At 38.1% G+C, this 72,089-nt stretch overlaps 1 protein-coding gene, 2 long non-coding RNA genes and 1 pseudogene across 5 annotated transcripts; all 4 read right to left on the reverse strand.

Annotated features, from left to right (window-relative positions):
* Positions 1-256: 256 nt before the first annotated feature.
* Positions 257-2,515, reverse strand: LOC147474366 (GDP-L-galactose phosphorylase 2-like). The gene is given in 6 exon segments (XM_086583078.1): positions 257-550; positions 635-820; positions 1,217-1,459; positions 1,605-1,664; positions 1,752-1,870; positions 2,445-2,515. Coding segments are annotated over 5 exon segments (855 nt in total). The 5' UTR covers positions 1,839-1,870; positions 2,445-2,515; the 3' UTR covers positions 257-271.
* Positions 2,516-2,795: 280 nt separating this feature from the next.
* Positions 2,796-4,200, reverse strand: LOC147474367 (putative inactive dual specificity protein phosphatase-like At4g18593; annotated as a pseudogene). Its single transcript, XR_015208682.1, has 5 exons — positions 3,922-4,200; positions 3,602-3,836; positions 3,387-3,434; positions 3,255-3,306; positions 2,796-2,903 (listed from the first exon to the last, which is right to left on the reverse strand). The product of XR_015208682.1 is annotated as a putative inactive dual specificity protein phosphatase-like At4g18593 (transcript).
* A 30,997-nt stretch (positions 4,201-35,197) lies between these two features.
* On the reverse strand, positions 35,198-36,272 carry LOC147474368 (uncharacterized). The gene is made up of 2 exons (XR_015209115.1): positions 36,210-36,272; positions 35,198-35,858 (listed from the first exon to the last, which is right to left on the reverse strand). It is a non-coding gene; the product is annotated as an uncharacterized LOC147474368 (long non-coding RNA).
* A 4,335-nt stretch (positions 36,273-40,607) lies between these two features.
* On the reverse strand, positions 40,608-41,050 carry LOC147474369 (uncharacterized). Of its 2 annotated transcripts, none has more exons than XR_015207286.1 (3): positions 40,988-41,050; positions 40,822-40,888; positions 40,608-40,648 (listed from the first exon to the last, which is right to left on the reverse strand). It is a non-coding gene; the product is annotated as an uncharacterized LOC147474369 (long non-coding RNA). The 2 variants fall into 2 exon arrangements; XR_015207285.1 differs by having other exon boundaries at positions 40,608-40,657.
* Between the last annotated feature and the right edge of the window lie 31,039 nt (positions 41,051-72,089).

Here is a 72,089-nt window from a genome sequence, read left to right on the forward strand (position 1 = left end):
ATCTAATCAGGCGACCAGAGCTAGAAAGGGTGAAATGCACGTTGTATTTGCAAGCAGCACAATTTACAATGTGATAAGAAACCTAAAGGAAGGGGTAATGGTTTAGGTATCTATTACATGTGGCAATATGTCAGGCACTATCAAAAGCAAGCATTGGAAATCAAATCAGGTATCCAAAATATAAAACAAGGGAACCAGACGCCATCTACCAAAAGCATGACTGAAACTGAGCCAAACATAGGCCTATATCCTATAATAAGATACTAGGTTTTCAGTGATCAAACAATAGAAAAATCATTACCTGGGGCAATAGGAAGATCCTTTTTCCAGAATCAGCAATGAGCACATTGTAAAAAATGTTGTTTTCTTGTAGGCAAATGGACGAATCCGATACAGCAATAGATAAATCTTCAATAGAATTCCCGCTCTCAAAGGCAATACCTCTGACAGGATAATTTAGCAGTTCAGAAATTTTCACCCCGCCACCATTTATGGTTATTTTTCGGGTAGGAGCCTTCTCAATAGGGAAGGGAACCGACAAGTAATAAGCCTGTTGTCATTGACTAGGTTAGTCTTCCCACTACAAACTAATTACAATTTTTTTTACAAATTGACCGGAGCAAGAAATACAAACCTGGAAATGGAGGTGATTGATTGTTGCAAATGCGCCCAAGCTGTTGTAACCCAATCAGAAGTATGGGTTTTCTGCTTCTACAGCCATGTTCAGAGCAAGTAAGAAGCTATGACAGTCAATCCTTTGAGGAAAGCGCTCGAGAATTTTAGGGATCAGAAGTACATGTCCATATTCAATGGGACTCACCTAAGAAATTAAGTAAAACATGATCAAACACTTGTCGCAATCTCACATAAAGCTTAATAAGAATCCTCCAAGATAATCACAAGACATTACCAAAATGTAATATACATATCCAAAGAGTTCATCAGAAAGGAAAAGATGCATTGCAGGCTTTTATATATAACATTTCAAGAACCTCAGAGAAGAGGTCGCTCCTTACCGTAGTTTGTAGTTCTTCAAAAAGCGAAATTCTAGCTACCTGCTTCTACAACTTGGGTTTATTTTTACTTTTATTTTCGTCATTTTTTATTGAGTTCTTATTTAAGAACTCCACCCATACCTTGCATGAGCGAGTAACCGTTTAACTTATTAACGTTAAATATAAAGTAAACTTCACTTATTTACTGTAAGGAAGCTTACATTAATGGCAACAACATTTGGGGAATCTTCAGTATCAATTGGAGCACTTGGGAAGAACTGAGTTTCATCAGTGTCACTCTCTTCAAACTGGAAGAGCACCTCCTCTTGACCAACCTTGGTAAAATTGAACTTGTTCTCGTCAAACGGTTGGAGGACCTTATCAACCTGAAACTCAGTAGGCCTCTTCTTAAGGTGGTGACCTTCGTTCAACTGGGCAATGAAACCATATTCCCCAGGAATCACCTGCACATAATGCAAAGCAGTTTTAGAACAATGGCATGGTTCACATTTTTATCTCTCGACACCCCGAGGTCATTTCTCATCCCGACAAAAAATGCCCATTACGGATCTACGACAAAAACCAAAACGGGAAGGAATCTGATCAAACCTTAGTCTCACAAGCAGTGACATCGTAGCGGAAGAGCCCTCTCTGCACACGATCTTCCCACTGCAATCAAGTACTACATGTTAGCTGGATTATAGTTAAAAGTTTATCTTGAATATTAATAGTGCAAATTTTATCAATCCCCTTTACCTCTCCGAGAAGAAGTGAATCCAGAAAGGCAACTGGAGACTCTTTCATCTCGCCAACAGATTCCTTTTCGTTCATTATGTTCTTCATCCTCTTAAATGTATACAAAGGGAGTTTTGCCCCTGTTCAAGAGAAACATATATCAAAATGAGAAATACCCAAATTCCAAAAATCAAGAAAGCTAAAGTAGAGCAAAACAACAACACTTACACATCAAAGATACTAGAATTACGTATCTATCGCGCCAAACTCACGTATATAACAGGTAAGTGACAAATACCCAAATATCAAATAAGCTAAGGTTTACCGAATATAGTAAATTCAATTACTACCAAAACATGAAAGATTAAGTAAAGGCATGTCAAATAGAGCAAGTTGACTAACACCCAACTATCACACATGCTAATAATAAGTTTACGTGATAAATGTTAAAAGTCACTATTACGAAAACATGAAAGGATTCTCAAGGATGTCAACTATAGCAAATTGACTAATACCCAATCATCATTAAAAAAAAAAAAAAAAAAAAAAAAAAAAGACTAATTATGCCAAAATCAGTGAATCGACTAATACCTAAACATCAAAGATGCTACAAGTAGATATTCTAAAGTGTTGAAACAAACAAACATATATCATGCCACAATCAATAATTGACTAGTACCTAAACATGAAATATGGCAAATTTAAGAATAATACCTTGAACACAACAATTGCGGAAACAATTACGTCCACAGCCGGTAATAGGAGCTTCCTCTGAATCTTTATGGTAATTACAGTGGTGAATTAATCAACTTTTTGTCCTTAGTCTCTTACAATGAGGGAAAAGATTCAACACAGACCTGTGTCTAGTCTCTACCAGAGTTGGTTTTAGACTAAATGTCTAAACTTAGAGGCGAGATACTAGCTCCTTTCCTCTACGGTAAATATTCTTACCGTGTAACTCTTTTGGGGTGGCAGTACTGTTGGTGGTTTTAGTTGAAAAAACAAAAGGTACTTAAAACAGATTTTTTTTTCTAGACTAACGAATTGCTCCAAACGAAGGTATTTTATAACAAACTTACCAAACAAAGAAAAACGTTGCAAGATAATACAGTATTAAGAAGCCCATACGACAAGATTCCCGAAATTCCATATTTCCTCAACCTCTCCAACAACCTGCGAAATTCCAAACAAGTATGTGGTCCATTGAAAACAAGATATTTAGGCATACAATGCAAAGGAGTACACTTAAATCAAGTGAAGACAAAGGGTTCATAGGCGCAAGGTTGAGAAAAGACACACAACTCTACGTGGAAACATGGATTATATTTGTCATATGAGCAAAAGGAATGGTATGATAATACTTGATAAGTAAAATGAGTTGTAAATTCTAACATTTAAAACAGTACACACAAATGGCAGTTTTTGAACTTATATAATAGTAAGATTGACCATGATTCAGTTACGCACAAAAAAAATCGGTGGCTTTTTATTGAATGCGGAAACAAGTGGGTCTAGAGTAAGTACTTGTTGGACGAAACGTCTTTAGATTGCCGGCATCCATCACTTACTTCTGAGCCTAGAAAAAGTCACATGTGAGAGAAACACCAAGGATAGAATGAAATCTACATATAGTAGGTATATTAGAGGCTTACTTACCATCATGGTCTGGAAAGTCCTGAAAGTTGGAAATATCATGAGCCTGACCTTGAAAAACGAAGCAAAAAAGGAGCAACAAATGTGATGGGAAAAGATGAAAATGTAACATTTAAAAAGAAGACAAAGAAATGGATACGCATACAAGTTGCTAAAAGACAAACTAAATTATATGATATGCATACCTAAAGACAAACTAAATTATATGCTACGAATACCTAAGACTCCATGATTAGTTGTTGATGCTTCCCAATTTGGTCTCTTCTTGTCCAGCTATCAAGCAATACGAATAGCACTACTCATATATGGTATTCGTCTATTCGGTTCTTATGTAGCTGAAAAGCTGGATTCACCCATGAACCACAACTGCATTGCATACACCTTGATTAAAGGAACCTAGCCTTGCCTTGCAACCCAAGCACTGAAACTTCTCTTCCACTGTACCTTCTTCCACTGCAGCACAGAACAACAAAGGTTAACAATTTACAAATTAAGTTAACAAGTATAAAAATATAAATAGGCTGGATTAAAATATAACCTGCTTGCATCCACTTCATGGGCTCAACAAATATAGAGGAGCACTCAGGTGGTTCCTTCTCCATGTCCCACGAATCACTTCTCTTCTTCCATTTAAAACATCTCTCCCCCTCTCCCCGCTTGTGGTCAACCACATTCTCCTGAGATGCAACGATTCTCAGGCACTTCTTACAACGGTATATTAATTGCGTTTGCAAGTCTGTTCCCACATCAGACTTTTTTTCTTCTTCCATTATGGTATTAGTATCAGATATATCCTTATATCCTGTCACAAATTAATAACAAATAAAAACAGCTCACCTTAAGAGCTTCAACTTGAGATCCAATCTTCGAAATCTCCTCTTGAATCAAACAAATCCTACCCTGAAAAAATTAACAAACTAATGAGTAACAAAAAAATAAACCCTAACATTCCGTACAAAAATTGAAAAAACAAATTTGGGGAAATAAAACCTGTTGAGCTAGAATAGAAGAATCATTTAGCAACAATTGATTATTAAAATCAATTGAACAAGAAGAAGAAGAAGAAGAAAGAGATGAAGTTACGATTTAAATTACCTCAAGATTTCTCAGTAGTGAAATCACGAATTAGGTTTTCTGGTGGTGGGCGATAACCTAAAAATCAAAATCCGAAATCAAAGCTTTGAACTTTATTTGGTTTTTTCTGTAATGGGGGGGATTGAGAGAAGAGAAGGGAGCGGAAGACAGAGGGTTTTTTCTGTTATGTTTTATGTTATTTATGTTTCGGCGAAATAACGAGCGTATTTGAATGAGTTTCGTACTGTGTATTTTTTTTTTTTCCCGTATTTGACTATTTGACATAAAGTCATAAACCACGGTAGAAAATGGAAAATTTATATACCACTGTTTATGTTTAAGGTAGTGGAGATGTGGAGTACTCTCATGCTAAAAAAAAAACTAACCATGGTATATGGCCCAACTTATCCCACGGTTTTCATGTAACTGTGGCATATACTAGTAAACAATGACCAAAGAAATTTCCGCCGTGGTATATAAGTATTTCCCACGGTTTTTGGAAGAACCGTGGTATAAACGTTCTTATTGACCGTGGTATATGTGTCATTCTGTAGTAGTGTGTCCACACCATAACCTCGCGAAAGACACGTTAGTTCGTGCCTTTTTCAAGGGACTGTTACACCACCATAAAGAAGTGTTTGGCATAATGAATGGGGGTAGTTTCCTCAGTAAAGGAGCCTCAGAGGCTTATAAATTTTTAGAAGATCAAACAAAGTGTAATAATAACTGGGGGGTAGTGACGATATCTCCCGCTCTGCTAGTTCTTCTACAACAGTTAAGGCTGTCGGTATGTTTGAGATTAAATCCGATCCTGAAATAAAAACTTTAATCGAATCTCTCACTAAAAAGGTTGAGGCTATTTCTGTTCAACAAAAGCCTATCTCCATCATGAATGTCAATTCCAATCCATGTAATTTTTGTTTGAGTCTTGAGCATCCCGACTCCTATTGTCCTCTCGCTTATGAAAAACAAACATCACAACAAGATAATGTTTGCTCAATTAATAGTTATCCTATTCCTAACGCCCCTTGGAGACAACATCCCAACTTCAGTTGGAGAAATAATCAACAAGTAACACCTCTAGTGTTTAATAATCAAATTGTTAGGCCAGCAAACAATTACAACCAGGCTCCACCACGACAAGGACAAGGTCAAGGACAAGCTTAGGGTAATTATAATAATTATAACAATAATAATTATAATGCTAATAGAGGTATCGTTCCGGTAAATAATAACTATCCCAACCCACCCATTAATAATCAACATGACATAGTTCCTGTCACACAACCTATAGCTAACACTCCTCCACAATCGGATCGGTTTGACGCCTTTATGCAAACTCAACAACAGATTTTACAAGCCATCCAACTTTCTTTACAGCAGTTAGCATAAGAGAAAGTACAACCCAAAGGTGTGTTTCCAGGTCAAGCGATACCTAATCCTAAACCAACAAACACAACCTTTAAGGTAAACAGTAATACTAGTAAGGACAATGAAAATGTAGGTGAGCTAAATGCCATCACCACTCTCCGTTCTGGTAGAGTGGTTGATAACAAAGTAACTATGCCTATAGTTACCCCACCAGTAGTACCTACACCAGATATTGTACTAGATACCGACGTAATAACTGAAGATCCTGTAGGAACCGTTATTTCAAAATGCAAATTTCTATAAACCATGAAAACCCATGCACAGCGAAATTAATGGGGTTCACGATTTTGGATAAGAAAACATACCTTTTAGTATCAGATAAGATGTAATCTCTGAGAATCTAATAGCTATGAATCTGAATCAACAATCAACCCCTTGATCTTCTGTTATCTATGAGTTTAGATTTCATTCGATCGCATAACTTACGTCACGCACGCACTTCGAAGCGTTTTCCATCTTTTTATATGTCACCCCATAGTTAGAATAGAGTGTTTTATGGATCATTGGATTGGAAATTCTCTCCTAATCATTTCAATATCTCATTCGCAAAAATCAGACCGGTAACAAGTCGGCAATTTTAGTTTGAAGTTGCACAAAAAAATCATAAAATTTCGGAAATCGAATTGGGTTTGGGCCCAAGTCAACAGTACAACCCAATAACGAATCGCGTTCTTCTTCTTCATCTTCTCACTTCCGCCATTAACGATTTTAAACCCTAGAACAAAATATAAAAAAAAAAAAAACTAAACACCACCACGCCAAATAAGTTTCACCCACTCCAAATCTTCTCCACAACATCTCCACCACCATTTCCAACCTTTGCACCACCAAAAATAAATAAATAAATAAATAAAAAATATATCACCAAACTATAAAAAAATTCAAACCACCACCACCACCATCGCGTCACCTCCCAAATATTTAGTGAGTTTGCTTCAAACTTGTCTCCTCCACCTTATTCAAACCCACAAATCGTTTCAAAATTTCAATGGCTCTAAGACGAAGAATTTTGCCGGAACAAGCTTTTACTGCCACCCGTTTTACTTTGTTTTTTCGTGACAAGATGATTAGGAGGGATTGGAATAGGTTGTGGTATTCGACAGATGGTTTCTACCACTCCGATTTGGTTGAACAATTCTATTAGAAGAGGGAGTTGGAGGGTTAGAAAATTTTTGTGAAGGTGGCTGGGACGAGGAGAGAAGTATCGAGAGAGTTGTTGGCTGAGATTTTAGGTATTACGCCTGAACGCCACCTCAAAGCCACCTTGCAGGAATCCCAGTATACTGGAGTTCCTGCATTGATGAAAGACATTATCATAGAGGGTCAGTACAATCCGAATTCTCATTATGTTCGATAGTCATCTCTGCGAACCAACCAACTGGCTGTAGCTCAGTAAATTGGTAAGAATGTCATCGGGAAGGAGAAAATGAGCGACATCTGTCTGAAATGTCTACACGTTCTCTGGATATTGTAGGAGAAGAGGTATAACTTCTGCATCCCCGAGTTTATTTTAAATATGATTAGAGGCGTTGGAAAGAGTGTTGCGCCCCTTCCGGTATTGATCACTAAGATCATGCTGTCTTTTAGAGCTGTCACAAAATCTATTCGTATTATGATAAAATTGCATTCAAATGAAATTATTTATACATAGTGTATCCAAAAGACTTTGAAGTTACCGGAGGATATGGTTGTTGATTCGGATGAGGAAATGGAGGATATGACATGTTTGGATGAAAATGGCTTGGAGAGGTGTACTTTTGATTTAGAACGCATGTCAGTGCTGCATAGTGGCTTGCATTGTGTTTTTGGTATTTGTGAAGATGTACGGGATAGGCAAATTATAATTCGAAATAAACAAAAGAACCTTCAGACAAGTTTTGAAGTGCTCGACAAGGGTCAGGCGGATCTCCAGTATAACATGGAGACTCTCGTCCAACGTCAGGTTGCGTATTATACAGAGATGAAGGCAGAGATGGAAGCACAGCGCTGGTTTTGAGTAGAGATTGCCACCCCTGGGGGGTTCTGTTTCAGATGAGTCTGAGAGGCATGAGCGTCGTCGCTGAAGGACGGATGGCTTGGGCCCTTCTTCATCTTAGGCCCCATCTTCATCCCAGGCCCAATCTTCATCTCATGGGCCATCTTCATCTCGTGGCTAGTTGTTTAGAAAAATTTGTTGTTTTGATGTTATTTTTATTGTTTTTATTAGTTTGGATGTTAAGTTGTTGATTTCAGTAGTTAAATTTGAATTCGGTAGTTAATTGTATTTGAATTTCGATTTTAATTTAATTTGGTTCTTTTCAAATTATGCGTTGATTTTAGTGTTAATCCCACCTTCCCGAATTATTTGGGGGTGGTATTATTTCTTTTAGCATGGTTTTTATATGATCCACAATTTTAGAAGTAATTTTGCGATGATTGTTAGAAATGTTGCCGATATTGGCATGCCTATGATTAGATATTGTGGTAGGATGAAATTTCAATGAGTTAGGAAGTTACTATTCTAAATTCAATCTAAAAGATATCAGGTTTGTTTTAGAATAATGAATATGGGTTGTTTCTGTTTTAAGTTTTGGAAATATTTTGTTTCCGGCAATTGCCTTAAAGCTTTTTGGCAACTTGTTAATTCGTTTTAGAAACTAAAACCCTATATATACTTCCTTCTTTCTACATTCACAACCCACACTACAAACCTTGCACTCTCAATTTTTCTCTTTTGTTTTTTCACTTTATCCTGCTCAGACTACCTGGAGTGCACCCTGCACTTGAACCGCCTGTAACTCAATTTAGACCAGAGCGCACCAAGCGTCCTCACCAAAACAAATCTGAGCGCACCCCGCGCTCAAAACACTGTAACTTACCCAAGGCACGAGCGAACCCTGCGCCCATCCTAGGCTAAAAGTGAGCGCCTTACGCCTAAGTTCCTGGAACTCGATCATAGCCAGAGCGCACCTCGCGCCCATACAAGGCATAGTTTGAGCGCACCCCGCGCTCTGACATTCGTAGGCACGATTTTTTTTTTATTTTTTATGGGTTATTCCAGGATCGTTTGTAGCTGTTCTAGAGAGTAGTTTTGTGATGATGTCTCATACAGTCATACCTGAGCAGTCTTTCGAAGACTTGTTAGGAAGCGAGACTTATGGAGGATGGTTCCGCGACAGGATCTTGTAGTTAGGATGGCAGCATCTACTAGTAAGTGACGACGACTCGTATTCACCTCAGCTTACTGCTTATTTATACAATAATGTTAACTTCTATTGTAATCAGGATGGAGAACAAAAATTCTCCATCGTAGTTGATAACACGCCACTAGAATTTAGTAAGTCTTTGGTAGCGTTGGTTTTGGGATTGCCCTTGCTTGATCCTATGCACACGTGGGGATATATGACCGATAATGCATACATCTATGACTATACATATTTCCATGAGTATTATGGGGGAGGGGTGTTTCCTGTAATGGACCAAGGGCGGTATAACATAGCCCTTGGTACTGTCCCTAAATGTAGGCACCACCATGTTATTCATCCTGATGAATATTTTAGGAGAGTGGCAGTTTACTTCTGCAAATAGTACTGCTGGTGACGTTTTCCTTGCTTTAGCTGGGGGACGACGCCGACATGACATTCCTAGAGTATTAGTGGCTAGTCTAAAGAAAGCCCAAAACATGAGGCATAAGTATCTTCTTATGCCTGTTTTGGTTTGCCGCATCATGCGGGGTTGTTTACCTGTATTCTGTACCCAGTTCACGGATTGGAAAAGGGTTGAAGTCATGAGACCCACCAATTGGGTGGTTCATTTATTTCAAGTTATGACTTGGCCGGGATGCCAGGTACAACCTCATTTGGTTGCTCCATACACCCCATCAGACCGAGCAACACTGGACAAGTTAACCCGAGTTGATGACACACGGCAACGGGCTTGGCAAGTTATCATGGCATGGCAGGACGCGAAGGAACCTCATTTCTTTGATGAGGATGAGGATGATGTTTAAACGCGGGAGATAAGGTAAGTTTTTAGTTAAGTTAGTGTCTGCTTATGTCCCAAGCAATTTGATTCTTGTTAACCCCATAATGGGTGGAACATATATAAAGTTGCGTCTATTTTTCTTTTTCTATATTAGTATGTTTTAACTTTGTTTTGCAGATGTTCCAGAATTTCACGCGTTTCCATGGTATTTTTCTACCCTTTTTATTTCAATACTTTAAGGACAAAGCATGCTTCTTGTTTGGGGGTGGCATAGAAACACGTGCAATTAAGGCATCTCTTAGGATATATATATCTACAATATGCACTTGTTTTCTATTAAATGATAGTTTAAAAAAATATATATATGTTAAAATATGTTATGCTATACACTTAGGAATATTGGTATTGTTTTCTTTCTCTATGCTCTCAATAATCTAGAAGTCTCACGTAGCTTTTGCATTAGAATAGTTTTTATAAACTTAGGTTAATATGTAGGTAATAATCTTCGCATCTATCTATAAATATATTACATGAGTATCTATGATTGTTTGGCAGAAAGTTTCTGAAATCTAGGCTAGAGTACTTATTCTACAAATCCTGTGAGAATATAGCCTAAAGCCTTATATGAGCGAAACATTTGAGAAATGACAAAAGGGAGAAGTAAAATCCAGATAGAGAAATCACACGTCCACTTGCTTGATCACTATACCATATCCTAAGCGAGAATTTAGGCCCTCTTTGGATCGATATAGCCAGAAATTCAAACCTTATGAAATTATTTTCCACTAGTCGCCCCTCTGAACCTTTCTTTAACCTTTCATAAACCACAATTCCTTTACCCTTTTATAAAAACTAAACAAAATATATATATATATATATATATATAATTAATAAATAAATAAATAAATCAACCTACCCAATTTAGAATGAGTCTGAGAATAGGATGAGTAAAGAAAAGAGAAGAGAAAAACCTGTGTAAACAAAAATTAGTTAGTTGCTTCTTAAAAGAAAAGGAAAAGAAGTTTCCATCCAAACAAAAGAAAATAAAAATAAAAATAGAAACAAAATAAAAACTCCAAAAGAGTAAAAAGAGTAAAAAAAGCCAAAATAAAAAGGCTAAGGATGGAAACAAAGTGTAGAAGCAAAAGAACAAGGGTTTCTCTAGTTACGTAATATGAAGACCCTATTATCTCAGACTTGTCCTTTCTGAATATCCATTTCCTTCCTTCTTAAACCATCTCCTAATCCCCCCAATACCTAATAAAGACCTCTAGCTCAATTAGGAATAGGTTAGTGTGATAGTAAGTGGCAGATGTATTTGGTCGACTTCGGCTTCCTTGTGTGTCATTGAGATTGTAAGGTAAAATGTGCCCACTACGCACTTGAGTAGCGAAACTTGAGCGGAAAAATCAGAGTGGTTTTTGTCTTTACATTTATGTGAGGACCTACTTAAGGACGCTATTCCGAGTTTTCAGAAACGAACCTGCTAGTGCATTTCATAGTATTACTCATTGTATATATGTTTATTCGCAGATGATTGATTATTACGCATATATTAGCTTAGGTTTCGACTTGATTATTCTGTATTCATTGATAGTGAGATGTATAGATAATTGAGACATAAATAAGGAAACAGTAGTTTTATTTCTTAGTAGTTGTAGTATAGATGAAGTTTGTGAGTACATTTACTAGAAAACTCTCTTGAGGCTATAACTCGTCCACTAGGGAGTTCCTAGTGGTTTAAGGCCTTGTTGCATATGATCAATACAATCGTACTCGGCGAAACGAGATTAGTTAGAACTCCATTTTTTGGTCACTTATTTTAATTTCTCATATTTGCTTGAGGACAAGCAAAATGCTGTTTGGGGGTGGTTTTATAAGAGCCCAAAACTTTAGTTTTAACCCCTTAACAATAATACTTTTAGACCAATTATGCGAGTAATAATTAAGAGTTAATGTTGATTACGTGCTTTTATGTATTTCAGGCATTTGAGTCAATTATGTGCAGAAATGTGTCACTTTTGCGAGATAAAGGAGCAAGGGTTGGTTGCTCAAAAGTTATGTGATTAAAGGCCAAGATTCAAGGAGAAAAAGCCTTTTTAAAGCCCGGTCAAAGCTGAAAAGTCAACGCGGGCAGAAACAGCGCACAAAAGTCAGCAGAACTTCCAAATACCATATCTTTGGACTCATACCTTGGAATTGGGCCTACCTTATCTCAAAACGACCGTATTAGAAAGAGTTTTCCAATGGTCCAAACCTTGACCCAATCAGGGGAGCAAAAGTGGACCAAAAAGCTGCTGAACTCAAATCTAGCTGGAAAGGCCTCTGTGGACTGAAGAAATTGGGTTTTGGGTTAGATTTTCCAGTCCAAAACATGGCTCTAAGCTCATGCACGAAATTGGGGATCTCTTTCTCTTCTTTAAAAGAGGAAAGGGGCAGACTCATTAGCTAGACCTAGATTAGAAAATAAATTAGTTTAGACTCCATTAATTAGTTTTACTACGTTGTTTTAAATTTAGTTTTAAATTAGTATTGTTATTATTCATTAGATCAATAAAAGTAGTTAGTTATTCATAAATTTAGTTTTAGTTTATTAAATCACTTATATCTAAATTCAATTATTTAGTTATTAATCATTTCTTAGTTGTTAATTCAGTTTTGAATTCTTGAGTAGATCAATATAACAAATTTATAATCTTTATATCATATCTTGTTTTAACTCCTATAGAAATGATAGTTTTATGAATCAAGGCTAAACCTCCATTAGAGGGGGTTTGAGGAAACCTTGATGAAAACTTGATTGTGTAGTATAGAAATAGTTGTAAGATTCTATTCCACTCTAGAAGGTAGTTGATTCGCCATGAGAATGGGTTGAACTTCCTCACATGCTAGTCATTATTTGGTAGAGATTGCCATGAATGATTAGGGATTAGAACAACCAATTCTTATTGTAAGAACATAAGAATTGGATTACAACAATCTATGCTAGTTTTTTAAGTTGAATTCAAGGTGGAATCAAATTCCCTTAATTCTTTATCTAGATTCGAACCTTAGTATTTGAATTGCCATCGTAGTATTTAGAACATTTTGAATACGTATTTCCATCGTTACTCTCATTAACTTTGATATACTGATAATCATAGTTAACTTAGAATTCTAAAGAACTAGGAGTGGAACAAATCTTCTATTCCAACTATATTGTAATAGCATCGAGAGTAGAAAACTTTGATAATTAAGCATAAATTAGTTTTAGTTTTACTTGCGTTTGAGTTTCGTCGCTTATTCATAGGTAAAACTTTCGTTTTACACTTTATCAGCGTGACTGCTACCTGAATACTGAAGACTGCAATTTAGGCTTCACTGCTACCAGAATACTGAAGACTGCAGTTTAGGCTTGACTGCTACCTGAATACTGAAGACTGAATAGTGGATATGCCTTGTTATGAAGAGTTCGTCAAGGCATGCCGGAATATGGAAACTTGAGTACTCTTTCTCATACGTCTCCATATTCTCCTTCCCTCATATACTATTGAATGTCTGCATATCTCCCTATTCCCCCTCTCAAGTTAGAATATACAAGGCTGAGTAGGAACATACAAAGACTTGTCTATTTCGACTTGAACTTGAAATAGAGAAAACCAAATACCAACTTATACAACCAACCAATGCCCACTTCAAAAAACAATACTTCATACTCTAATACAAAAAAAAAAATTCTAACAGAACATGCATCAAACAATACTCACTATAGAGGGTGGAGGGTGGGTCACGTGTTTTTATGACTGCGAACTTTTGAAACAGTGGACAATGGAAAGAATAATTCCTCGTGAGATAGAGATCATGTGCCCCTATAATACTTCAAACAAACAACTTGATCATGTTCTAGAAACTAAGACAGAAGACGACATCAATACCAATCTGCGCGGAAGCTGGAAACCCAAACATCCATAACGGCATACAAACAATACTACCCCTCCAATCTTGGATGAGAGTGCAAACTACCTTCCAAAGACTTGATACTTCCAAAATATCAAAAACTAATGTGTGGAGGCATGGGCGCGGGCGCGCTCTTTGCAAGGCCAATTTCGAGCGTGCGCGCGCCCTCAGTGTTGTTGTTTTGTGAAAGTTTTTTTTCTTCCTTTCACGGCATGGGCGCGTGCACCCTTTGGGCCTCGCTATACTTGAGCGCGTGCGCGCCCTCTTCACTGGAAAAACAAATCAATACATAGAAAACTTACTTCTTTTTCACGACATGGGCGTGGAGCAGAAGGCTTAGACTTCGAGCGTGTGCATCTAGTCCAATACTAACTTTAGAGACTGCGAGATACAGAGAGGTTGTGCCCCTCTTACAATACTAAGACAGAGAGATTTTGGAAGAAGGAGACTGACGGAAGCGGAACAATACTAAGAAACCAATACTGAGAAACTTCGGATCTCTCTCCTCACTTTATTCAAACAAACTTTAAACACCAGCGGAATCTTGAAAACTTACTTCGAACCATAGAGAATAATGAGATGAGAGATTTTAGAACATAGAATACTTAAACATGTCGATGAATAGTACCGTGAACAGTGTCGGTGAATAGTACTGGTGAATATTGCCGGTGAACAGTAAATCCTTCCAAAGAAAGATTGAAACTTGAATTGAGATATAAGAACTTCTTCTTATGAGAAATCCTTCTTCTTCTTGAAACTTGACTTGAATACTATACTGAAAAACTTAAATATATCGGTCAGGCTAAGTTGACACCCCTACTAAACACAATGATTTAATAGCCAATTTTTTGTAGATATGATCTCCCCACTATGGATATGATCTCTAAAAAAAATCAGCTCATTTCAATATGTGTAACCTTGTCAAAAGTTGTGTTGAAGTTTGCAATTGTTTTAACGATCTATATGTTTCCAATTTTGTAAATAAATTTGACAAGGTTAGAGATATCGAAATGAATTGAAATTTTGCAGACATGATCAACATGGTAAGAGGGTCATCTCCATAAAATATCAGCCATTAATTCATTGTAGAAGTACACTTTTTGGTAGACATGTCAATTTAGGGTGTCAACTTCGCTTGACCGATATATATATATATATATGTTGCACTATTCTTGAGTTAAAAACATATACAGATAAATTGAAGTCATATGGAAGAACCTGCTTTTCTAATTAGGTTGATGGATTTATGTGTTTTTCTGTAAGCAATGAGTCAGTTGTTAAGTACATAGGTATAACTGTGCAAGTTGTATTAGTTATAGGTGGCGCAGCTGGGATAGGCAAGAGTATTGTATTGTAAAACTGTTCCACCATCATGGTGCTAAAGTTTGTTTTGTTGATGTCCAAGATGAACTTGGTCAAGGAGTATGTGAGGCACTTGATGGAGAGTCGAACGTATGCCTCTACCATTACAATGTCGCCAATGAAGATGAAATGCGTCGTGCTATTGACTTTACAGTAGAAAAGTTTTGCACACTTGACATATTGGTCAACAATGCTGGAATTTGTTGAGTTCCTTCACCAGATATTCGCAAAGTAGAAATATCCAAATTTGAAAATGTGTTTGATGTGAATGTTAAAGGTGTCTTCATAGGTATGAAACATGCAACATGTATCATGATCCCACAAGCTAGGGCTATGCAATATATATATTGACGGTGCTTATGATAGGGGTACAAACAGCGGAGCAACGGCAATCTTATGTAAAAGACATGATGGATGACTTCTAGGTGCAGTTTACAGCAATTTCAAGTGTCATAATGCTTTGCAAGCAGAGTTTAAGGGAGGAGAATTAGCAATACTATTAGCAAAGAGATTACATACAGCCAACACAGTGGTAATAGATGACAACCAAAAGCTTATGAAGGCTGCAAAAGTAAGAGATAACAATCTGACATGGAGATTGGAAGACCAATGAAATGTATTCAAAAAGCTTTCAAATAGTATTTTTCAAGTGATTTTATAGTTGGTTTTAAGTTTTTTTGGGTACAGCCTATGTTTAATGTAAGTTTTAAAGTATTAATGCAAAGTTCCTGATTTCAGATCCGTATTCTTAAGACGTGCATGCACGTGCATATTGCTAGTGATATTTAATCATTCTATAAGTTTCTAACTTTAAATTGTTTGAAAAAATGGGTTTGGGTGTTCATAACATAATGCGCTTGGGTAATTATAGAAGTAAATGAGCACTCCTGTTCTACTCGATATACAATGCAAAGAGTACATTTGTGTAATTTAGAAGTTCCATTTGTAGATCAGAGAGTGACTCTCTAGGACAAAACAGACCAAATAATCACTCTCAAAGCAGATTTTTTTTAATAATCACTCTCAAGGACAGGAATGCTAAAAGTCCAAATTTTCCCCTATAAGCAAAAAAAAGAAACCGGATTAGTTTCTTCTTAAAAAAACAGATGACGTGAGTGCACAACCAAAAAACTAAAACCCCAAATCATTATTTTCACTGGTTATGAAAATTACTCGCACACAGGTGACTTTGTGAACACTGAAGAATTGAAAAGTCTACTCACTTAAAAGTCTACTTAGTAGCGTGCCGCTTGCCGTGTTGACTTGTCCCTGACCTGAGTCCAACATATCCGACTTTAATCCTGAGTGAGTGTCCAATGGGTTCGACTTGCGAAGTTGTGAGTAAATCAGTCTAAGTTTGATCTGTGTGATCAGTTTAACTACCATAACAAACTCTTTCCTTCTTTCAGAACATGTTCATGTTGGATAACTAGCTTACATCCTAATAATTACATTTTTTCCACTCTTGTTAAAGCTTATGCAAGCTTTCAGTAGTGTGAAGCAAGGCAAACACATGCATGCAAGATTTTCTTCGTCTCAGTTTTACAATGACGATATTATGAAGTCGTCTCTTGTTGATATGTACTCGAAATATGGGTTGATGATAAGAGCCCAAAACTGTAGTTTTAACCCCTCAATAATCATACTTTTAGACCAATTATGCGAGTAACAAATAAAAGTTAATGTTGATTACGTGTTTTTATGTATTTCAGGCAATAAAGTCAATTATGTGCAGAAATGTACCACTTTGGTGAGATAAAGGAGCAAGGGTTGGTTGGGATATGAAGTTTTGTGGTAAAGGCCAAGATTCAAGGAGACAAAGCCTTTGTAAAGCCCAGTCAAAAGCTGAAAAGTCAACACGGGCAGAAACATTGCACAAGTCAGCAAAACTTCCGAAGACCATATCTTTGGAGTCAGACCTCAGAATTGGGCCTACCTTACATCAAAATGACCGTCTCAGAAAGAGCTTTCCAACGGTCTAAGCCTTGACTAAATCAGAAGAACAAAAGTGGGCGAAAAGTCTATTGAAGTCGAAAACAACTGAAACAGGCTCTGTGGACTGAAGAAATTGGGCTTCGGGCTAGATTTTCTGGCCTAAAATATGGCTCCTCAGCTCATGCACGAAATTGTGGATCTGGTCTCCTCCTTTCTATAAAATAAGACTTAGCTCTTAAGTTAGGGGGGGTAGACAGGTTAGAGTAAAAAGTAGCCATTAAAATAGCTTCTAGATCTAGTTTTATTTGAATTCAATTAGTTAAATTAATTAGTTTCAATTCATTGTTTTCGATTAATCCTTTGAATCATTGATCTTCTTTTAAGTTAGATAAATAAAATAGTTATTTTTGTCATTTCAATTTATTAGATCTAATTTCAATTGTTGTTATTCAATTCTTAGTCATTAATTAGATTTGAAGTATTAGTTAATTAAAAGTAGTAAAGTTCACATCTTTATATATGCCGTTTCGTTATTCGTATCTTGTCGTTTGAATTCACGTCGTAGTATAAAACCTCCACCATTGCTCTCATTAAACTTTGGATTACTAGTCAATTGTAGAAAACTTCAATACTAAGGAACTGAGAGTGGAACGAACTTTTTACTCCACTCTATTTCGATAGAATTGAGAGTATAGAAATCTTTGATAGCAACGCGTAATTTAGTTTAGTTTTCTTGCGTTTTGAGTTTTAACTTTCATTTCGTAGTAAATTATTCTTTTTACGTTTATCAAATGGCGCCGCTGCCATCTTCGTACTCTTTAGTATTGTTTTCTGTAGACTTGATAGTTTTTCAAAGTCCCATATCCCACCCACCCTTGTTTGGATTCTCACTGTGGTTGTCTGTTTCAGATTTGCATGTTTCCACAAAAAATTACTCGGAGCGCACCTACGCCCTGGGCAAGCCAAAGTGGAGCGCACCCTGCTCCCACGCGCCTGAAATCTCGAATTTTGCCTGAGCACCACCTGTGCCCTACCAAGGCAAAAGACAAGCGCACCCCGCGCTCACACGCCTGGAATTCCAACTTTTGCTGGAAATGCCACCTGCTACTGTCTAGGCATATTCGAAGCGCACCAGCCTTTCCTGAAAATGTTTCGATTTCCACAGGTTTGTTCAAATTTCCAGTGGTTTCAAGTTTTTCAGTGTTCTAACTTGTTATATACACTGAGCAAGCGTAAACAAGACGCTATTCATAAGCGAAGCAAGGAGACTTTCAGGTATTCTTTTCTTCCACACCTCACATCTTCTGTTAGAGGTTCATACTAGCATATCAGGATTGTTTGGAGTGTTGTTGTTTTAATTAAGATTGGTCTTAGCTTTGCATGAGATTAAGGTCAGGCTGAAGAAAAACACCTAACGTAATTAACCGACAACGTCAACAAACACGCCTTTCTAGTATATCACTCACTTTACCTCTAGCTAGCACACCACACACCACACCTGAGATTATGGCTGAAGAAAGAGAGTCTCCTCTCTCGGACTTTTATAAAACCTTGAGTAATAGCCCTAACTCTTGCATCGTTCTATCAAACCCAGTGGGGGATTTCCGAATCCCCCCGAATATATTTAATTTGTTACCCGTTTTTCATGGGTTAGACCATGAAAAACCTTATCAGCACATGTGTAGGATTGACCAAGTCCTTACTACCTTCCACCATCCTTCGGTTGGTGCTGAACAAATTAAACTGAGGGTATTTTCCTTCACTTTAGCCGATAAGGCGGTGTCTTGGTTAACTGCCCAAGCGCCTAATTCTGTGGACTCGTGGGCTAAATTTGTTCAACTATTTATAGAACATTTTTACCCACCACTGAAGACCGATGAAATGCTTTCTAAGATTCATTTCTTTCGAAAAATCCTCATGAATCATTTTCAGAGGCTTGGAATCATTTCACCGACCTACTTATAGAGTGTCCACACCATAACCTAGTGAAAGACATGTTAGTTCGTGCCTTTTTCAAAGGACTTCTACACAACCATAAAGAAGTCCTTGACATAATGAATGGGGGTAGTTTCTTAAGTAAAGGAGCCCCAGATGCTTATAAATTTTTAAAAGATCAGACTAAGCGGAATAATCATTAGGGGGGTAGTGATGATATCTCCCGTTCCGCTAGTTCTTCTACAACAGCTAAAGCCGCCGGTATGTTTGAGATGAAACCCGATCCATAACTTAGAAATTTAATAGAATCTCTAGCTAAAAAGGTAGAGGTTATTTCTGTCCAACAAATGCCTATCCCCATCATGAATGTCAACTCCAATCCATGTAATTTATGTTTGAGTCTAGAGCATCCCGACTCTTATTGTCCTTTCGCATATGAACAACAACAATCACAACAAGATAATGTTTATTCCATTAATAGCGAACCTAATGCAGCTTGGCGACAAAACCCCAATTTCGGTTGGCGAAATAATCAACAGCCTCCAAGGTTGTTTAACCCAAATGATAGTCCAACAAACAATTACAACCAAGGTTCACCAAGACAAGGACAAGGTCAGGGTAATTATAATTATAACAATCAAGCTCAACCACGACAAGGACAAGGTCAGGGTAATTATAATAATTATAACAATAATAATTATAATGCAAATCGAGGTATCGTTCCGGTTAATAAAAATAACTATCACAACCCACCCATAAATAATCAACGTGACATAGTTCCTGTCACACAACCTATAATAAATACCACTGCACAACCGGATCGCTTTGATACCTTTATGCAAACTGAACAACAGATTTTAGATGCCATCCAACTTTCCTTACAGCAGTTAGCTCAAGAGAAGGTACAACCCAAAGGTGTGTTTCCAGGACAAGCGAGACCTAATCCTAAAACACCAAACACAGCCTTTGAAGTAAACGGTAATACTAGTAACGAAAATGAAAACGTAGGAGAGATAAATTCCATCACCACTCTCCATTCAGGCAGAGTGTTGGATAACAAAGTAACGATGCCTATAGTTACCCTACAAGGAGTTCCTACACCAGATATTATACTAGATACCGAAACAGAAACTGAAGATCCTACCCCTGTAGAGGTACCAGTTAAACCACAACCTAAGAAACAAAAAGCGAAGGTTAGATATCCAGTTGAACCATACGCTAAACAAAGTAAGGAACCACCGTTTCCCCAGAAATTAGCAATGTTAAAAAGAGATACAAACTTTGACGAGATTAGGGAAGTTTTCAAAAATCTAACGATTAACCTACCCTTTCTCGACGCAATTAAAAAATTACCTCACCACGCTAAGTTTCTTAAGGAGTTGTGCACTACTAGGCGTAGGACAAATATTCCAAAAGACGCCTTTCTCACTGAACAAGTTCCAACTTTATCAGAACATAATGGAATAGTGAAGTACAAGGACCCTCGTCGATCTCATCAGATAATGCACCTTAGGAGATACTCACACGACCACTACTTTATTAGACCTGGGAGTGAGTGTTAACTTACTCCCTTATTATTTATATAAACAAATATGTCTACAAGAAATGCAACCTACAACTATGACGTTGCAATTAGCTGATAGGTCTATCAAGTATCCTAAGGGTGTATTGGAAAACACGCTAGTTGGAAAACACGCTAGTTAAGGTTCAAGATTTCTACTATCCTACGGATTTTGTTATTCTTGATACAGAAGTCGCTAATGACTCTGTCCCAATCATTTTAGGGCGCCTCTTCTTGGCAACTGCAAATGCTCTTATAAATTGTCGCGATGGTTCGATGTCTTTATCTTTTGGCCATCTTTCCGCTGAGGTCAATGTATTTAAACAGATCACACAGGTTCCTGATATCAATATCGATAGAGAGGTTAGCATGATCGAGAGTTTAGCTCATGATTATTTTAAAACCAAGTTTCCAAATAATCAGATGCACAAATTCAATTCCTTTGGAAGTTCCAACTTTAATAAGGACTCCGTGGACGTTAAGGAAATTGAGGAAGATTTCCTTCAACTCTTTTGCAACTCTTCTTCACCACCTCGAGAGTCCCCACCTATTGATAACCATTCACCCACCTCACATTATTCACCTTCCATCAATGTACCCCATCCTACACCTTTTCAACGGAACCTAGGGTTTGCATTTGACCCTCTTGCTTCTTCTGTGCTTAATGATTTTCTAAATCCTCCTAATATGAAAATAATTACCAAGGAAACGGCACTGGACACCTTCATTTTCAGGATTGAGACACTTCCTACCCACACCATGAATGAGGGTTGTGCTAAACCAACATTTTCATTCTTTCCATTCTTTCCTTCTAATACTTATCCTTATCCACCATATCATCCACAACCATCCATTATTTCACACTCATTCACTTGGACAACCCCTCGTTCAGAGATGAAAAAGAAGGTGCATGCTCGGTTATGTTCGAGGTCTATCAGACTTCGTTTTCATTCCACTAGGTTGCGACGTAGGAAATCTTGGTGCTTAATTCTGTTTGGGAATGCATTCCATGTTATTTATTTATGGAAAGACCCACAACTCTTTAGGTTGTTGATATATGGAACCTGCAGTATATATATCCAGTTATGTGTTCAAGTCTCAAGTATCTGACTATAAACGACTCATTTTGTTGCTTGGTGTGCTTTTTTTCATTTCCATATATTGGTAAGTACACCATTAAGGTAACCGGGCCCTCCCTATGGAGTGTGTGGCTGTAAGTACCGGATCCTAAGTCCACGATTAATATAATTTACGTTTTCCACTCTTGCATGTTTTCTCGGGTTTCGAGTCATGTCCTTCTATGGTGTGAATTATGATTTTAATGCTTTCTTATTTTTCTTATATTAAAATTGTATTCATAAAAAATAAAAACTTGTTAAAATCACAAACATAGTAAGTTAAGAAGTCTCGGGAATCTGACTTTAAAAGACCCACTTTTAAAAACAAATTTCTCAACTCTATGTCTAAAATTTGTTTGGGGGTGGGGTGATGTTCTTATATGTCACCCACGGTCGGAATAGAGTGTTTTATGAATCATTAGATTGGAAATTCTCTCATGATCATTCCTATATCTCATTCGTAAAAATCGGACTAGTAACGAAGCGGGAATTTTAGTTTAAAGTTGCGCTAAAAATCGACAAAAATCGGAAAATCAAGTTGGGCTTGGGCCCAACGCACACGCGTGCGTCTCCTTCCTCCAACAGATACACGAATTCTTTCCAATTTTCGCCATTGCCAAATTCAAAAACCTTACCAAAAATAAAAATAAAAAGAAACCTAAAAGCTAACACGCCCCAATACAATTCCAACTTTAAATCTTCTCCACAACAATCCTCCACCAATCCCAAAAAATTCCACCACTGAAAACACACAAAAACTCAATCAAATTGACACCCCCGCACCACCACTACTGTTTTGTCAGTAAGGGAGTCTCAAACTCCATTCCCACATTCTAGATAAACCACCAAATCGTTCTCAGATATCATGGCTCAAAAACGAAGGTTGTTGCCGGAACAAGCATTTGAGGCCGACCGCTTTGCGTCGTTTTACGGTGACGAGATGATTAAGAGGGGTTAGAATTGGTTGTGGTACTCGACACATGATTTCTACCACTCTGATTTGGATGAACAGTTCTATAAGAAGAGAGAGTTGGACGATCAGAAAATTTTCCTGAAAGTAGCTGGGACTAGGAGGGAATTATCGAGAGAGAGATTGGCTGAAATTTTAGGCATTACGCCTAGATACCACCTGGACGCCACCATGCAGGAGTCCCAGTATACTGGAGTTCCTGCATTGATGAACGACACCGTCATGGAGGGTCAATATAATACAACTTCTTATTGTGCTCAACAGTCATCTCTGCGAACCAACCAACTGGCTGTAGCTCACTGGATTGGTAAGAACGTCATTGGGAAGGAGAAAGTAAGCGACATCGGGTTCACATGTCTGCACGTTCTCTGGATACTGCAGGAACATAGGTATAAATTCTGTATCCTCGAGTTTTTGCTAAATATGATTAGAGGAGTTGGGAAGAGTACCGCGCCGTTTCCTATTTTAATAACGAAGATAATGTTGTCTTGGGGGAATAAACCAAGAACTGAGTGGGTGATGTTGAAATTGCATGCAAATGAAAGTAGTTATAAGGAGTGTATCCAAAAGACTTAGATGTTGCCGGAGGATAGGGTGGTGGATTCGGATGAGGAAGGGGAAGATATGACATGGTTGGATGAAGATGCCTTGGAGAGGTGTACGTCTGATTCAAAGCGCATGTCAGTGTTGCATACTAGCGTGTGTTGCATGTACGCTATTTGTGAAGATATCCGACATAGGCAGATTATAGTTTGTAATAAACAAACGAACATTAACACGAGTTTTGAAATACTCGAAAAGGGTCAGGAAGATATCTTGATTAACATGGAGACTATCCACCAGCGTCACCAGGATCAGTATATAGCAATAAAGGCTGAGATGGAAGCACAGCGCTTGTTCCAAGTAGAGATTCTACGACGCCTGCCACCCCTGGAGGGTTCTATTTCAGATGAGTCTGAATGGCATGAGCGTCGTCGCCGAAGAACGGATGGCTCGGGCCCTTCTTAATTCCATGACAAATCTCCATCTCAGGGTCCTTCTTCATCACATGGCTAGTGTTCCAAACAATTTTGTGTTTCGATGTTATTTAGTATTTTATTATTTTATTACTTCATTTATTAGTTCAGTAATTAAATTTGAATTTGGTTGTTTTATGTTGTTTGAATTATATGTCGATTTAAGTTGGTTATTTTCGGATTATGCATTGTTTTTATTATTAATCCGACCTTCCCAAATTATTTGAGGGTTGTATTATTTAGCCTATTGATATAATATAAAACGCTAGTTTTACCAATGAATAAAGCTCGCGAGAACTCTTTCCGCTAGTAAAACTAAAACTTTACTCGTGCCAAATTTATCAAAGATTTCTACTCTCAATCCTATTGAGATATAATGGAGTAGATGATTCGTTCCACTCCTAGTTCTTTCACATGTAATGTTTTCTAAGTCTAATCAATCTTAACTAAAGTCTAATGAGAGATCTACGAATTATAAACTACGATGCAACTACCCACAAGATACGACTAATTAACTATGGAATACTGCGTTGATTCTATGATAAGGAATTAGGGGGGATTGATTCCACTTTAACTCAACTTAACTTACTAACGACGAATCGTCGTAATCCGAATTGAACTGCTACGTAGAACAATTGGTTCTTCCTAATCCCTAATTACACATGGCACTTCTACCAATTCATAACTAGCATGTGAACGATTAAACCCATTCTCATGGTGAATTAATCGTTTCTAGAGTGGAATAGAAATTATGACGACTATACAATAATCGGAATCAAGCTTTCATCAACGCTTCTCAACCCCCTCTAATGGAGGGTTAGCCGAGAATCATTACGCAATCATTTTCGATATGAAATTGAATACAACATAATATAAAGACTCTAACTTTATGAATTTTAACTAAACAATAATCCAACCCGAAATCAATAACTACGAAATGAATAACAAACAATAAATGAAATTAGATCTAACAAATTTAAATGACAAAATCGAATTTGATCAATAATTAACTACTTTATTTATCTAATCAAACAATAACAATATTTTAAAGGTTTAATCTAAAACAAGGAATGAAATGAAACTAAACTTAATCAAAAACCATTAAAACTAGATCTAAAAGCTATTCTGATGGCTACTTTCTATCCTAAGCTCCCAGATATCTTAAGAGTTAAGTCTTCTTTGTTGATAAGAAGGAAATCAGATCCAAAATCGTGCATGGGCTTGGAGCCATGTTTTGGGCCGGAAAGTCGGGACCAAAACCCAATTTCTTTAGTCCAAAAAGGGCTCTTCAGCTGGATTTGGCTTCAATAGACTTTTAGTCCACTTCTGATCTTCTAATTGCGCCAAAGCTTGGACCATTGAAAACCTCTTCCCGAGCCGGTCGTTTTGACATAAGGTAGGCCCAATTCCAAGGTCTGAGTCCAAAGATACGGTCTACGGAAGTTCTACTGACTTTGTTCACTGTTTCTGCCCGCGTGGACTTTGACTTTTCAAGGTCTGAGTAGGCTTTACAAAGGCTTTGTCTTCTTGAATCTTGGCCTTTAATCACAGAACTCCTTAGCAACCAACCATTGCTCCTTTATCTCATCAAAGTGGCACATTTCTGCACATAATTGACTTTGAAGCCTGGAACGCATAAAAACATGTAATCAGTATTAACTCTTAATTATTACTCACATAATTGGTCTAAAAGTATGATTGTTAAGGGGTTAAAACTATAGTTTTGGGCTCTTATCAAACCACCCCTAAACATCATTTTGCTTGTCCTCAAGCAAATATGAGAATTTAGAATAAGTGACCAAAAATGGAGTTCTAACTACTCTCGTTTCGCTGAGTGCGATTGCATTTACCATATGCAATAAGGCTTTAAACCACTAGGAATTCCCTAGTGGACGAGTTCTAGCCTCGTGAGAGTTTTCTAGTGAAGGTACTCACAAACTTCATCTATATTATAACGACTAAGAAATAAAACTATTGTTTCCTTATTCATGCTCCCAATTATCTATACATCTCACTAGTAACGCATACAAAAATATCAAGTCAAAACCTAAGTTAATATATGCATAATAATCGATCATCTATAAATAAACATATATACAATGAGTAATACTATGAAATGCATTAATAGGTCCGTTTCTGAACTCGGAATAGCGTCCTTAAGTAGGTTCTCACAATAATAGTCAAGATACAACACTCTAATTTTTCCACTCAAGTTTCGCTACTCCAGTGCGTAGTGGGCACACATTACCTTACAATCTCAATGACACACAAGGAAGCCGGAGTCGATCAACACATCTGCCACTTACTATCACACTAACCTATTCCCAATTGAGCTAGAGGTCTTTATTAGGTGTTGCGGGGATTAGGAGATGGTTTAAGAAGAAAGGAAATGGATATTCAAAAAGGACAAGTCTGAGATAATAGAGTCTTCATATTATGTAACTAGAGAAACCCTTGTTATTTACTTTTGCTTCTACACTTTGTTTCCATCCTTAGTCATATTTTTTTTTTTTTTTCTTTGGCTTTTGACTCCTTTTATTCTATTTTTTTGGAGTTTTTATTTTATTTCTATTTTTATTTTATTTTTCTTTGGATGGAAACTTCTTTTCTTTATTTTCTAAAGCAACTAACTAATTTTTGTTTACACAGGTTTTTCTCTTCTTCTTTCTTCCTCATTCTATTCTCAGACTTATTCTAAATTGGGTAGGTTTTTTTTTTTTTTTTTATATATATTTTGTTTTTTTTTTGTAACAGGGTAAAGGATTTGTGGTTTATGAAAGGCTAAAGAAAGGCTCAGAGGGGCGACTAGCGGAAAATAATTCATAGGTTTGAATTACTGGCTATATCGATCCAAAGAGGGACTAAATTCTCGCTTAGGATATGGTTTAGTGATCAAGCAAGTGGACGTGTGATTTCTCTATCCTGATTTTACTTCTCCCTTGTGTCATTTCTCAAATGTTTCGCTCATATAAGGCTTTAGGCTATATTCTCATAGGATTTGTAGAATAAGTACTCTAGCCTAGAGTTCAGAAACTTACTGTTAACAATCTTAGATACTCATGTAATATATTTATAGATAGATGCAAGAATTATTACCTACATATTAACCTAAGTTTCTAAAAACTATTCTAATGCAACACTACATGAGACTTCTAGATTATTAAGAGCATAGAGAAAGAACAATACCGATATTCCTAAGTGTATAGCATAAACTTTTTTATTTATATTTTTGATTTTTTTTTTTTTTTTTGAAATTTTACTAGAAAACAAGTGCATATTATACATATCTATATCCTAACAGATGCCTTAATTACACGTGTTTCTATGCCCACCCCCAAACAAGAAATATGCTTTGTCCTCAAAGTATTTAAATAGATAGGGTAGGGAAAATACCATGGAAACGTGTGAAATTCTGGAACATCTACAAAACCAGGATATACATACTAATATAGAAAAGAAAACTGATGCAACTTTGTAAGAGTTCCACCCATTATGGGGTTAACAAGAATAAAATTGCTTGGGACATAAGCAGACACTAACTGGAATTAAAAATTGACCTTATCTCCCGCTTTTATTCTTTATCCTCCTCATCCTCTTCTTCTATAAAGAAGTGAGGTTCCTTCACGTCCTGCCATGCCATGATAATTTGCCAGGCTTCCCACCATTTATCATCTATTATTGCTAACCTATTAAGCACCACTTGGTCTGACGGGGTGTAGGGTGCAACCTGATAAGGTTGTATCCTCCACCCTTGCCAAGTCATTGCACGGAAAGATCGAATAATACTATTGGTGGGTCGCACAGTGTCGACCGTAATCCAATCCGTGAAACGTGTACAAAAAACAGGGAAGAAACATAGCATAATACGGGAAATTAGAACAGGCATGAGAAGGTACTTATGCCTCATGCTATGGGCTCGTGCTAAACTAGACATCAAGGTTCTGGGAAGGTCATGGCACATACGTCCCGTGGCTAAAGCAAGGAAGACGCTGCAAGTGGCATCATTCACAGAAGAAAAACGCCATTCCCCTAAAATGTTTAGCATGATCCAAAACATAACAGTTCCTATGTTCATGGACAAAGCTACCAAAGCTACGACGTTATATTCCCCTTGGTCCTCGATACGGAAAATGCCTGCCCCATACGACTCATGCAAAAACTCATAAGTGTAGACATGCATATTATCTACCCAATAGCACTATGGGACTTGTTCTCCATCCGGTCTCTCAAAGAAAATGCAATTATCATAAAAATAAGATGCAAGTGCTGGAGAATAAAGTTCATCAGGTCTTACCATAAGCGGTTCCCAGCCTACGTATGTGATCACCTCGCGAAACCAAGCACCATAAGTAGTGCATTGGAACAAATCTTTGAAAGACTGTTCCGGTATTATTGTAGGAGATGTCATCTCAAAATGACCCTCCTGAACATTTCGCGAATCGATCCGGGAACAACCCGCAAAAACCGGAAATTTATGGTCTACTTGAGGTCGTATGCGCAGCTTCGGGTGTTTTGGATTTACAGTGTTTTTGGGTGTGAGTCGCTCTCAACTTGGGGGCAGGTGCGCTCAGTGTAAAATTTCTGACAATGGCTAGGGCGCAAAAGCGCTCGAGGGAGGTCGATTTGTGAAAATGGTGAAGAACAACGGGAAACGTGGGAGTAAAAGGTGAGAGATGGAAGTTAGGTGTAGTGTGGATTGTGAGTGTAGAATGAATGAAGTTTTTATAGGTTTTAAGTTGCTAAAACGAATCGGGAAGTTGCCAAAAACTTTTACGGCAATTTCCGAAAATACTAAAATTTTCAAACCCGAAAACGGAAACAACTCATATTCTTGATTCTAAAAACAACCCTAGTATCTTTTAGGTTGAATTTAGGATAAAACTACCTAACTTATCGAGATTTCATCCTACCAATATTTATTCATAGATATGCCCATATCGGCAATATTCTCACCCTAACTCCGAAATAACTTCTAAAAATGAGGGTCATATAAAAATCATGCTGGAATAAATAATACCACCCCCAAACAATTTGGGAAGGTGGGATCAATATGAAACAACTACGCACAATGAAAATAACCACATTATATTAATTTTTTCATTCAAAGTACATTTCACTACAAAAATCAAATCTACGAAATTTTAAACTTACATTAAAAATAAATAACAACAATAATAAATAACAACATCAAATATCAATCTATACAATCCCTAAACACGTCGCTACTGGTAGAGGAGGGCACACGCTCAAGAGGTGGCTCCTAAGCTCCCGATGGGTCATTTCCCTGCGTTTTCCGGCGACGACGCTCGTGCCTCACAGCTGTATCCTCAGTAGAACTCCCATGGGGTGGGAAGCGTGCAAGCATATCGGCGCGGAATTGGCGCTGAGATTCCAGCTCAGCCCTCATCTGTTCCCACCGCTCATCCTCGCACTGGGTACGAATCTCGAAGTTATGATGCATAGTAGCCTGTCGAGTCCGGAGGTCTTCGCAAATAGTATTGAGGGAACGCATGCCACGATGGATCACAGCCATGCGTTCTGCATTTGACGTACACCTCTCTAAGGCATCGGCATCAAAACATGCCATGTCATCCTCATTCTCTGAAGCATTCTCATTCTCCGAGTCATTCTCATCGACTACCCTATCCTCAGGTAACCTCCAAACTCGTTAAATACACTCCTTATAAATACGAGGATTTCGGTGTAGGGTGAGGCAAATCCTATCAGATGTCGGAGTCGCTCTTAACTTCAGCATGATCTTGGTTATCAAAACAGGGAGAGCCGCAATAAACTTCCCCACTCCCCTAATCATGTTAAGCAAAAACTCCAAAATACAGAACTCATACTTCTGCTCCTGGAGTATCCATAGAAGGTGAAGGCAGTTCAGACCGATGTCGCTGACATTCTCCTTCCCTATGACATTCCTACCAATCCACTGAGCTGCAGCCAGCTGGTTGGTTCTGAGGGATGCCTGGCGAACACAATGTGAGCTCGCATTGTAGTTCCCCTCGGTAACAGTCGCGTGCATCAAAGGCTCTACCCCAGTATATTGGGACTCCTGTAACGTGGCATCAAGATGGATTCTAGACGGAATGCCTAGAATCTCAGCCAACAACCTAATAGATACTTCTTTCCTCCTCTTTACCACCGTAAAAAAGATTATATTCCCCTCGAACTCCCTCGTGTTGTAAAACCGTCGGACTAACTCTTCGTGGTAAAAGTCGTCGGTCGAGTACCACAAGCTATTCCAATCTCTACTAACCATTTTGTCACTATAAAACGGCGCGAAGTGGTCGCCAGTAAATGCTTGCTCTGGCAAAATCCGGCGTTGTTGAGCCATTGGAAGTTTTGATAAGGTTTGTGGGTTTGAATAAGGTAGGGGGAAGCAATGAGGGACAACCTCACTAAAAAACGATGGTGGTGGTGGTGTGGTGGCGCGACAGCTCCAGGCGTGTGGTTTTTGGTTTTGTAAATTGATGGAGGTGATGGGACTGTTTTGAGAAGATTTGGAGTGGGTTTGGATGTTTGGCGTGGGTGTAGTTAGTTTTCTTTTTAATTTTTATTTTTGGTTTAGGGTTTGAAGTTTTGTTTTTTTTTTTTTTAATGGCGGTTTGGAAGGATGAAGATCGCGACTGTTGGTGTGAAACAAAGGGGCGCAGGTGCGCTGCCGTGCGCGCGAGTTTTGGGCCGAAGCCTAAATTTGATTTTTCAACTTTTGTCGATTTTTAGTGCGACTTCAAACTAACATTGCCGTTTCGTTACCGGTCTGATTTTTTCGAATAAGATATGGAAATGATCAGGAGAGAATTTCCAATCCAATGATCTATAAAACACTCTATTCCGACCGTGGATGACATATAAGATAATGGAAATGCCTCGAAGTGCGTGCATGACGTAAGTTATGCGAATGAATGAACTCTAAATTCATAGATTATGTCAACCCAAATCGGAATACAATTAAATGGCCTAACCAACTCGAATGGGACATAAAACATTCTAGGATGGAAACACGAACACCCCACCCCCAAACAAATTTTTTTACAACAGAGTTTAGAAAATTTGTTTTTTAAAAGTGGCTCTTTTAAAGTCAGATTCCCGAGACTTCCTAGATTACTATGTTTATTATTTAATATGTTTTTACTTTTATAAGGAAAAATAATAAGCAATAAGAACATAATTCACCCCATAGAGAAACATGACTCAAAAATCCGAGAAAACATGCAAGAGTGGAAAACGTGAATTATGTTAAATGTGGACTTAGGATCCGGTACTTACAGCCACACACTACATAGGGAGGGCCCGGTTAGTTGAATGGTGCACTCACCAATATATGGCAATGAAAGAAAATGCACCAAACACAAAAATTGAGTCGTTTTTAGTCAGATACTCGAGACTTTATCTAAACATATGTATGAACATGCATTTTATCATATATCAACAACCGAAATAGTTATGGATCATTCCATAAATAAATATCACAAAAAACATACCCAAACACAATCAAGCACCAAGATTTCTAATGACGCAACCTAGTGAAATGAAAGTGAAGTCGGATAGACCTATAACGTAACCTAGCATGCACCTTCTTTTTCATCTTTGAACGAGAGGGTGTCCTAGTTAATAAGTGTGAAAAAGTGAATGGTTGTGGAAGATGTGGTGGATATGGATAAGTTGTAGAAGGAAAGCATGGAAAAAATGAGGATGTGGGTTTAGCAAAAAACTCATTCATGGTGTAGGTAGGGACTGTCTCAATTCTAAAAATGAAGGTGTCAAATGGTTTGTCCTTCTGAAGTATTTGTTTGCTAGGAGGATTTAAAAAATTATGAAGCACAGGAGAAACAAAAGGATCGAGTGCAAACTCGATATTCCTTTGAAAGGGTGGAAGGAGGGAAGTCGAGGTGGATATTGTGCAAAGTAGTTCTTGATAGGGTGACTCATCACCTGCTCTAAGAAACTCATCGAATTCCTCATCTAGCTTGGTCATATCCACATTACTATGGTATTCCTCTATATCTTTGAGAAAGTCATCTATCTCGTCCTTATCCATAATATGTGTATCGACTAGTGTAGGGATGAAAATGTTGGAGTATGAACTTTCAAAGGAAAGAAATTTGGGCATCTGATTATCAGGGAACGTGTTGTTGAAATAATCTCGAGCGAAGCTCTCGATCATGCTAACCTCTCCATCCATAGACGAATCGGGTAACTGTGTCTTTGTTTTAAAAACATTTACTTCAACAGAAAGATGCCCAAAAGACATGGACATCCAACCATCGCAGCAATTTATGAGCGCATTGGCAGTTGCCAGGAAAGGACGCCGTAAGATGATCGGGACAGAGTCGTGAGCGACTTCTGTATCGAGGATGAGGAAATCAGCTGGATAGTAGAAATCTTGAACCTTTACCAGCACGTTTTCAACCACACCCTTAGGATACTTAATAGACCGATCAGCTAATTGCAACGTCATTTTAGTGGGTTGCATCTCCTCTAGACCTATTTGTCTATACAAATAAAACGGGAGTAAGTTAACACTAGCCCCCAGGTCTAATAACACGGTCGTCGTATAGGAATCTCCTAAGGTGCATTGTACAGTAGGATGACCAGGGTCCTTGTACTTAACAATTCCATTATGTTCAGATAGAGTTGGGAATTGTTCTGTTAAAAAGGCGTCTTTCAGTATATTGGTCTTACACCTAGTAGTACACAACTCCTTAAGAAACTTAGCATGGTGTGGTAGCTTTTTAATAGCTTCGAGGAAGAGAAGGTTTATAGTTAGATTCTTGAAAACATCCCTAATCTCCTTATAATTTGTATCCCTAGTTAACATGGCTAATTTTTGTGGAAATGGTGGTTTCTCTCTATATTTAGCATATGTATCACCTGGATGTTTAACCTTGGTTTTCTGTTTCTTAGGTTGTGTTGTAACTGGTACCTCTACAGTTTCTATTTCGGTATCTAGTAAAGTAGCAAGTGTAGGGGCTACTGGTGGGGTAACTATAGGCATAGTTACTTTGTTATCAACCACTCTGCCAGAACGGATAGTGGTGATGGCATTTAGCTCACCTACGTTTTCATTTTCATTACTAGTATTACTGGTTACCTCAAAGGCTGTGTTTGTTATTTTAGGATTAGGTATCGCGTGACCTGGAAACACACCTTTGGGTTGGGCTTTATCTTGGGCTAATTATTGGCTTAAATTATTAACGGATTGTAGAATCTGTTGGTTAAATTGAGCCAAGGTTTGGAAGAGTTGTTGGCTCACCTGTATGAAGGTGTCAAGACGATCCGGTTGTGTGGGTGTAGTGGTCACGGGTGGTGTGACTGGAACTATCTCGCGTTGATTATTTATGGGCGGATTGTGATAGTTATTATTTACCGGAACGATACCTCTATTAGCATTATAATTATTATAACTACTTTGACCTTGTGCTTGACCTTGTCGAGGTTGCGCTTGGTTGTTATAATTATTATAATTACCCTGACCCTGTCCTTGTCGTGGTGGAGCTTGGTTATAACTGTGCGTTGGCCTAACATATTGATTATTGTACCCTGGAGGTGTGACTTGTTGGTTATTTCTCCAACCGAAGTTGGGATTTTGTCTCCAAGGGGCGTTAGGTTCACTATTAATGGAACAAGCATGTTCATAGGCTATAGGACAGTGGGAGTCGGGATGCTCAGGACTCCAATAGAAACTACATGGATTGGAGTTTACATTCATGACAGGGATAGGTTTTGTTGTACAGAAATGGCCTCTACCTTTTTAGTGAGTGATTCGATTAGAGTTTTAAGCTCGGGATCGTGTTTCATCTCAAACATACCGGCGGCCTTAACTATATTAGAAGAACTAGCGGAGCGGTGGATATCGTCACTACCCCCGTTTGTTATTTTGCTTAGTTTGATCCTCTAAAAATTTATAAGCCTCCGAGGCTCCTTTACTTAGGAAACTACCCCCATTCATTATGTCAAGGACTTATTTATGGTGGTGTAGAAGTCCTTTGGAAAAGGCACGAACTAACGTGTCTTTCGCTAGGTTATGATGTGGACACTCTATAAGGAGATCGGTGAAACGATTCCAAGCCTCTGAAAATAATTCATGAGGATTTTGTCAAAAGAAATGAATCTTGGAAAGCATCTCATCCGTCTTTAGGGGTGGGTAAAAATGTTCCATAAACAAATTTGAACAAGTTTAGCCCACGAGTCCATTGCATTAGGCGCTTTGGGCAGTTAACCAAGACGCCTTTATCGGCTAAAGTGAAGGGAAATACCCTGAGTTTAATTTGTTCAAAGACCCACCGTAGGATGGTGGAATGTTGTAAGAACTTGTTCAATCCTACGATGTCTTTGATAAGGTTTTCATGGTCTAAACCATGAAAAACGGGTAACAAATTAAAATATTTGGGGATTCGAAATCCCCAATCGGGTCCGCTAGAACGATGCAAGATTTGGGGCTATCGCCAAGGCTTTATAAAAGTCGAGAGAGGAGTCTCTCCTTCTTCGGCATTATGTCAGGTAGAGTATGTGGAATAGTAGCTAGAGGTGCAATGAGTGGTATACTAGATAGGCGTGCTTGTTGACGTTGCCGTGTAATTACGTTAGGTGTTTTTGTTCGACCAGACCTTAATCTCATTCAAGGCTAAGACCAAACTTAACTAAACACGACAACACTCCAAACAATCCTGATATACTAGTATAAACCTCTAACAGAAGATGCGAGGTGTGGAAGAAAGGAATACCTAATTGCGTCCTTGCTTCGTGATAAGAGCCCAAAATTGTAGTTTTAACCCCTTAGCAGTCATACTTTTAGACCAATTATGTGAGTAATAAGTAAGAGTTAATACTGATTACGTGTTTTTATGTATTTCAGGCTTCAAAGTCAATTATGTGCAGGAATGTGCCACTTTGATGAGATAAAGGAGCAATGGTTGGTTACTAAGGAGTTCGGTGATTAATGGTAGCTAGTTAGACCTCAATTATGGATCTGGATGTATAAAAACAAAAGCTTAGCTCTTTGTTAATGGTAGCTAGTTAGACCTAAATTAATATATAGAATTCTAGATCCGTTTTAATTAATTAATTAAGTTTTAGTTCCATTACAATTCTTGTTTTAGATTAAATTCTTGAATGATTGTTCTTGATTGATTAGATAAACTAGCAAAATGCACGTACTATGTACGTGGATGGCAAATATAACTTATTGTAGAGTATGGGAACATAATTTGGCAAATTTTTTATTAAAATTATGTAAGCATACTTACAATTCACATTATGCCTGAGCATACGCACAACGCGCTCGCAGCCGTTTAACATTTTACTTAAAAGGAACTCCAATTCTATTTGATTTCTTAGGAGAATTTCTTCTAAAGAAAAATATGTAAGTAATATACTTATAAGTTTACATCCAAAACACACGTACTTTGAGCCTTTCAATTATGTTTGTCAGATTCATCCTAGCAAGTGAATGTTGCATATGAGAAAGATAAAAAGTTAGTGCATCGACACATTCACTGAAATCAGTATACAAATATGCAATCCTTAGGTATTGACTTCAAAGAATGGAACATATTAACCTCCAAAGGTTAATCATTTGGTTTGTTATTCATCCATCCAAAAATTGGAGTTACAATGCCACCTGAGGCATATTTCTATGTATTAGAAAGAGTCATACGCAGTCTACATAGGATAATACACCAATAATAATTAAAGTCCACCCCTTAGTCATAGTAGTAGGTCTCTCTGACTTGTCCTCTTCTATAATAGCTGCTATGTTGCAATCATCTACTCGTAACCATCTACCCCTCAAATGATGATGGATCAGCACTGATATGTTGCATGGTCCATATACATCAACAATTTGTCCCAACGCTTTACAAAAACACTCTTCAAAATCTAGCAATTCACCTTGAGAGTCAGATAATGTGAGTCTACTGGCATTTAAGTATCAAACACTTCGAAGTCTCTACAACATGGAGAGAGCTGAACTTCAAAGCAGATAAATCTTGCAATAGAAGCGATGTCCTCTCTCGAAATGAGAGAATATGGTGGGATGATTGACCTAGCTTGCTCATGTGAAGGCTAGCAGGCTCAGTGCTCAGTGCTTCCTGCTCGCTTTCTTGCTTTAATAGCCCCAAGGAGCTTGATTTTAACTGAAGAAAGGTACTGTAATGTGGCTGAAAACTAAAGAACGGTATCTCAAAATTCAATGTACTTATAAATTATTGTCTAAAAGATAAGTACTCATTCATCATTCATTATTCTCATTATTCGCCTTGAAAGTCTCATAGAATTAGTATTTAAGCATGCAAATGCCACCAAATATTCTCGCAATTCTACAATTCTACCACCAAAAGTTCTTATATATTAGTGCTCTCAAAAAACATAATAATTTAATAAGTGAGCAAGGTAAATGAATCCCCGACAAAACAATCATTAAGCTTATTGAGTGCAACATATATGCATGTTTCATTGTTGATATATATATATATATATATATATATATATCTAAAATAATAGAATTAAGATACTCACCTTTGATGAAGCACTTGGCAAATCTCATACTTCATGTTGTCCGCAACATTGGCTATTGACAAAAGATCCCCGAGAAAACCCAATGAAAAATAATATCCTAAATAAGAGTCACTTTCGCTTTAAAGGTATACAATGGATCAAGTTGAGTAAAACATTGATGAATAAAATTGTTATCAATCCTTGAAGAAAGAAATATTTTGGGTGGCAAGTGCAATGTTACAAAGTGATGTCACAATAATTATTCAAATGAATGTGTGTCATAAATAAATAAAAAGTGATACAACGATGTTATTCTTGTGTGCTGTGAATATTTGGAGCTGAGGGTATGTAGTTTGTAGATATCACGAACATGATTAGACTCCCTCTATATGAAGACCTATCAAGCACTTGGTATGGCTAGTTGTAGATCTCATAACCTTAAGCAGACATGGAGACTTAAACCCTAGCTAGACTCTCTAGACTATTATATTTAATTCTGCTCTCGATCTGTAAATAAAAGTTAATAGTATTGTTCAACATTATATATACAAAATACATATGCCTAATCATTCCAATTCTAAGTAGAATAAATAGAAAGGAATCAAAATTCAGAATTGACCTAGGAACAACTTTGTCGCACTGGACTGCATGTTCAAGAGTTCCATTTCATGATATATAGAAGTGCGAACACAAAAATACTGTATAATTGGTGATATGACACAGACACTCACTTAATTGCAAGTTAGCTAGTTCGAACCAGAAGCTTACAAGGAGACCCAATAGATTCCAAAACCTCAAGAGATTCTTGCAAATCTAAATCGCTTGCTAACATCACCCATTCTTTTTCATCATCCAAGAATTGCAAAATTGAAATGTCCCAGTTAGGCGGTTTGAACCTTTTCCCAACTTCCTCAAACAAATGGACACACCATGTGCAGGGTTCAAATTTGAACCTCACAGTATCGTCCCTATAAGTAGCCTTAACAGTGACTGCATGTCCACCATCGCGAACGACTTTCCTTTTCAAATAGTTCTGCACAAATTTTGGGGAGCCAATTGTCTAAAGTGAAGGTTGTTCTAGCCCCGTGCAACTTGAAGCTTTACTCTAACCTCATTAAACCGTTACAATGCGCAACCAAGGCATGCTGTCCGTGCACATACAACAAAACATTTATAAACGCTATTTTTTCTGTTTTTTGTCATTGCTCCAAATGTTTCCACCTGTAACACAAACGCATGAAAGTCATTACTATATCATACAACAACTAAGCAACATACGAAAATGCTGATTTTCACTAACACCCAATAGAAAAAGCACTGTAAGGTCCTATTTCTCGTGAAATCACTTACAGCAATTTCTCGCATCAAGTCGTGACCTCCTCAATAATAAGGCCCTGAGATTCCTTGATCTTCGCCAGTTTTTTTTATCAATCGTGCACGCTCCAGTTCAACATAAATCTACACGAGAAACAAAAATGCACAAGTACGGTACTGAAACCAATACATTGCTAACTTATCAAACCAATACATTGCTGTTACCATGGAAAATCAACTTTGACCTTCATTCCACCAGAAATCCAAACCATGAACCCCTTCCTAAAAAATCGTGAGCTTTCATGTAAATACCCGATGAAATTGACATCCAATTAATCGATCTTCAAAACAGGCTAACGCAGATGGCAATGGCACCATAGGCTGGGATGAGTTCATCACGGCGGCAATGCATATAAAACTACCCTCAATACTGCTCTTACAGTTGAAACAAATTTGAAAATATTTAAAGTGAACTCAAATACTGCTCTTACAGTGCTGCTACTGAAAAAATATCTAATAACCAAATATAATCATAAACTTAGAGTCCAAATGAGTATCTTACATGACTATCATTAATAATACACGATTCACCGTAGTTTAAAAGAACTAAAAATTACATAATGGTAGGGGCCTACTGCTAGGGTCCCTCGTCTTGGATAACTCCTTCGAAGTTCGCTTTCGAGATTGATAAAGGCAAAAGAACCTATACCTACTAATTTCTGCATGCTCCAAATCCATCTCCAACCTTCAAATCCTATAACCATATATTCTTTGTTCAAACTTTTATTAAAACTAAAGATCACAATAGATGTAAGTGTAACTAATCTAAAGTTTCTAACCTTGTAAAGTTTATGGATTCTCTTAAATGCGATCTTTGTGTCGATAAGGTGCTCCTCTCTCGAATGGGAGTTAAAACATCCAAATTAAATGGGAAAGAATTTACTCAATTTAGCAATCAAGATTTCAATGTTGGAACTTATTACACATACCGCTCACACTCTTCCTTAAAAACTCAAGCAAATCCATCCTTTCAACAACATCAAGATCAATCAGAACCTCATCTAACAACAACACCTGAAATTGGGGCTTGGCAATGGTCATAATCATCTTTGAATTAAATTTGAAAGAACATTACAAAACAGCGATGTACATAGAAGCATAGATTGCCACAATACTAAAGTTAAATCTGTTTGTAAACCACAGCCATGTTCTTTGACACCGGTCATACAAACAATGTCCGCTAACACCAAAGAAAAAAAAAAGAGAAGCACATCCCTAAGAAAGAAGTTAGGACATGATTTTCCATCAAATTGATGATAGCGAAACGCACACACAGCCTAGACTAACACATATGAACAGCCTCCTATTATCAACGCATCAGATGAAGTGAAAACTACTAAGATATATTTATTTAAGCCGGGTAGACAATTACATAGAGTCACTTGCAATGCGGCTATCATTGCTGAAATGTGAACAGAAATAATAATCAACTTTATGTTGAATAATGAGTGTGTGAACTTGTTTAAAGGGTTAAATTTTAAAATGTCAATGGGTGATACCTTAATAAGAGAAAATAGTATTTGAACTATAGAATTTGACTAAATGTAATTCATTTGAAAAAAATCATATCTCAATACTACAAAAACTTAAAAATAGAAAAGTTTGAAGAGAAATACAGATAAATAGTGATTAATTAATAAACTAAAATAATCAAACAAACACCAGAAAAATGAAATGAGAAATTAACACAATACAGTTCCACACCCCATACATGAAGTTCTCATGGCAGTTGGGTCTTCGCTTTTGAGCTAATGTCTAATTCTAGAGAAATGGGGGCGGACATGTCAAACCGCAAAACTTGTTAGTGGTGGCTGGCTATATGGCGGGGTATGGAAAGATAAATTGCACATGCAATTGGCTTTACCATGAAAGATTGAGCAATAAGAAGGCCATCTTGTTCTTAAGTTGTTGTGTCGAATGTGAAACTCGGCCAGCTATGGGTTCTTCCTTTGGTAACTTCATGCGTTTGGTGGTGGCGATGAAAAATGAAACCAAGAAAAGTAGAAAACCAATATTGAAACCAAAAATATAATCATAAGAAGAAGAATTAGAGATTTCATTCCTCGTCTCCCCAACAAAAGCTAAGAAAACTATCATTGTGTTTGATTAAGCAAATTAGAAATAACATTAAAAGAAAATATATATCTAACCACACACTTCAGAGTTTTGCTATTGCACCGGTTGCTACACCTCCTCCAAATCCACCCTCAACAGTTATTACCATCAATATATTCAATAGTGGTTATCATGTACCCAAGTATATGAACGTACCAGCGTGATCTAAAAATTAATTAATAAATCCGACACTCTAAATTGAGTATCGGACACGTGCCGGTGTCCGACACGGAGACGTTGCCCCTAGAGGAGTGTCTGTGCTTCATAGCCTCTGAGTGAGACATCTCATCCTAAATAACCGACTTTATGATCATATGTATGGTCAGCCATATTCTTTGTGTTTGTCGATACGGAGAAATATAACCATACATTTTACCGGGAAAACAAAGGTAAACTCGTCTCTACTTCTCACATCCAAAGTAACACTTGTTTTTTTACTTGTATAATTTAAGTCCAATTTTGATAAATTCCGGTCCTAAAATGCCTCTAGCTGTCAATTATTAACAAAATTCTGCACGCATAAAAGACCACTTTACGGGATGTACCCACGACACCTTAAAGAAGCAAAGACGCTCCACATCCTCTTCCTCGCCGCAAACCCCATGCTATACTCGATCGATCCGTGAGAATATATGCACACACTTTAAATACTTGCAAAACAGAAAAAAGACACCAAGAAACGAATATTAATAAAATAAAAACATAATTGCAAGAATGCACAAACCTCTCCACCACCAACTCCGGCAATTCATGGTAAAATTCTTCTTGGAGTTCACGAGCCAACATCTCATCTGCCTCAACTTGTCTTGCCCTAACATCCGAAATCATCATTATCCATTTGAGTCATATTTCGGAGACCTCCACTCGCATTGGGACACATCCTCAATTTCTATTATCGGATGCAAGTCGCCACAATGCCGACATTACTTCAATTCTCGTTGTTCTAGCATTTGAGGGTTCCTCAGAAGGCCCTAGAATTTCTAAGTCATCAAAAATCAAAGATTCGCCACCGTAATGTGCAATGACGGACTCCCAGATAAGATTATTGTAGTAAGTTAACTATACTTCAATTCTAAATGTAGAAAATACACTTAAAGTTAAAATGAGCACTAACAAAAAAATTAATAATCTAAATAAATCAAACCTTTTCAGTGGGAGTGGCTTCAGTAGCTACATTAGCTACATCCTGGAATTTAAATGGTCTAGTGCCACTTTTTAAACACATTACCGCGGATACCATCAAGAAAGAACAGTTTCTAGTTTTTATAACTTCATACAATCAATATATTTCTTAACCACAAATCGCTTACCTGGCCACCTAAATCCCAAAACTCTGAAGTTGGGCTAGATCAGGTCTCGTTAAGAGCCATTTCAAGATCGATCCGAAAATGAGCAGAATTACTGGATCGAGCTCGGCTAAAAGAAAGTATGTCCGTCTCCAAATTCTCCAAGGAAAAGGTAAGCTAACCGCCAGCTTATTCTCTTATACCTAGCTCAAGTGGAAGCAAGCAAAGCAATGCCGGCCGCGATCAAAGAGGTGCTTTTTCTCTATCTTATCTCTTGTTTTTCACTTAATCTTTCAAATTATGTAAAATAGAAACGCCGACTGAAATCGACAACTTAAAAAATCTATCTCTCGATTGCGGAAGAAACCCAAACCGTGAGGAACAGAGTGTCAAGGGTATCCGGATTTGTGTTTGAAACAAAAAGGCCTACCCCGCCCATGAAGAAATGAGAGGAAGTTGGAAGAACTTCAATTAATGATAGTTAAGTGGGTATTAATGGTAATTGAAGTGGGTATTAATGGTAGTTAAGGGCAAAACCGCGACATGTCAATATAGAGGCGTGGATTTGGTTTTTTGCCCTTAATTTACATAAAACTCCTTTGTCTCAGATATGTTGTAATTGAAGGGTATAAATGGAAATACAAAATTAAATGACTAAATAGTCCTTTTTAAAGACATTGAATAATATTTTTTTGTATTAAATTAGGGGTATTAGGTGGTAGAAAAAAGGCTGGTCTAATTTAAAATGCCAGGTTAATTATGGTGTATTTTACTAATAGAGATAAAATAGTTATTATTCAATTTCGTTCTTGTCATTTCCATTCTAGATCTAATTTAAATTCTTGTTCTTATTCCATTCCAGCCATTAAATTAGATTCATTATTGTTTAATTAAGTAAATCTCAATTTCTTACATTATGTTTAGTTTAGATTCAATGGAAAATGTTAGTTTGATGACTCAAGGCTAAAACCTCCATTAGAGGGGTTGATGAAGCCTTGATGAAAACTTAGTGGTTAGTATAGAATTGGTTGTAGAATCTATTCCACTCTAGAAGGTCGTGTTTCGCCATGAGAATGGGTGGACGACCTCACATGCTAGTTAGTATCCGGTAGGAATGCCATGAACACTAAGGATTAGACTCGAAATTCTTGCCATGAAAACGTAAGAATCGAGATACGACAATCTATACTAGGTTATTAAGTTGGATTCGAGGTGGATTTAATTCCCCTCTATTTCTTTATCTAGAGTCAAACAATCGTATTCCCGTAGCTTTCATAGATTAACTTTAGTTTATATTATATCTTGTTATTTAAATTAACACGTCTTGTTAGCATAACATTTCGTAAAGCTCTCATTGACTTAAGACTGATTTCTCAGACTTAGAAAACAATCCATGCTAGGGAACTAGGAGTGGAACGAACTTCCTACTCCACTTAGTGCAATTCGCATCGAGAGTAGAAGCTTTGATAATTGAGATAGTAAAAGATAAGTTTTAGTTTACTTACGGATTGAATTCATCGTTCATTTCGTAGGTAGACTATTCATTTTACGGTTATCAAATGGCGCCGCTGCCGGGGATCGAACCCGGGTCACCCGCGTGACAGGCGGGAATACTCACCACTATAGAATCTATTCCACTCTAGAATCTATTCCACTCTAGAAGGTCGTGTTTAGCCATGAGAATGGGTGGACGACCTCACATGCTAGTTAGTATCCGGTAGGAATGCCATGAACACTAGGGATTAGACTCGAAAATTTTTGCGGAAAACGTAAGAATCGAGATCGACAATCTATACTAGGTTATTAAGTTAGATTCGAGGTGGATTTAATTCCCTCTATTTCTTTATCTAGAGTCAAACAATCGTATTCCCGTGAGCTTCATAGATTAACTTTAGTTTTATATTATATCTTGTTATTTAAATTAACGTCTTTGTTAGCATAACATTTAAGTAAAGCTCTCATTGACTTAAGACTGATTTCTCAGACTTAGAAAACAATCCATGCTAGGGAACTAGGAGTGGAACGAACTTCCTACTCCACTTAGTGCAATTCGCATCGAGAGTAGAAGCTTTGATAATTGAGATAGTAAAAGATAAGTTTTAGTTTACTTACGGATTGAATTCATCGTTCATTTCGTAGGTAGACTATTCATTTTACGGTTATCAAATGGCGCCGCTGCCATCTTAGTTACACTTTAGCATTGTTTTCATAGTAGAAGTAGTCATTTTTAAGTCCCATTAAACCCACCCACCCTTGTTTGTTTCATACTGTGGTTGCCCATTTCAGCTTTGACAAATTCCACGAGAAAATACACGGAGTGCGCCCGCGCCCAAGGAGAGCGCGACCCGCGCTAAGTTACTGGAATTTTGTCTACCACTAAGCGCGCCCGCGCTCAAACACTGTAATTCGATTTACACCGAAGCGACCGCCCATTTGAGCGCGACCACGCTAAAAAACACCGTAATTTGATTATTACTTTTCTGAGCGATCAAAATCTACTGCGACCCGACCGGTTAAAAATTTCCGGATTTCCACAAAGTTGATTCAAACTTTGATCTTTCATATTTTCAGTGTCCTAATCTCTTATATACACTCTAACACGCCAAGCACACAAGACGCTATTCATAAGCGGGCAAGGACGCTTATCGTATTCCTTTCTTCCATACCTCGTGATTTCCGCTAGAGGTTTTCTACTAGTATATCGTAATTGTTTGGAGTGTTGCATGTTTAGTTAAGCTCAATTTAGTCTTGCATGAGATTAAGTTCCGGTCAACAAAACAACAAAACGTAATTACACGGCAACAAACAAGTCTATCTAGTATACCACACACTACACCTCTAGCTACTATTTTCACATACACCACCGACATAATGGGGAAGAAAGAGAGACTCCTCTCTCCGACTTCTACAAAGCCTTGAGCGATAGCCCTAAATCGCATCGCTTCTAGCAGCAATCTCCAATTGGGGATTTTTTGAATCCCCAAACATATTTAATTTGTTACCCGCTTTTCATGGGTTAGACCATGAAAACCTTATCGGCACGCGTAGGATTGAACAAGTCCTTACAACATTCCATCATCCTACGGTAGGTGCGGAACAAATTAAACCGGGGTATTCCCTTTCACATTAGCCGATAAGGCGCGCTTTGGTTAACCCGCCTGCACTTAATTCTCAGGACTCGTGGGCTAAACTTGTTCACCGCTTATGGAACATTTTACCCACCCCTAAAGACGGATGAAATGCTTTCCAAGATTCATTTTTCCTACGTTAATCCTCATGAATAATTTTCTAAGGCATGGAATCGCTTCACCGATCTCCTTATAGAGTGTCCACATCATAACTTAGCTTAAAGACACGTTAGTTCGCGGCCTTTTCAAAGGTCTTCTACACCACCATAAAGAAGTCCTTGACATAATGAATGGGGTAGTTTCCTAAGTAAAGGAGCCTCCTGAGGCTTACAAATTTTAGAAGACCAAACTAAACGGAATAATAATTGGGGGTAGTGATGATATCCCCGCCACCTAGTTCTTCTTCAACAAGAAGGGCACGGTATGTTTGAGAAGAAAACCGATCCGAACTTAAAAAATCTAATCGAATCTCTAACTAAAAAGTAGAGGCTATTTCTGCTCAACAAAAGCCTATCCCCTCCGTCATGAATGTAAACTCCAACCCATATAATTTCTGTTTGAGTCCAGAGCACCCCGACGATTATTGTCCTCTAGCTTATGAACAACAACCACCGTAACAAGATAATGTTTACTCTATTAATAACTATCCTATTCCTAACGCTTTGAGACAACATCCCAACTTCAGTTGAGAAATAATCAACAAGTAACACCTCCGTGGTACAATAATCAAAATGTTAGGCAAGCAAACAATTATAACCAAGCTCCACCTAGGCAAGGACAAGGACAAGGACAAGGTCAAGGGAATTATAATAATTATAACAACCAAGCGCAAACCACCTACAAGGTCAAGCACAAGGTCGAATAATTATAATAATTATAATACCAATAGAGGTATCGTTCGGTTAATAATAATAACTATCACAACCCACCCATAAATAATCAACGAGATAGTTCCAAATACACACCACCCGGACTACTACACCTACAATAACCGATCGTGATCGACGCTTTATACATGTTACCCAACAACTTTTCCGCACAATGACTCAATCAAACCAACAGATTTTACAATCCATAAATCGGGGCATACAACAGCTTAGCCCAAGCTTAAAAGCCCAACCAAAAGGCGGTTTCCGGACAAGCAATACCAAACCCTAAAACAAAGAACACAAATTTGAGGTAAACGGTAATTCTAGTAATGAAACTACAATCGTAGGTGACCTAAATGCCATCACCACTCTCCGCTCGAAGAGTGGTTGATAACAAAGTAACTACGCCTATAGTTACCCCATCCGTAATCCCTACACTAGATACCGCAATAGAAACTGAGGAGCCTACCACGGTAGAGGTACCAGCTTAAATCACAACCAAAGAAACCGAAAGCCAAGGTTACACAGCAAGTAGAGCCATATGCGAAATATAGAGCTTAAACCACCGCTCCTCAAAAATTAGCCATGCTAACCGGGGATACAAACTTTGAGGAAATTAGGAACGCTTTCAAGAATCTAACGATAAACCTTCCTTTTCTCGGCTATTAAAAAGCTACCTAACCACGCTTAAGTTTCTTAAAGAGTTGTGCACTACTAGGCGTAAGACCAACATACCTAAAGACGCTTTTAACCGAACAGCTTCCCAACTTTATCCTAAAAATAATGGAATTGTTAAGTACAAGGACCCCGGTCGCCCCATCAGAAAATGCACCTTAGAGATTCCCACACGACGAATCGCCTTTATTAGACTGGGCGAAGTGTTAACTTACTCCCCGTGATACTTGTATAAACAAATAGGTCTACAGAAATGCAACCTACAAAAATAACGCTGCAATTAGCGGACAGTCAATTAAGTATCCAAAAGGTGTAGTGGAAAAACGTGCTTTGTTAAGGTTCGGATTTCTACTATCCCGCAGATTTTGTTATCCTCGATACGTAAGTCGCTAATGACTCAGACCGATCATCTTAGGGCGCCCTTTCTTGGCAACCGCCAATGCGCTTTTATAAATTGTCGCGATGGAAAGATGTCCTTATCTTTTGGCCATCTTTTCTGTCGAGGTAAATGTTTTAAAATGATGAAACAGCTACCGATTCGCCCGTAGATGGAGAGGTTAGCATGATCGAGAGTTTAGCTCAAGATTATTTTAACAACACGTTTCCTGAAAACAATATGTACAAATTCCTTTCTTTTGGAAATTCAGATTTTGTAAATGACTCTTACTTAGAGGAAGTCAACACCATCCTGGAGTCCACACCAATTGTAGACCCGTCGGTTGCTCCATATACTGATTACGAAGACTTGCTACCTAAGCAAGTCTTCATTACGCAAGATAAGGACACTTATGAAACATCAATGGACATTCCGTCCACACCAGTGCTTAAACCTCTTCCCCCGGAGTTAAAATATATTCAACTTGATCCGGATGATAGTCACCCGATAATTATATCTTCTCTGTTAACTAAGGATGAAGAGACATGTTTAATAAGGGTGATTAGGGAACATCGGTCTCATGATTGGTTGGTCCCTAGCCGACATTAAAGGAATTGACCCTAATGTTTGCACTCATCGTATCCATTTGAGGATAACGCCAAGACTTCTCGCGAACCTCGGCCGCTTTTGAACCCCCGCCATGAAAGAGGTGGTTAGGGAAGAAGTCTTGCGATTACTCGATGCGGTATTATATACCCAATCTCCGATAGCGAATGGGTAAGCCCCATTCATGTAGTTCCTAAGAAATCGGAGTTACCATGGTAATGTGAACGGGAAGGGTGACTATGTTGTCACCAAGGTCCTATGAAATGGAGAATCAGATTGATTACGACGCTTAAATGCTATGACACGAAAGGATCACTTTCCCCTTACCATTTATAGATCGATGCTAGAACGCCTAGCTGGGTCATGCCTTTTATTGTTTTCTCGATGGCTACTCCGCTATTTTCAGATTATTATTGATATTGATGACCAAGAAAAGATAACCTTCACATGTCCCTTCGAACATATGCCTATAAACGAATGCCTTTTGGCCTTTGTAATGCCCCCGTACCTTCCAAATGATGTATGCTTCATATATTTAGTGACATGGTAGAGCTTTATGGAAGTGTTCATGGATGATTTTTCTATCTATGGAGACTCCTTTACAAAATGTTTGTCTAACCTGTCTAAGGTCTTGACACGGTGTGAAGAAAAGAGCCTCGTTTTAAATTGGGAAAAGTGTCATTTCATGGTCAAAAAGGGCATAGTACTAGGTCATATTGTATCTAGTGATAAAGCCAAACTAGATAAGATAGCGAATTCTACCTAAACCATGGACTGCCTCGTGGAGATTAGAGCCTTTCTAGGCCATGCAGGGTTTTATAGGCTTCTTTCATTAAAGATTTTTCAAAATAGCTAGGCCTTTAACTAACCTCGCTTTTGAAGGATGCAATCTTTGATTTTAATTTTAATCAGAAACAGGCTTTTGAAAACCTTAAAAGCCACCCTAACCACTACACCTATTATACAACCTCCTCGATTGGTCTAAACCTTTCAACTCATGTGTGATGCTAGTGACTATGCAGCTTGGTGTCGTCTTGGGACGTAAACTAGATAATAAGTCCACTGCTATTTATTATGCTAGTAAAACATTAAACGATGCTCAACGGAATTATTCAACTACTGAAAAAGAATTTTAGTCGTCATTTACGCTTTAGATAAGTTTCGGCCCTTATTTGGTTGGTTCTAAAACTTTAGTTTACACGGACCATGCAGCTTTTAGGTACCTTCTTGCAAAGAAGGATGCTAAGCGTAGATTAATCCGATGGATTCTTCTCCGCAAGAGTTCACATTAGAAATAAAGGACAAAAAGAGGGGTCGAAAACGAAGTTGCCGACCACTTATCTAGACTTACAAATGACGATAGTAGTGATTCCGAGTCCATACCGACTCTTTTCCCCGATGAGCATCCAGATGCTATTTTTTCATCACCATGGTATGGGACATCGTGAAATTATTTAGCCGCTGATGTTATGCCTTATAATTGGACAAGAAATGAACGTAAGAAGTTCTTGACCGTGAGTCAAGTTATACTACCGATGAGCCCTACCTTTTAAGTATTGTGCGGATCGATTATTCGCCGCTGCATTCCCCGCCAAAGGGAATATAATGAAGTTCTATCGCTCTGCCATGACAAAGAGTGTGGTGGCCACTTTAGTGGAATGAAAACAGCCGCTAAAGTTCTTCAATGTGGATTTTATTGGCCTACCCTTTTAAGGATGCCCAAGTGCATTGCAAAGACGGTATTCGCTGCCAACAACTTGGGCTTAATCACGGCCGTAATATGATGCCATTAAATCCAATCTTGATAGTAGAAATTTTTGATGTTTGGGGTATTGATTTCATGGGCCCTTTCCCTGCTTCCCACGGTTATATTTATATTCTAGTTGCCGTGGACTACGGTCTAAATGGATAGAGGCCCTAGCTTGCCGTAGCAATGACCATAAGACCGCTGTATTTTTTTATTAAAGAATATATTTTCTGTCGGTTTGGCATTCCTAAAGCCATCATTAGTGATGGTGGAACACATTTTGCAAATGAGTTGTTGCATCCCTAGTGAAAAAGTATGGAGTTACACACAAAGTAGCAACTCCTTATCATCCACAAACTAGCGGCCAAGTAGAAGTTTCTAATAGAGAAATCAAAAAGATTTTAGAAACAATAGTAAACCCTGATAGGAAAGACTAGTCGAAGCGTCTATCGGATGCCTTATGGGCGTATAGAACTGCTTTCAAAACTCCTATAGGTATGTCTCCCTTTAGACTTGTATTTGGGAAACCATGTCATTTGCCCGCTGAATTAGAGCACCGCGGCTCGTGGGCTATAAAAAGCCTTAACTACAATCTTGATGAGGCGGGTGTCAAACGCAGTTACAATTAAATGAGCTTGAAGAAATCCGTGAGCGATTCTTACGATCTCGCTGAAGGATTATAAAGCTAACATGAAACGTGTTCATGATAAGCATATCTTGGCGCAAAGAGTTTGTGGTCGGACAAAAGGTTTTGCTTTACAACTCCCGCCTACATATTTTCCCGTGGAAACTAAAACCCGCTGGTCCGGTCCTTTTCGTTATTGTGTCACCCCTTACGGGGGCAATTACCTTGGTAAATCCCAAGGACAACAAGCTTCTTTCAAGTTAACGGTCAACGATTAAAACATTTTCACTAACTTCGTCCCGATATAGAGGAAGTCCTTTTACAGACCCTATATATGAGGAATGACCCTTGTCATTGGTGTACTTCCTTTCACTTCCATTTAATGGTAAGTGCACCATTAAGGTAACCGGCCCTCCCTATGGAGTGTGGTCTGTAAGTACCGGATCCTAAGTCCACGGTTCACATATTTCACGCTTTCCACTCTTGCATGTTTTCTCGGATTTTGAGTCATGTTTCTCTATGGTGTGAATTATGTCTTTATTTGCTTAATGTTTTTTCTTATTATTCAAAAAAAAAAAAATATAATAAAATAAAAAAAAATAAAAAAAAATAAAATAATAATAATAATAATAATAATAATTTTTTTCATTTTTAGATATAGATATATATCTAAACCCATAGAACTAGCAATCCAACAAGTCTTGGGAATCTGACTTTAAACGACCCATGTTAAAACAAATTTTGTGTTTAAAAATTTGTTTGGGGGTGGGAACTCAGTCTTTCCATCCGGATTGCTCGAACTTTCTATTTGTGTTGCTTAGGTCCATTAGTATAGTTCATTGGGGTTGACGTCATCTAATTTAGTGTTCATTTGTTCGCATAACTTACGTCATGCACGCACTTCGAGGCGTTTTCCACTATCTTATATGTCACCCACGGTCGGAATAGAGTAGTTTATGGATCATTGGATTGGAAATTCTCTCCTGATCATTTCCATATCTCATTCGCAAAAATCGGACCGATAACGAAGCGGGAAATTTAGTTTGAAGTTGCGCTAAAAATCGACGAAAGTCGAAAAATCGAATTGGGCTTTGGGCCAACTCGCGCGCACCTACAGCGCGCCCGCGCCCATCCTCCAAAACTTAATCGCGACTTCATCTTCTCAAACCGCCTTTCACTAATTAAACCCTAGCAACCAAAAATTCAAAAATAAATAAATAAAAATAAAAATAGAATACATCAAAATAGAAACACCACCCACGCCTTTTGTGAAACACCAAACACAATCTCCAACCGCTTCCACCAAGAAAACACCCACCAATTCAAGTTTTCAAACCTGCCACCGTGAATCCACCACCGCCACCACCATTGTTTCTCGTTGTTTTTCATCAAACTTGCATCCACCTCCATCTACAAACCCCAAATCGGTTGAAACTTCAATGGCGCTTACGACGAAGAATGTTGCACGAGCACGCCGCTTTTGAGGCCAACCATTTCGCACCATTTTACGACGCCAATATGATTAAGAGGATTGGAACAGACTCGTGGTATTCAACGGAGGAGTTCTATCACTATGATTTGGTAGAACAGTTTTATAAGAAACGAGAATTGAGGGAAATAGGATTTTCATTAGGATAGCAGAACGAGGGAGGAAGTAACGACACAGCTTGTTGGTCGAGCTATTAGGAATCACGCCAGAACCAACCTAGATAATGACCATTCAGAATCCCAAGATACTCGCAGTTCCTGCTTTGATGAAAGATACGGTCATAGAGGGTGAATACAATACGATATCTCATTGCGCTCGCCATTTATTCTCGGTAACCAATCAACCGGGTCATAGCTTAGTGGATTGGTAGGAACGCCCCTCGAAAGACAAAGTCACGACATCGACTTCAAAGTAATTCCGCACGCTCTCTCGATTTTGCAAACGAATGAGTGTAATTTCTGCATCCTCGATGTAATTTTGAATGTGATTAGAGGAGTGGGAAAGAGCATGGCTTCTTCCCGTGATTGATCACTAAGATTATGCTCTCATTTAGAGCGTCGCTAAATCTGCTCCTATTAAGATCAAATTGCATTCTAATGCAAGTATTTATAAGGAATGCATCAAAAAGACTTGGGCCGCTTGTCCGTAGAGGATGAAGTTGATTCGATAATAAAGGGAAGACATGACATGGTTGGTTGAGGATAATTTCGATAGTCAAACTTTTAATTTAGAACGAATGATAATGTCGCAAACCGGTTTTGCGATGCGTTATCGATCCGTGAAGATATCCCACATAGACAAATTGTAATTCGAAATAAGCAAACGAACTTTCGACGAGAGTTGAAATGCTCGAAAGGGGTCGAAGATATCTTGTCTAACTTGGAGATTATCCACCGTAATCACCAAGCCCAAGATGCAAGATTCAAGACCGAGATGGAAGCACAAATAATTTGTTCAGATAGAGATGCTACGACGATGCCACTCGTGGATGAGTCCGTCTCACCGAAGTCCGAGAGGCATGAGCCGCCGTCGCCGCAGCCGATGGCTCAAGCCATCCTTCACCACGTAACCGGTCTCCATCTCGGGACCATCTTCTTCACACTAGGTGTTCACCATCACTGTGGTCCCGTGTTATTTCATTGTTTTATTGTTTTGTTAGTGGAATTTTATTTCAGTAGTTAGATTTAAATATTAAGTTGTTTGTTTTAGATTGCTTGGATTTCATATTATTTTAATATAATTTATTTTGATCATCTTTCGTAAGGTTGTCTTGGAGTCAAAGTTGAAAATTAGGCCGATATCGGCATATCTATGATTTTTGTAGTGGTAGCATGATATGTAGGAGAGTTTAGAAGTTACTATTCTAAACCAAGTTTAAAAAGATACCGGGTTGTTAGGAAATCAAAACTATGGTTAGTTTCCGCTTTTGGTTTGGCAGATTTCTATTTCGAAATTGCCTTAAAACAATTTGGCAAGTTGCCGATTCGCTTTGGAAACCCGTAACCTATTTAAACTTCCATCATTCTACACTCACAACCCACACTACACCCCACAATCATCTCTCACCTTTCACTCCAAGCTTTTTCAGCTTGTTTTTCTTGTAAACTCCGCTTTCTTAACTTACGAACGCGCCCCCTTTAGAGGCTACCTATTTACACTTTTTTGTCGAATTTAATTTGTTCGAGCTCAAGCAAGCAGAGCTTCCCCCTAAACATTGTTGTAAATCGAAAAACTCAAGAGCGCCAAAAAGCAGAGAGCGACTCGCCCTAAAACACTCAGAATCGAAAAAAACTCAAGAGCGCACTACAGCCAAGCAGAGCGCCGACCCAAACAACACTGTAAATTCCAAAACCCTAAGAGCGCGACTTCCTATATATAATGAAGCTGGCCCTCCTCCCGTAAGCAAGCACGTGAAATTCCGATTTTCTGAGGTTTCTTCCGTGTTTTCGCAGCTGTTCTACGAGTAGTTTTGAGATGACACCTCCTATAGTGATTCCCGAACAGTCATTTGAAGACTTGATGGGAACCGATACCTATGGAGCATCGTTCAGCGAGCGGATCGTGCAGTTAGGATGGCGCATCTTCTGGTGAGTGATGACGATTCTTTTTCACCTAAGCTAACCGAATTCTTCTATAATAATATTACTTTTATTGTACCCAAGAAGGAGAACAAAAATTTTCCCTTGCTATTGATGGCACGACTATGAAATTTAGTAAGCAATTGATAGCTTTGGTTTCGGGTTGCCATTACCCTACCCTATGCACACGGGGGATATATGACGATAACTCATACCTATATGAATATGCCTATTTCCATGAGTATTATGGGGAGGGGTGTTTCAGATCATGGACCAAGACCAATATAACATCGCCTCGAAAGTAGCCTATCGCTGAATGTAGGCATTAACCATGTTGTTCATCATGATGAACATTCTAGGGAACGGCAGTTTACTTCGCCAATAATATCGCCGGTGACATTTTCCTTGCTTTAGCCGAGGGACGCCGTCGGTATGACATTCCCCGAAGTTTTAGTTGCTACTTGAAGCGAGGCCATACCTTGAGGCATAAGTACCTTCTTATGCCTGTCTTGGTTTGTCGCGATTACGGCGCTTTGCCTACCCATATTCTCAGATACGCATTACCGATGATTGGGAAAGGGTCGAAACCATGAGACCCACCAATCGTGGTGGTAAGATCATTCCGAGCCATGACTTGGTCGGGATGGCAGTGCAACCACATTTGGTTGCCCCCCTACACCCCATCGCACCAAGTAACACTAGAGAGGTTAGCACTAGTTGATGATACACGACGGAAGGCGCGGCAAGTTGTTATGGCATGGCAGGATGCTAAAAGAACCTCATATAGAAGAGGAGGATGACGAGTAAATGCCGGGGGTGCGGTAAGTTTTAGTTAAGTTAGTGTCCGCTTATGTCCCAAGCAATTTAATTCTGTTAACCCCATAATGGGTGGAACTCTTATAGAGTTGCGTCAGTTTTTTATTACTATATTTGTATGTTTTAACTTTGTTTTGCAGATGTTCCTGAATTTCACGCGCTTCAATGGTATTTTTCCTACCCTCTTTATTTAAATGCTTTGAGGACAAAGCATGCTTCTTGTTTGGGGGGCATAGAAACACGTGTAATTAAGACATCTGTTAGGATATAGATATGTATAATATGCACTTGTTTTCTAGTTAAAATTTCAAAAATTCAAAAATATAAATAAAAAAAAAGTATGCTATACACTTAGGAATATTGGTATTGTTTTCTTTCTCTATGCTCTTAACAATTTAGAAGTCTCACATAGCTTTTGCATCAGAATAATTGTTAGAAACTTAGGTTAATATGTAGGTAATAATCTTTGCATCTATCTATAAATATATTACATGAGTATCTATGATTGTTAGCAGTAAGTTTCTGAAATCTAGGCTAGAGTACTTATTCTACAAATCCTGTGAGAATATAGCCTAAAGCCTTATATGAGTGAAACATTCGAGAAATGACACAAGGGAGAAGTAAAATCCAGATAGAGAAATCACACGTCCACTTGCTTGATCACTATGCCATATCCTAAGCGAGAATTTAGGCCCTCTTTGGATCGATATAGCCAGAAATTCAAACCTATGAATTATTTTCCGCTAGTCGCCCCTCTGAGCCTTCCTTTAGCCTTCCATAAACCACAATTCCTTTACCCTGTTACAAAAACAAAAACAAAATAAATAAATAAAAAAAAATAAATCAACCTACCCATTTTAGAATAAGTCTGAGAATAGAATGAGGAAGAAAGAAAAAGAGAAAAACCTGTGTAAACAAAAATTAGTTAGTTGCTTCAGAAAAATAAAGAAAAGAAGTTTCCATCCAAAGAAAAAAAAAAAATAGAAATAAATCAAAACTCCAAAAATAGAATAAAGGGAGTCAAAAGCCAAAGAAAAGAAAAAGAAAAATATGGCTAAGGATGGAAATAAAGTGTAGAAGCAAAAGTAAATAACAAGGTTTCTCTAGTTACATAATATGAAGACTCTATTATCTCGTGACTTGTCCTTTTGAATATCCATTTCCTTCCTTCTTAAACCATCTCCTAATCCCCAAGAACACCTAATAAAGACCTCTAGCTCAATTAGGAATAGGTTAGTGTGATAGTAAGTGGCAGATGTGTTTGATCGACCCGCTTCCTTTGTTGTCATTGAGATTGTAAGGTTAAGTGTGCCCACTGCACACTGGAGCAGCGAAACTTGAGTGGAAAAATCATAGTGGTTTTTGTCTTGACATTTATGTGAGGACCTACTTAAGGACGCTATTCCGAGTTTTCAGAAACGGACCTGCTATTACATTTCATAGTATTACTCATTGTTATATGTTTATTTTAGATGATTGATTATTATGGATATATTAGCTTAGGGTTCTGACTGGGTTATTCTTATGTATTTGCTAGTGAGATGTATAGATAGTTGAGACATGAACGAGAAAACAATAGTTTTATTTCTTAGTCGCCAGTAGTATAGATGAAGTTTGTGAGTACCTTCACTCGAAAAACTCACGAGGTTATAACTCGGCCCACTAGGGAATTCCTAGTGGTTTAAGGCCTTGTTGCATATGGTCAATGCAATCGCACTCAAATAAACGAGTAGTTAGAACTCCATTTTTGGTCACTTATTCTAATTTCTCATCTTTGCTTGAGGACAAGCAAAATGCTGTTTGGGGGTGGTTTGATAAGAGCCCAAAACTGTAGTTTTAACCCCTTAGCAGTCATACTTTTAAACCAATTATGTGAGTAATAAGTAAGAGTTAATACTTGATTACGTGTTTTTATGTATTTCGTGGCTTCAAAGTCAATTATGTGCCGGAATGTGTGCCACTTTGATGAGATAAAGGAGCAATGGTTGGTTACTAAGGAGTTCGGTGATTAAAGGCCAAGATTTAAGAAGACGGAGCCTTTGTAAAGCCTGGTCAAAAGATGAAAAGTCAAAGTCCACGCAGGCAGAAACAGTGCACAAAGTCAACAGAACTTCCGAAGACCATATCTTTAGACTCAGACCTCAGAATTGGGCCTACCTTATGTCAAAACGACCGGCTCGGAAAGAGCTTTCCAATGGTCCAAGCCTTGACCCAATCAGAGGAGCAGAAGTGGACGAAAATTCTGTTGAAGCGAACTGCAGCTGAAGAGGCCTTTTTGGACCGAAAGAATTGGGTTTTGGGCCCGATTCTCGCCCCCAAAACATGGCTCCAAGCCCATGCACGATTTTTGGATCTGGATGTATAAAAAGAAAAGCTTAGCTCTTTGTTAATGGTAGCTAGTTAGACCTAAATTAATATATAGAATTCTAGATCTGTTTTAATTAATTAATTAAGTTTTAGTTCCATTACAATTCTTGTTTTAGATTAAATTCTTGAATGATTGTTCTTGATTGATTAGATAAATAAAATAGTTATTATTCAATTTCGTTCTTGTCATTTCCATTCTAGATCTAATTTAAAATCTTGTTCTTATTCCATTCCAGCCATTAAATTAGATTCATTATTGTTTAATTAAGTAAATCTCAATTTCTTACATTATGTTTAGTTTAGATTCAATGGAAAATGTTAGTTTGATGACTCAAGGCTAAAACCTCTATTAGAGGGGTTGATGAAGCCTTGATGAAAACTTAGTGGTTAGTATAGAATTGGTTGTAGAATCTATTCCACTCTATAAGGTCGTGTTTCGCCATGAGAATGGGTGGACGACCTCACATGCTAGTTAGTATCCGGTAGGAATGCCATGAACACTAGGGATTAGACTCGAAATTCTTGCCGTGAAAACGTAAGAATCGAGATACGACAATCTATACTAGGTTATTAAGTTGGATTCGAGGTGGATTTAATTCCCTCTATTTCTTTATCTAGAGTCAAACAATCGTATTCCCGTAGCTTTCATAGATTAACTTTAGTTTATATTATATCTTGTTATTTAAATTAACGCGTCTTGTTAGCATAACATTTCGTAAAGCTCTCATTGACTTAAGACTGATTTCTCAGACTTAGAAAACAATCCATGCTAGGGAACTAGGAGTGGAACGAACTTCCTACTCCACTTAGTGCAATTCGCATCGAGAGTAGAAGCTTTGATAATTGAGATAGTAAAAGATAAGTTTTAGTTTACTTACGGATTGAATTCATCGTTCATTTCGTAGGTAGACTATTCATTTTACGGTTATCACTTCGCTTATGAATAGCGTCTTGTTTACGCGTGTTCAGTGTATATAACAAGTTAGAACACTGAAAAACTTGAAAAATCGAAGTTCGAAACAAACTTGTGGAAATTCGGCAAAATTCAGCTGAGGTCGCGGGCGCGCTCTCCTTGGGCGCAGGTGCGCTCAATGTAAACTTCGAGTTCCAGTGATTTGAGCGATGGTCACGCTCCGTTTGGGCACGGGTCGCGCTTAGGGCTCCAGGCGTGTGGGGGCGGGTCACGCTCCTTTGGGGCGCAGGTGCGCTCTGTGTATTTTTTCCGAGGAACTTTCAATTGCTGAAACGGACGACCACAGTTAGAATCAAATGAGGGTGGGTGGGTGAAATGGGACTTTAAGAAGAGTACTTATACTATGAAAACAATGCGAAAGTGAACTAAGAAGGCAACGACGCTATTTGATATTTATATAATAAAATGCTAGTTTTACCAATGAATAAAGCTCGCGAGAACTCTTTCCGTTAGTAAAACTAGAACTAACTTCGTGCCTAATTTATCAAAGATTTCTACTCTCAATCCTATTGAGATATAGTGGAGTAGATGATTCGTTCCACTCCTAGTTCTTTCACATGTAATGTTTTCTAAGTCTAATCAATCTTAACTAAAGTCTAATGAGAGATTTACGAATTATAAACTACGATGCAACTACCCACAAGATACGACTAATTAACTACGGAATGCTGCGTTGATTCTATGATAAGGAATTAGGGGGGATTGATTCCACCTTAACTCAACTTAACTTACTAACGACGAATCGTCGTAATTCGAATTTAACTACTACCCAGAACAATTGGTTCTTCCTAATCCCTAATTACACATGGCATTTCTACCAATTCATAACTAGCATGTGAACGATTACTCATGGTGAATTAATCGTTTCTAGAGTGAAATAGAAATTACGACGACTCTACGATAATCGGAATCAAGCTTTCATCAAGGCTTCTCAACCCCCTCTAATGGAGGGTTAAACGAGAATCATTATGCAATCATTTTCGATATAAAATTGAATACGACATAATATAAAGATTCTAACTTTATGAATTTTAACTAAACAATAATCCAACCCGAAATCAATAACTACGAAATGAATAACAAATAATAAATGAAATTAGATCTAACAAATTTAAATGACAAAATCGAATTTGATCAATAATAAACTACTTTATTTATCTAATCAAGCAATAACAATATTTTAAAGGTTTAATCTAAAACAAGGAATGAAATGAAACTAAACTTAATTAAAAACCATTAAAACTAGATCTAGAAGCTATTCTAATGGCTACTTTCTATCCAAAGCTCCCAGATATCTTAAGAGTTAAGTCTTCTTTGTTGATAAGAAGGAAATCAGATCCAAAATCGTGCATGGGCTTGGAGCCATGTTTTGGGCCGGAAAGTCGGGCCCAAAACCCAATTTCTTCAGTCCAAAAAGGGCTCTTCAGTTGGATTCGGCTTCAATAGACTTTTAGTCCACTTCTACTCCTCTAATTGGTCCAAAGCTTGGACCATTGGAAAGCTCTTCCCGAGCCAGTCACTTTGACATAAGGTAGGCCCAATTCCAAAGTCTGAGTCCAAAGATACGGTCTTCGAAAGTTCTACTAACTTTGTGCACTGTTTCTGCCCGCGTGGACTTTGACTTTTCAAGGTCTGAGTAGGCTTTACAAAAGCTTTGTCTTCTTGAATCTTGGCCTTTAATCACAGAACTCCTTAGCAACCAACCATTGCTCCTTTATCTCATCAAAGTGGCACATTTCTGCACATAATTGACTTTGAAGCCCCAGAACGATAAAAACACGTGTCGATATTAACTCTTAATTATTACTCACATAATTGGTCTAAAAGTATGATTGTTAAGGGGTTAAAACTACAGTTTTGGGCTCTTATCACCTATCATAATGCGTTATATGATCATCCATTTTAGCAGTTACTTTTTAGTGAGGATTGAGAATATTGTCGGTATGGGCATTACTATGCATAGATATGGTGGAAGGATGAAATCTCTATGAGTTAGGTAAGTTCTATCATAAATTCAACCTAAAAGATATTAGGGTTGTTTTAGAATCAGGAATATGATTTGTTTCTATTTTTCGGTTTTGGACATTTTATTATTTCCGGCAATTGCCTTAATGCTTTTTGGCAACTTCCCGATTCGTCATAGCAATTTAAAACCTTTAAAAACTTCATTCATTCTACACTCACAACCCAAACTACATCTCACATTCATCTCTCATGTTTCACTCCCACTTTACCTTATTTTTCCTTCGCACTTCGGCCTATCAGCTCCCTAAGCGCACCTGCGCCCCAGAGGAGCGCCACCTGCGCCCTAGCACTGTCAGAGAAATCCTACCCTGAGCACGATCTGTGACCTCTTCAGCACACACATGAGCGCTACCTACGCCCAAAACACTGGAATTCCAGTTTTCATCCGAGCGAAGCACCTCTGCCCAAATCAAGCATAGCCGAGCGACTTTTGCACCTGGCCCTGCACCAAAAATTTCAAGTTCTCAGGATAGTTGTGGCTGTTCTTGAGAGGAGTTTTGTGATGACATCCCCTCGTATCATACCGGAGCAGTCTTTTGAAGAATTGTTCCAAAGTCACACCTATGGGGCTTGGTTTTGCGAGGTGATCATACAAGCAGGCTAGTAACGACTAATGCTAAGTCCAGATGAACTTTATTCTACTACACTTACATCTTATTTTTATGATAATTGTAAGTTCTTTACTAGACCGGATGGAGAACGAGTATAACTATGAGGATTTGCATGAGCATTATGAGGGAGGAATCTTTAAGATAGAGGACCAAGGGGAATATAACGTCGCCCTTGGTATCTGATAAGCGCATAAATATTACATTATTCACGCTCAATTTTATATTAGTTAGTTCGTTTAATTTATTCGTTTGATTTAGTTAGTGTATTTTTGGTGGCTTTACAGGAATTGGACTTAACATGATTAAAGGTGTGGAAACTGTCGAGATTCGGGATGTCAGTGGCATGAGGTCCCCTAGTCTGGTTGGGCCTTGTTAAAGCATGTGAGTAAAGACAAGACAAAATAAAAGAATGAAAAGCAAATGGGTCATGAACTTAAGTAGGCACATAACCATCGAGAGTTGAGTTTAAGCCCATGTGCTGAAGACCCATGTTCATCTCATTAGGCCAGCCCATAACCAAACATCAAAGCCCACACAACTAACTAATGGCCATACCATTCAAGTCCACCCGAGAAGCACCGTAGCAATCCTTAACTTCCTTCTCCATCGCAAACAAACTGGAAATCCCGAAAATCCCGCCTTTACAAATTCAAACCAAGATATTAAAAGCCCAAATCGCTACCACCGAATAGGAAGGGATCTTTAGTTTCCTTCTCTATCGATTTTTCTTGCATAAAGAAGGAAAGGAGCGAGCAATTGGGGGTGGTCGGGGCTGGAGAAAAAACTGACAACAGCGGTAGAAAGAAGCGGCTCTTGGCTGGAAAAAAACAAAGAAAGCGCTGCTCTCGTGGAAGAGAGGGAGAAACGAAAGGAGAGAATAGAAAAGCCGGTAGCAGGAAACCACAGCAGTAAAGGGAGGTTCTTGGGGCTGGAAAAACAGCAGTAAAGGAAGGTCATTGGGGGCTGGGAAAAACGCAGAAACAAAAGCGGGAAGCGAGCTACCGCAGGAGTTCGAAGCTATCAAGTCATTGGAACTCTCCAAAACGGAGAGAGAGAGAGAGGACTTCACAAAGGGCTATGGTTTTGCTAAGGGAGTTTTATTTCTTCTGTTTATTTCCAGTTATTATGTGTAGCTAAACTATAAGCTAGGGCTTAGATAAAGCCCTAGACTTTATGTGAGGTTTATACCGTTTAGTTGATTCATTGTTCTCGAACGTAAAGATTCATGATCGTTTTCAGATTGATATTAGTGGTATACTTTCATTAATTATATCTTGCATGACTTGACTAGTTAATCGTTAGATACATATTCCATTCTTATCAAAGCATCGTTTTTATCGTTTATGTAAACTTGTGAGAAGTCGTACTGTAAGAAGACGATTTTTGCTAGGAGTTTATATTCTCGTTTGTTGAAATTCGATCAAACCAATATATAGATTTATATAAGAGCTCAACGTTCACATCTTCGAGAAAGCTAGGGATTCTTTTCCCTCGTGCTACTCATAATTAAAAGAGAACTTTGAATTAATTGAATTAGGATACTTACAACGGTCTAGGGTGGATTCGAATGCCTTGGTAGTCTCTCCATTGATAATTTAATATAAGTTTTATAGTTTTCATAATTAAGTTAAATAGGACTAGTTATTAGTTAATCAAAATTTCATAAACCAATATAGTTCGGATTAGGTTAAGTAGTATTTTAATATTCAATTGTTCCTAAATAGCAATCCCTGTGGGATCGACCTCGTTCTTACGCACCTATTACGATAGACCTCGTAAACTGCCATGCTGCGTATTAGTATAATTCAAATAGGATTTAATTAGCCCGCTTTATTTAGGCCGTTAAATTCCAATCAAGTTTTTAGCATACCGCCGCCGGGATTGTAGTAGTACAATTGAGTTTTAAAGTTTTATTTATCGTGATTCGTAGTTTAAGTTTAGTCGTAGTTATATTATTTCATAGTTTACGTATCTAATTTCAGTTATTTTTGCAGATAATTAAGCATAGATTTCTTCTTACAAGGGATAGTCGTGACTTTGTTGTGGACGCCAGAAGTGCTTGCTGTCCGCCACCCCGGCCGCAAGTAGCCCCCTCGAAGGCTCACCGGAGGTAATGCGTCTTTTCCTTTGTGGGATTGAATTTTGTTTGTTTAGTGGGGTCGTGCTTGTTTTATTGTTTCTTGCATTTAGGAAGGTTAAATCACATTGACCAGCCTTTAGGCATCTTGCATTAGGACAGGTTTTAGCCCGCCACTAGGAAAACCTTTTACGCGTGGATCGAAAGTGACGGTGCTTTTGCACAAGAACCGGGAATCGTGTGATTTGGGTTTAGGAGCAAATATATATTAAACAAGTTTTAAAATTCAACTGGGTTGTAATTTTTGTTTGGTATTGTTTGTGTGAATTGTCCATCTTTTATTAGAGTCTTAGGTTTTAGAAGTAGTTTATGGTAGTAACTCGGTCTGATAACACACCTGTTACACCGTTTGATCCTGAGATTGAACGCACTCTCCTTAGGAGAAGTAGGCATCCCGAATTAGAGGTACCCGAAACTTTTGTTGGCAATACACCAATTTTTGCTGACATGGAGGGTAATAACAATAACGTGGTTACCCAAGTACCTAGATCTATTAAGGAATATATATATCCTACTAGGACAACCCGACCATCTTGCATCGTTCCCCCTGCAACCAATGCTAATCACTTTGAGTTGAAGCCCAATCTGCTGGGGCTCCTTCCTAAGTTTAGGGGAACGGAAGAGGAAGACCCATATCTTCATGTGAGGGAATTTGAGGATATTTGTGGGACTATTAAGCTTCAACAATTTAGTGACGAAGCTATAAAATTAAAATTGTTCCCATTTTCTCTTAAAGAAAAAAGCCAAGAGTTGGTTTCACACTCTCCCATCGAATTCCATAACGGGATGGGAAAAGTTATGCATTGTGTTTTTAAAGAACTTTTTCCCTAATCATAAAGCGATCGCTTTTAGAAAAGACTTGTCATCTTTTGCCAAACCGATGGAGAGTCATTATGGAAGTGTATGGAGAGGTTTAAGGACATGCTCTTGCAGTGTCCTAACCACGCCTAGAGAACGGTAGGCTAGTGCAGATTCTCTCTATGAGGGTCTCGATTTTAATTCTAAGGCTATGATTGAGACCATGAGTACCGGGGATTTCTGTGATAAGATCAGAAAGAAGCGTGGACCTTTTTAGAAGAAGTCTCCTCGAGAAGGTCCAAAGAATGGGAAACTAGTCGTGAGCCTAAGAAGGTGGCTAGTAGTACTACTACACGTAGGGTTTGTTCCGTGTTGACAAGGAATTCGACACCTAACGCTTAGGATGGCCGCTTTAATTAGAAGAGTTGAAGCTCTCGAAGCTAGAAAAAGAGACAAAGTCTCTAGCTCCAAAGAGCCATTGTTGAAGTCCCCGGGTGTCCATTTGTGTGAAAGTCTTGATCACGCTATAGATAATTGCCCCGTGTAAATGCACAAGTCAATGCTTTTAATTCATACCAAAAGCCGTGCAATAATCCTTTTTCTAACACGATAACCCCTCGGATGGCGAACCATCCCAATTTGTCTTGGCCTAAAGGTATACATCGTGGAGGCCCCGTGGTTAACTCAAACCCAAGACCCACAATATGCACCTCAACCACCTAAACTTTCACCTATAGAAGAGGCCATTGCTCAATTAACACAAAACACCATGAAATTCCGTGACACAACGCAACAGCTTTATGCAAGCCCGTCAAACGGCTACTCAGATAATGCTCAAGCCATTAGGAAGATTGAAATCACCATAGGTCAAATTGCTAATACTTTGAATGAGAGAGACAAGGGTAGGTTTCCTAGTCAACCAAGAGCTAATCCGAGGAGTCAGTTGGAAATAAGTTCTAACTTAAACCAGGGCTCACCAGAGCAAGCCAAGGCTATCAACCGTTCTTAGGAGGGAAAACGTGTTGATAATAGGGTTGAGATGTCTAAGGACGCTGAGGTCAGATCTGATCCTATAGAGTGTGAGAAGGAGGAAGGTGAGGTGAGTGAATCTAATAGTCATAATACTTCTAAGAAGGGTGTAGAACCTTCTATCACTGTGGAGACTAACCCCGTGCCATCTTATATACCTAAAGCTCCTTTTCCCCAATGTTTGATTCCGGCTAAGAAAGGTTCTAATCTTAATGAAATAATGGAAATGTTTAAACAAGTTCAAATAAATATTCCGTTACTTGATGCTATAAAACAAGTTCCTTCCCCTACGCCAAGTTTCTTAAAGATTTGTGTACACAAAAAACGTAAGTTGAATGTGCACAAGAAAGCTTTCCTAACTCGAAAGCAAGTGAGTTCTATTATCCAAAACCAAACTCCGCCTAAGTTTCGAGATCCGTGGATGCCCTACTATTTCTTGTGTTATTGGTGATCATATGATTAAGAAAGCATTACTTGATTTAGGAGCTAGCGTTAATTTGTTGCCTTATTCAGTTTTATTTACAAATTGGGGTCTTGGTAAGTTGAAACCTACATTAATTACTCTTCAATTGGCGATAGGTCTATTAGGATTCCACGTGGTGTTGTTGAGGATGTTTTGATTCAGGTTGATAAATTTTATTTCCTCGTTGACTTTGTTGTTCGGATACACAACCCCGCTCAAGATCCTAAACACCATATTCCGGTCATTTTAGGTCGTCCCTTTTTAGCCACTTCTAATGCTATCATTAACTGTCGTAATGGAGTGTTAAAACTTTCTTTTGGTAATATGACTACAGAACTTAATGTATTTAATGTGGGTCAAGAACCTCCTGAACCTGATGATTTTTAGGACGTTAATCTTATTGATAGTATAGTTCACGAGACTTTCTTGGAGAGTTATTCTAATGACCCTCTTGAGTCTTGTTTAACTAATTCTGGTAGTGGTTGTGATGTGGATGATGTAATTTGTGAAGTTAATGCGTTGCTGGATGCAACCCTAATTTTAGAAACTGGTACGTGGAGAGCCACAATAGAGCACCTGACTCCATCTGAGTCTACCCCAGTCTCTTCTATAGAGAGTCCTCCTAAGCTAGAGTTGAAACCATTACCTGATACTCTTAAGTATGTTTTTCTGGGACCTGATGATTCTTTGCCGGTTATTATTGCTTCTAATCTGGATAATGAACAAGAAGGTAAATTGATTAAGGTTCTTAAAGAGCATAGAGCAGCTTTAGGGTGGAATATTGCTGATATTAATGGTATAAGCCCAACTGATTGTATGCATCATATTCATCTTGAGAGGGATGCTAAACCAACCCGTGAGTTTCAAAGACGGCTTAATCCTAACATGAAAGAGGTAGTGAGAGCCCGGTGTTCTCAAGTTGTTAGATGCGGGTATCATTTATCCCATTTCGATAGGAAAATGGGTGAGTCCTGCTCAGTTGTCCCTAAAAAGTCCGGGCTTACGAGTTAAGAATGCGATGGGGCGAGTTAGTTCCCACCCGTATGACTACCGGATGGCGTTTTTGCATTGACTATCGTAAGTTGAATTTGGCTACTAGGAAAGATCACTTTCCTCTTCCGTTTATTGACCAGATGCTTGAGAGGTTAGCCGGTCATAAATATTATTGTTTTCTTGGTGGTTATTCTGGTTATTACCAAATATGTATTATCCCTGAGGATCAAGAAAAGACTACTTTTACTTATCCTTTTGGAACTTTTGCCTATCGTCGTATGCCTTTTGGATTATGTAATGCACCTGGTACCTTCCAGCGATGCATGCTTAGTATTTTTTCTGATATGGTAGAAAGGTTTCTTGAGGTGTTTATGGATGACTTCTCAGTGTTTGGGGATTCTTTTGATGAAGGTTTGCACCCTTTAGAATTAGTGTTAATTAGGTGCAAGGAGAAGAATCTTGTGTTGAATTGGGAGAAATGTCATTTTATGGTTCAACAGGGTATTGTTCTTGGTCATATTGTTTCTAGTAAAGGAATTGAGGTCGATAAGGCCAAGGTTGATGTCATTTCTGGCCTTCCACCACCTAAGACTGTGAAAGATATTAGGTCATTCTTAGGTCATGCTGGTTTTTATAGGCGTTTCATTAAAGACTTTAGCAAGATTTCTCGTCCCTTATGCAATTTACTTTGTAAGGACGTCGCTTTTGTCTTTGATAATGATTGTTTGAAAGCTTTTGAGAAGCTTAAGCATTTATTGACTACCGCCCTATCATACTGACCTCGATTGGAGTGAGCCTTTTGAGTTAATGTGTGATGCGTCTGACTATGCAGTTGGGGCTGTTTTAGGTCAACGGTTTGACAAGTTGCCCCATGTTATTTATTATGCTAGTCGAACCCTTAATGATGCACAGATGAACTACACTACAACCGAAAAGAGTTGTTAGCTGTTGTGTTTGCTTTAGACAAATTTAGGTCTTACCTCATAGGGTCTAAGGTTGTCGTGTTTACTGATCATTCGGCTTTGAAATATCTCCTTACTAAGAAGGACGCTAAAGCGCGTTTGATTCGCTGGGTACTCTTGTTGCAAGAGTTTGATATAGAGATTAGGGATAAGAAGTGGTATCGAGAGAATGTGGTCACGACCACTTGTCTAGACTTATAGTAGAATCTTCTACGATATTTTGCCCGTAAATGAATCTTTTCCTGATGAGCAACTTTTTGTTATATCACAATCACCTTGGTATGCGGATATTGTTAATTATCTTGTAACGAAACAGTTTCCCTCTCATTGGAGACAACAGGATAAATCTAAGTTTCTTGCTAAGGTTAGGAATTTTTTCTGGGATGATCCATACTTGTTTAAGTCATGCCCCCACCGCATTGTTAGGAGATGTGTCTCCTCGAGAGTGAGTCTCATAGTATTCTCTCTTTTTTGCCATGACCATGCATGTGGTGGTCACTTTGGTCCTAAAAAGACGGGCGAAGGTTTTGCAGTGTGGTTTTTATTGGCCTACTCTATTTAGGGATGCACATGAGTTTTGTTTGAATTGTGATAGATGCCAGCGTACAGGTAATATTTCCCATAGGAACATGATGCCTCTTTCCCCTATTTTAGTTGTGGAGCTTTTTGATGTATGAGGTATAGACTTCATGAGTCCTTTCCCTCCTTCCTTTGGTTATCTTTACATCCTTGTTGCCGTAGACTATGTTTCTAAGTGGGTTGAGGCGGTGCCATGTAAAACAAATGATCATAAAGTCGTAGTTAACTTTTTAAAATATAATATATTTTCTCGTTTTGGTACTCCTCGTGCAATTATAAGTGATAATGGTACTCATTTTACACACCGAGCATTTGAATCTTTAATGAAAAAGTACTCTATTACTCATAAGCTTGCTACCCCATATCATCCTCAAACTAGTGGCCAAGTAGAAGTATCTAATAAGGAGATTAAGCGGATTTTAGAAAAGACCGCACGAATTCGACCGTAAGGATTGGTCTCAACGCCTTAATGATTCTCTTTGGGCTTATAGAACTGCTTATAAGACTCCTATTGGTATGTCCCCTTATAGGCTTGTGTTTGGAAAGGCATGTCATTTGCCCGTAATTGGAACATCGCGGCTTTTGGGCCATTAAAACGTTTAACTTCGATATCGTAAAAGGCGGGTTCACAACGTAAACTTCAGTTGAATGAGTTAGCCGAAGTTAAGGAATGAGGCATACAAGAATGCCAAGATTTACAAAGAGCGGACTAAGATTTTTCATGATAAATCTATTCTTCGAAAGTCTTTTGAACCTAATAAAAAGTCTTACTATATAATTCTCGTTTTCATGCTTTTTCCGGTAAGTTACGCTCTAGGTGGACTGGTCCTTTCATTGTTAAAACTGTTTTTCCTCATGGTGCTGTTGAGATAGAAGATCCTCCGGAGGGTGGGGTGTTAAAGGTAATGGTCAACGGTTTGGAACCCATACCTTGACGGTTTGGCGGGCAGGATGTGGAAGAAGTAAGTCTGCTTGATCCTATTTATCATGACTGATTGAGTATCCGGCTTGTTGATAAGCCCACATAGCAATGATCAGTTGTGTGAAGCATTCGTCTGCTAGAGACGTTAACTGTAGCGCTTGTGGGAGGCAACCCATGTTTTTAGTATTTCCGAAAATTGCATTAAAAAAAAAAAAAAAAAAAAAAAAACCTTTGAAGCTTCGCTTCAAAACATCAGAATTCAAAAACTCGAAGCCGCCACGCCTGTGGAGCGACCCGCGCCCTGACCTCCGTGGACACGAAACATTCCAGTTTTCTGAGGACTGGTCAGGTCGAACCCCACTGAACTAAGCGAAGACAACCAAAAAGAGTTCGGTGAACAGGATGGAGCAATGAATATGGCCATAATAGTTGGGAATTTATTTTCCATTTTATTGTTCGCATTTGCTTATTATATATGCATGTTTTATTTTTGAGTCATGTGTACCTTTCGATATATCTCATGCATTCCACTTTAGCACCTTTTCTCCGTGTTTTGGAGACGGTAACTCTATGGAATGAGATATGTGCCACAAAGTTAGTCGTCATAGTAAATTGGTTCCTTTTCTATTTTATCGATTTTATATCTTTAGTGAGGTACTAATTTCTACAGTGACTCGAAGTTTTATTTTTTCGCTCATGGAGCTATTGGTAACTTCTTTCCTTATTCTTTTACTTGTCTATGTTATTAATTTTTGGAATTAAGCATATCTGTCAACATTGAGGACAATGTCTAAACTAAGTTTGGGGGTGGGAACAAAATGTTTTGTTTAGTGAAAAATAAAACTTATGTATACTATGCACTTAGGGGTAGTGGTATCGTTTCCTTTTCTATGATGATTATAGTCTAGAAATCTCAGTTAGCATTAGAATTAAGAGTAGTTATTAAGAAACTTAGGTTAAGATATAGGTAATAGTTTCTGCATCTTTTCATAAATGTCTTGCATGAACGTTATATTTGTATTTGGCAGTACTTTTCTGAGACCTAAGTTAGAGTGCTTAATTTTACATATCCGGCGAGAATCTAGCCTAAAAGCCTCATATGAGTTGATATCTGAGTGATGACACAATGGAAAAGTTAATTCCGAGTAGAGAAAACACACGTCCACTTGCTTGATCACCATACCATATCCTAAAAGAGAATTTAGGCTATCTTTGGATCGATATAGCCAGAAATTCAAACCTAAAGAATATTTTTTCCGCTAGTCGCCCCACTGAGCCTTTTATTAGCCTTTTCATAAACCGCAAATTTCTTACCCTATATAAAAAAAATAATAAAATAAAATAAATAAATAAATAAAAATAGCCTACCCATTTGATAAGTTTGAGAAATAGGATGAAATGAAGAAAAGAAATGAGAAAGACCTGTGGAAAATCAATAATTTGTTAGTTGCTTCAAAAGAAAAATAAAGAAAAGAAAGTTTCCATCCAAAGAAAAGAAAAATAGAAATAAAATAAAAAAGTTAGAACTCCAAAAATAGAATCAAAGGAGTCAAAAAGCCAAAACAAAATGGCTAAGGATGGAAACAAAGTGTAGAAGCAAAGTAAGAACAAGACTTTCTCTAGTTACAGAATTTGAAGACCTTATTTTATCAGACTTGTCTATTTTGTTTATCCATTCCAGTTATTCTTAAACTATCACCTAAGCCATACATAACACCTAATAAAGACCTTTAGCTCAATTAGGAATAGGTTGGTGTGATAGTAAGTGGTAGGTGTGTTTGATCGACCTCGGCTCCTTTGGATGTCATTGAGATTGAGAGGAAAAGTGTGCCCACTACACAATCGGAGTGAGCTTAAACCTCGAAATGAAAAATCGAGTATTTTTGTCTTGACATATTTGTGAGGACCTACTTAGGGACGCTTATTCGGGTTTCTAACCGGACACGCCACTTTGCATTTCATAGTTTTGTTCGTTGCATGTATGTTTATTTGTAGATGATTTGATTATTATGCATATGTTAACTTAGGTTTTAAAATGAGTATTCTTTATTCCTTGCTAGTGAGAAGTATGAATATCTGAGATAAATTAAGGAAAGATTACTGTTATTTCTTAGTCATTATAGTATAGATGAAGTTTGTGAGTACCTTCTCTGAAAACTCTCACGAGACTAAACTCGTCCACTAGGGTAAACCTTGGGGTTTAAAAGGCTTGTTGCACATGCTAAGTGTAATCTTGATTCCTACGAAAATGAGTTAGGATTTTTAATTTTTGTTATTAGTTTAGATTTAGTTTTGCTTGAGGACTAGCAAAATGTAAGTTTGGGGGTATTTGATAAGCGCATAAATATTACATTATTCACGCTCAATTTTATATTAGTTAGTTCGTTTAATTTATTCGTTTGATTTAGTTAGTGTATTTTTGGTGGCTTTACAGGAATTGGACTTAACATGATTAAAGGTGTGGAAACCGGTCGAGATTCGGGATGTCGATGGCATGAGGTCCCCTAGTCTGGTTGGGCCTTGTTAAAGCATGTGAGTAAAGACAAGACGAAATAAAAAGAATGAAAAGCAAATGGGTCATGAACTTAAGTAGGCACATAACCATCGAGAGTTGAGTTTAAGCCCATGTCTTTGAAGACCCATGTTCATCTCATTAGGCCAGCCCATAACCAAACATCAAAGCCCACACAACTAACTAATGGCCATACCATTCAAGTCCACCCGAGAAGCAACGTAGAAGCAATCCTTAACTTCCTTCTCCATCGCAAAACAAACCGGAAATCCGAAAATCCCGCCTTTACAAATTCAAACCAAGATATTAAAAGCCCAAATCGCTACCACCGAATAGGAAGGGATCTTTAGTTTCCTTCTCTATCGATTTTTCTTGCATAAAGAAGGAAAGGAGCGAGCAATTGGGGGTGGTCGGGCTGGAGAAAACCGACAAAGCAGAGAAAGAAGCGGCTCTTGGCTGGAAAAACAGCACAGCAAGGCGCTGCTCGTGTGGAAGAGAGGGAGAACAGAAAGGAGAGAATAGAAAAGCCGGTAGCAGGAAACCACAGCAGTAAAGGGAGGTTCTTGGGGCTGGAAAAACAGCAGTAAAGGAAGGTCGCTGGGGCTGGGAAAAACGCAGAACAAAAGCAGGAAGCAGAGCTACTGCAGGAGTTCGAGTTACTGCGGTCATTGGAACTCTCCAAAACGGAGAGAGAGAGAGAGGACTTCACAGCAGGCTATGGTTTTGCTAAGGGAGTTTTATTTCTTCTGTTTATTTCCAGTTATTATGTGTAGCTAAACTATAAGCTAGGGCTTAGATAAAGCCCTAGACTTGCGTAGGTTTATACTGTTTAGTTGATTCATTGTTCTCGGAACGTAAAGATTCAGTGATCGTTTTCGTATTGATATTAGTGGTATACTTTCATTAATTATATCTTGCATGACTTGACTAGTTAATCGTTAGATACATATTCCGTTCTTATCAAAGCATCGTTTTTATCGTTTATGTAAACTTGTGAGAAGTCGTACTGTAAGAAGACGATTTTTGCTAGGAGTTTATATTCTCGTTTGTTGAAATTCGATCAAACCAATATATAGATTTATATAAGAGCTCAACGTTCACATCTTCGAGAAAGCTAGGGATTCTTTTCCCTCGTGCTACTCGTAATTAAAAGAGAACTTTGAATTAATTGAATTAGGATACTTACAACGGTCTAGGGTGGATTCGAATGCCTTAGTAGTCTCTCCATTGATAATTTAATATAAGTTTTATAGTTTTCATAATTAAGTTAAATAGGACTAGTTATTAGTTAATCAAAATTTCATAAACCAATATAGTTCGGATTAGGTTAAGTAGTATTTTAATATTCAATTGTTCCTAAATAGCAATCCCTGTGGGATCGACCTCGTTCTTGCGCACCTATTACGATTGACCTCGTGCGCTTGCGAGTATTAGTATAATTCAAATAGGATTTAATTAGCCTGTTTATTTAGGCCGGTTAAATTCCAATCAGTATCCTATCCATGAACGTGGGCACAGTGATGTTCTTTCTAATGCTAAACATATTAGGAGAGTGACATTTTTCTTCTGCGCATGACGCCACTTGCGTCATTTTCCTTGCTCTAGCTGAGGGACGGTCGCTGTATGACCTTCCCAACACATTAATGTCTAGTTTAGAACGAGCATAGAACATGAGGCATAAGTATCTTCTTATGCCTATTTTAGTTTGCCGTATTATGCTACGTTTTTTCCCAAATTTTTGTGCCCGTTACACGGATCGGGTTAGGGTCGACACTATGAGACCCACCAATTCTATTATTCGATCCTTCCGTGCAATGACTTGGCCAGGATGGCAGGTGCAACCTCATTTGGTTGCCCCCTACACCCCATCCGACCAAGTGGTGCTAAACAGGTTAGCGATTGTAGATGATAAATGGTGTGAAGCCTGACAAGTTATCATGGCGTGGCAGGACGCGAAGGAACCTCATCTCTTTGCGGATGATAAGGAAGAGGACGAGTAAGCGGGAGTGCAGGTAAGTTTTAGTTTCAGTTAGTGTCTGCTTATGTCCCAAGAAATTTATTTCTTATTAACCCTATAGCGGGTGGAACTCCTATAGAGCTGCGTCAGTTTTTATTTCCTATATTAGTATGTTATAACTTTGTTTTGCAGATGTTCCTGAAGTTCACGCACTTCAATGGTATTTTCCCTACCCTCTTTATTTTAAATACTTTTAGGAGAAAGCATGCTTCTTGTTTGGGGGGAGGCATAGAAACACGTGTAATTAAGGCATCTGTTAGGAGATAGATATGTATAATATGCACTTATTTTCTAGTTAAAATATCAAAAATTAAAAAAAATAAAAATAA

This window comes from Coptis chinensis, chromosome 9 (genome assembly GCF_015680905.1).
Source record: "Coptis chinensis isolate HL-2020 chromosome 9, ASM1568090v1, whole genome shotgun sequence".
Taxonomy (NCBI): Eukaryota; Viridiplantae; Streptophyta; class Magnoliopsida; order Ranunculales; family Ranunculaceae; genus Coptis; species Coptis chinensis.